Here is a 72,089-nt window from a genome sequence, read left to right as displayed (position 1 = left end):
TTTTTCCTCATCAATCTACACACAATACCCCATAATGAAAAAGTAAAAACGATTTGGTAGAATTTTGTACAAATTTATAAAAATAAAAAAACGAACATTTTACATAAGGCTTCAGAATCATTACTCAATACTTTGTCGAAGAACCTTTGGCAGCGATTACAGCCTCAAGTCTTGCATATGACGCCACAAGCTTGGCACACCTGCATTTGGGGAGTTTCTCCCATTCTTCACTGCAGATCCTCTCAAGCTCTGTCAGGTTTTAAGGGGAGCTTCGCTGCACAGGTATTATCAAGTCTCTCCAGAGATGTTCGATCCGGTGTCTGGCTGGACCACTGAAGGATGTTCAGAGACTTGTCCAGAAGACACTCCTGCATTGTCTTGTCTGTGTGCTTAGGGTTTTTATCCTGTTGGAAGGTGAACCTTCGCCCCAGTCTGAGGTCCTGAATGCTCTGGAGTAGGTTTTCATCAAGGATAGCGGGGTGAACAGGCAGTTGCTTGGGTGGTTGTTGTCCATGATTATCTTTTTGGCCTTCCTGTGACATCGGGTGCTGTAGGTGTCTTGGAGGGCAGGTAGTTGGCCCCAGGTGATGCGTTTTGCAGACCACATTACCCTCTGGACAGCCTTGCGGTTGAGGGCGGTGCAGTTGCCGTACCAGGAGGTGACACAGGATGCTCTCAATTGTGCATCTGTAAAAGTTTGTGAGGGTGGACCATTTCAGTTTGTCCGTGATGTGTACGCCGAGGAACTTAACTTTCCGTCTTCTCCCTTACTGTCCCGTTGATGTGGATAGGGGAGTGCTCCCTCTGCTGTTTCCTGAGGCACACAATCATCTCCTGATTTGTTGATGTTGAGTGAGAGGTTGTTTTCCTGATTCCACACACTGAGTGCCCTCACCTCCTCCCTGTAGGCTGTCTTGTCAGTATTGGTAATCAAGCCCAATACTGTTGGGGGAGAAGGGCCTTAGTCAAGAAGGTGACAAAGGCCCTTCTACCCCAACAGTATTGGGCTTGATTACCAATACTTCACCCCCGATTGCTCAGTTTGGCCGGGACTCCAGCTCTAGAAAGAGTCTTGGTGGTTCCAAACTTCTTCCATTTAAGAATGATGGAGGCCACTGTGTTCTTGGGATCTTTCAATGCTGCATACATTTTTTGGTACCCTTTCCCAGATCTGTGCCTCGACACAATCCTGTCTTGGAGCTCTACGGACAATTCCTTCCACCACATGGCTTGGTTTTTGCTCTGACATGCACTGTCAACTGTGGGACCTTATATAGACAGGTGTGTGCCTTTCCAAATCATGTCCAATCAATAGAATTTGCCACATGTTAGTTGTAGAAACATCTCAAGGATGATCAATGGAAACAGGATGCGTCTGAGCTCAATTTCGAGTCTCAAAGCAAAGGGTCAGAATACTTATGTAAATAAAGTATTTCCGTTTTTTTATTTTTTATACATTAGCAACATTTTCTAAAAACCTGTTCATTATGAGGTGTGTGTGTGTGTGTGTGTGTGTGTGTGTGTGTGTGTGTGTGTGTGTGTGTGCGTGTGTGTATATATTTTTTTTTCAGTGCTGATCTGATTGGTCAAAAAAATTGTTAGTGAAAAAATATCAGAATTGAGCTGCGTGTCTAAACTCAACCATCTTATCCCATGCTGTTAAATGATACTTGAAATTACTTTTTTTTACGTCATCATTCTGTAGTGACATTTTCTCCAGTGTTGCAATGATTATTATAATTTTTTTTACAGAACTGAGAACCTCAGAAGCACCTGTCTCATTACACAAGGCAATTGTCTATGTTAATTCCCATAACAGACTGATAATTAAGTGGCTGGTTTGTGTGTCATCATAGCCCTGTTATACCATTTTTTCCCCCCATGCGTCCTGTGTCCTGATCGTGTCCACATTCTGATTGTGCACACCTTTTCAGACTGGTGTAGACAATTAAAACACGCATTGGGAACCTATTGTGAACAGTTCTTCTTGACCACCTCAGGAGGTAATCAGCGATGCATCATGCATTGTATCTGGAAATCTAACCTCATCCTCAGGCTACATTGCTAACAAGAGAGAGCCGGCTGGTGGACGAGATTACTTCAATTGTATAATGAAAACCACATGTTAATGCAAGGTGTAACCAGTGTTTATATAACTGTGGTTTGTCACACATATATATGTTCCATTAGCTAAGATACATTAGTTATTTGGCCAACTAACAGCCTGATTGCCTGCTGTGCCTTAGAATACTGGCCCTGAATAGTGGGTAAGAGCTGCATGGTATGTACACCACACACAAAGCCTAATTTGGCTTCCTCAGGGTTAAGTGCTGTTGTCAAAGAGTAGTTATCTTTTTAGATTAGACATGCCATTTCAATTGGTACTGTATTTCTGTTAACAGGTGGCAGAATTTAAGTGTCAGTTTAAATCATGGATGCTCTGTAGAGCAAGTCCCACAGCAGACACCTGCCTTCATACTAAGAGCAGAGAACCCCTGTCCACTGCTTGGGTTAACCGAGGAACTTGTAGACTTCCAACCCACATTCAGTGCCTCTGTAGCACATGGGAATGTGTGAAACTCACTCATCAGGCTGAAGTGTTCCGACTTGCGCTGCTGAAAAGCTAGCTTTTCGGTGGCAGAACTGGGTAAGATGCTTCAGGAGGGCGGTCATGTGTGTTTGTGAGGCAGAGCTCCTTGGGTTTGAGCCTCGGTATGAGCTGATTCAGGTGGAAGTGGTAGGCCTATTCGCTAAGCAAGCAACTGGCCAAAAATTGGTTGAATCAATGTTGTTTACGTGCCATTTCAACCAAAAAATGTACTGTGATATTGAACATGGAAAACTACGTGGATTTGCAAAAAGTCATAAATGTGAATTTTGTCTTTTTTTTCACCCAACTTTTAACCTAAATCCAATTTTTGGGTTTGATTTCACATTAGCTGATAACTTAACCAAATGTAGATCAAAACTAGACGTTGAACTTATGTATGTGCCCATTGTGTTACACCTTTACTGTTTAGCATAATTATCATACAGTCCTGTTAGTGAACATTTCTAATACAACAACAATTAAAGTGACGTGTTCTTCATACTGTATGTGTGTAATCTTATCAGTGGTGGGGAAAGTACCCAAATGTCATACTTGAGTAAAAGTAAAGATACATTAATAGAAAGTTACTCAAGTGAAAGTCACTGAGTAAAATCATACTTGAATAAAAGTCTGAAAGGATTTGGTTTTAAATATACTTAAGTATCAAAAGTAAACGTAATTGCTAAAATATACTTAAGTATCAAAAGTAAAAGTACAAATCATTTTAAATTCCTTATATTAAGCAAACCAGACGACACCATTTTTCTTGTTTTTTTTAAATGTATGTCTAGCCAAGGGAACGCACCAACTAAACATAATTTACAGACAAAGCATGTGTTTAGTGAGTCCGCGAGATCAGAGGCAGTAGGGATGACCAAGGATGTTTTCTTCATAAGTGTGTGAATTTCACAATTTCCTGTTCTGCTAAGCATTCAAAATGTAATGAGTACTTTTGGGTGTCAGGGAAAATGTATGGAGTAAAAAGTACAGTATTTTCTTTAGCGATATAGTGAAGTAAAAGTTGTCAAAATATAAATAGTAGAGTACAGATACCCCCAAAAAACGACTTAAGTAGTACTTTATAAAGTGTTTTTACTTAAATACTTTACACCACTGAATCTTATTTTGCTGCTTATACTAGATGCTGGAGGTGTTACTTGTGTGGTTTGTTTGACTGTACCCCAGCCCTCACATATTCACCACTGAAACCACACTGACACCGCAGACTCCTCTCACTTACAATAAGGCATGAGGTGCATAGATTTACACTCTTTGAAAACACATTTCCAAAAGGATTTCTTGTGTGGGGAAACTGGTTCTTCCAAAAAACGTTTTCAGCTGAAGAACCGGGCCCTTTTTTTTGGAAGAGGGTTCTTTGTAATGCAAATGATTCTACCTAAAACCTCTTAAATATTAATTCCCCTATTTTGTTTTATCAAGGTAATTCGCTTATAAATAAAGGCCAAATCGCTTCGTGACAATTGCGGCTGATAGCCTCGTTTCCCTGCTTCAGTTTGCCACGAATGACTCTGGGGTATCGGGTTACATATCCACAGCCATTGGAGGCTCGGGCGTCCTGCCTTAACTCTCATTCGCTGATCGGACTGTCCGTCAATTAGTGGTGACACAGCGGCACAGCGCTGCAAAACTGAGAATACTGCAGTGATAGGAAGTAACAAGCACAAATCATTCTGTAACAAGCACACATCGAATCAATTCAATCAGATACGCTTCAGCTGACATCCAAATCGCGGTTGTTTTGACGGTGTCGGGAACTGCATTAGAGGTGTCAAATGGCTCCCGGTGTTGTGAACGGATGATTTGTCGCAACAGATGGTTTGTTTACGTTTATACTGTTGTGGTTTAGTGGAGCAGGTCTACAACAGTTGTTGACAACTAGCATTGTAGCTAAACCTAACCCTTTACTAGCCTTAACCTCATTCCCCTAACCCTCTACCGTAATTCACCTACGTTGCTGCGTTAGTTATCCTAACCTGCTATGTAAACAAACCATCTCTGCCGACAAATAATCAGTATCACCACACCTGTTTAACTTGATCTGATTTAATCTAGGGGTATTCAATCCATTTCGCGGTAATTCGGCGTTACAGCGTGAGTGATATGCAAAGGAAATGTTCTGCATTCACTGTAAACCCTGTATACATCGTCTCAGTCGGAAATTACCTTTACATTTCTAGCGCTGTCTCACTTTAGTGAAATACTGAATAGAGCCCTGTTTATTTTTCAGTGTAAACTAGACGTTGAATTTACCTATGTGCCCAGTGTGTTACACCTTTACTGTTTAGCGTAAATATCATATAGTCCAGTTAGTGAACATTTGATTCAGGATTAAAATAAACCAAGTGTTGGTTTTAAAAACCAGAGTTGAGTGTGATTGTGTCATTTTTAATCTGTGTAGAGTAAAACACTCCAAACCATGCCCTTCATTATCATATTTCCCAACATGCTTCATTGCAGATTGATATTCAGAATTGTTTGTTTCAATATCTGTGTTTTTCCATGTAAATGGATTGGTTGATCTGTTTAGTAGTTGGACATATTGCACCCTGTTACTGAGATGTTTGTTCCAGTTTAGATTATTTAGGTAGTCTTAATAATTCATCTTTCCTACCCTGGCAGTCATTTTGTAAAAATTATAATTGTTGGCTATCCTCACTCTGGCTGGATTCCAATAGGAATTACACTTCACTTTACAAGCCAGCATAAAGTGACTTGCAGGCATGTTGTGGCCTGTAAATCAGGAGTTTCCTAACAGCACTGTGTTAGGGTATAACTAGGCCCTCACAGAAAGGCCTTAGTTATGATATAATGTATTGTCAAAAAGTTTTATTTTAAAAACTAATAAGGCCGGTGGAACCGTTCATAAAAAGTTATAGGAAGAACCTTTCAAATGGAAAGGGGTTGTCAGCAGAACCCTTCATAGAGGGTTCTAGGTAGAACCATTTGCAAAGGAGTCTACCTAGCACCAAACATGGTTCCTCTATGGGGACAAACTGAAGAACCCTGTATGGTTATACTTACCATGTATTTTTTTCTAAGAGTGTACAAACTGTAAGTAGTCATTGGCACAATCACATCTCTACATCAAGAGTGATCTTGCAATTGTCCAATACAGAGAACACCATACGGGAACAATTTTTCAATTGATATTGTTTTTAAAGATGAGCCTACTCTCATTGATAATACAATTATGACTATCTGTTCTGTATTGAGTCCTACACAGGAGCATAACATTTTTACTCTGATATTTCATAATACATGTTGCCATTGTTCCTTTAAATGGGCGTTTCTACTTTGCCTAGGACTAAGCGATTGGACGGGAGAAGGGAAGTAGATCACTCAGATTCTGGGAATTGAATTATTTAGGTTTCGCTGAAGGTTGTTACTATATAGTGATCTATAATAGTATGTTGCAATCGCATAAATTAGCCTGATCAACTGAAATGTTGTGCCTGAAAGACGTTTTGTTGTTTTGGACTTTCTGTCATGTCCTCAGACAAGGTAATCCATTTTTTCCCCTCCCATTGGCTATTATTCCTGCTTCTTCGGTTTCGATTTAAAGGCTACACTTTTTCATAATGTTTGTAAGTAGCTAGCTGGTCAGCAGTCTAGTCCTTATCTAACGTTAGCTAGCATAAAATCATGAGCATGTTGATCTAACTATAGATGTCTAGAGACATTCCTGATGGACACTCTTACTGACAGTTGTGGCTGCTTTGCGTGATGTATTGTTGTCGCTACCTTCTTGCCTGTACCCAACAATGTTTGTACCCTGTTTTGTTCAGCTACCATGTTGTGCTGCTGCCATGCTATGTGTGTCGGCTTTAGGTCTCTCTTTATATAGTGTTGTCTCTCTCTTGTCCTATATTTTAATTTATTTTTAATCCAAGCCCCATCTCCTGCAGGAGGATTTTGGTAGGCCGTCATTGTTAACAAGAATTTGTTCTTAACTGACTTGCCTAGTTAAATAAAAATCAATTGTATTAGGCTCCAGAAAGTGCTGACTCATTTGTCTGTAGCATGGTCTGAGGATGAGCTGTCATCTCCACGGGACGTGCGCGTTGGTTCTGCTGTGCGTTGGAGCCCCGCCACAGACAGCCCAGGGATAAAGTACACGGTTCAGTACTGGAAGTGAGTATGCCTAGTAGCTGTAGTACATGGGTTAAATCAAATCAAAGTTTATTTGTCTACAACAGGTGTCGACCTTACAGTGAAATATTTACTTACAGGCTCTAACCAACAATGCAATTTTAAGTAAAAAAAAATAAATAAAAAAGTATTAGGTAAACAATAGATAAGTAAAGAAAGAAAACAACAGTTAAAAAGATAGTGAAAAATAACAATAGCGAGGCTATATACAGTAGCAAGGCTATATACAGGCACCGGTTAGTCAGGCTGATTGAGGCAGTATGTACATGTGGGCATGGTTAAAGTGACTATGCAAATACTTTTGAAGTTGGAAGTTTAAAACTAGTTTTTCAACTCCAAATTTCTTGTTAACAAATTATAGTTTTGGCAAGTCGGTTAGGACATCTACTTTGTGCATGACACAAGTAATTTTTCCAACAATTGTTTACGGACAGATTATTTCACTTATAATTCACTGTATCACAATTCCAGTGGGTCAGAAGTTTACATACACTAAGTTGACTGTGCCTTTAAACAGCTTGGAAAATTCCAGAAAATGATGTCATGGCTTTAGAAGCTTCTGGTAGGCTAATTGACATTATTTGAGGCAATTGGAGGTGTACCTGTGGATGTATTTCAAGGCCTACCTTCAAACTCAGTGCCTCTGTTTGACATCATGGGAAAATCAAAAGAAATCAGCGAAGACCTCAGAAAAAAAATTGTAGACCTCCACAAGTCTGGCTCATCCTTGGGAGCAATTTCCAAACGCCTGAAGGTACCATGTTCATCTGTACAAACAATAGTACGCAAGTATAAACACCATGGGACCTCGCAGCCTTCATACTGCTCAGGAAGGAGATGCGTTCTGTCTCCTAGAGATGAACGTACTTTGGTGCGACAAGTGCATATCAATCCCAGAACAACAGCAAAGGACCTTGTGAAGATGTTGGAGGAAACCAGTACAAAAGTATCTATATCCACAGTAAAATTCCTATATCGACAACAAGGAAGAGGCCACTGCTCCAAACCGCCATAAAAAAGCCAGACATCGGTTTGCAACTCCACATGGGGACAAAGATACTTTTTGGAAAAATGTCCTCTGGTCTGATGAAATAGAAATAGAACTGTTTGGCCATAATGACCATCGTTATGTTTGGAGGAAAAAGGGGGAGGCTTGCAAGCTGAAGAACACCATCCCAACCGTGAAGCACGGGGGTGGAAGCATCATGTTGTGGGGGTGCTTTGCTGCAGGAGGTACTGGTGCACTTCACAAAATAGATGGCATCATGAGGAAAGAAAATTATGTGGATATATTGAAGCAACATCTCAGGACATCAGTCAGGAAGTTAAAGCTTGGTTGCAAATGGGTCTTCCAAATGGACAATGATCCCAAGCATACTTCCAAAGTTGTGGCAAAATGGCTTAAGGACAACATAGTCAAGGTATTGGAGTGGCCATCACAAAGCCCTGACCTCAGTCCTATAGAAAATGTGTGGGCAGAACTGAAAAAGCGTGTGCGAGCAAGGAGGCCTACAAACCTACACCAGCTCTGTCAGGAGGAATGAGCCAAAATTCACCCAACTAATTGTGGGAAGCTTGTGGAAGGCTACCAAATACTAATTGAGTGTATGTAAACTTCTGACCCACTGGGAATGTGATGAAAGAAATCAAAGCTGAAATAAATAATTATCTCTACTATTATTCTGACATTTCACATTCTTAAAATAAAGTGGTGATCCTAACTGACCTAAGACGGGGACTTTTACTAGGATTAAATGTCAGGAATTGTGAAACTGAGTTTAAATGTATTTGCTTATGGTGTATGTAAACTTCTGACTTCAACTGTATGATTAACAGAGAGTAGCAGTACAGTTCCTCATTGTTGTTTGATAGACACACAGGCCTATATGCAGTGCTTTCAGAAAGTTTTCACACCCCTTTGCATTTTTCCACATTTTGTTGTGTTACAAAGTGGGATTAAAATGGATTGGAATTTGTCAATGATCAACACACAATACTCTGTCAAAGTTGAATTGTCAATTTGTTATTAATGGAATATACTTTTTTTTGCTAAGTATTCAATCCAGTCAATACATGTTACAACTACCTTTGGCAGTGATTACAGCTGTGATTCTTTCTAGGTAAATATGGATAAGAGCTTTGCAACCCTGGATTGTACAATGCTCGCCCATTTATTCTTTGTGAAATTCTTCAAGCTCTCTCAAGTTGGTTGTTGATCATTGCTAGTGTCGTGTCTTTGGCATCATTAAAGATATTTTATAGAATCAATTCTCTTTAATTATTATTACGTGATTATACTAATCATGTAAATGAAATTAACTAGGAAATCAGGGCACCAAGGAAAATCTTCAGATTACAAAGTTATAATTTTCCTAATATAACTCTTCAGATATTTTAATATCTGATCAATTAGTCTTCTAATTAATGAATTATTCTTTACCTCACATTAGTCTCATTCCAAACGTCGTACATTTTTGGTTATCTGCACGAACCCAGCCTTTACTATGAATCATCCATACACCAATTGTCTTAATTTATTTACTAACACTAATCACAGAAATGCATAAACAAACAAACAGTAGATATTTGTTTACAAGGAAATGATAGGGGAGGTTCCTTAGTGGGCTAAGCCGATATGACGGCTTGGTGGACAAAGGGAAGTGGGTGTGGACTGAGAAGGGCGGGAAAGACGAGTCAGTATATAGTTGATAATTATATTAATTGAAATGCTAATCCTTTGCACATGAACACTCACTCATTCGGGAATAATTGCAATCGATCAATATATTTATGCTCAGTGTGTCGTCGTGATCTCTGTTGGAATCGTCCGTCTTTCTGTTGGAAAGTTCATCCGAGCTTCTCTCTGCTTCCCTGGAGTATTTCGTGGTTAGAATGGTTACTTCAGAGTACCATTCAGAAATGTTCTTATAGAATAGATGTTTCGGTGGTTGTCGGTCTTCGCATTCCAGGTCGACATAATTTCTAGCTGCAGACTAATGATTACTATCGAAGATTTGCTCTTATTCCGTAGGGATTGATAGTCTCAGAGTTTAACCATTTCCACCCGTGTAGCCAATGCTCCACGTAGTATGGTTAGGAATTCAACAACCATTACAACCTTAACTTATACTGAGGTTTTTGTGGTCTCTACTCAAACCTTCGCCCCCTCGGTGATTGAGGTACGCATGGTCTCGAGGATTTCTTCAGGAGGGGGTTTTATTCGTAACAGTAGAAAAGGGCCGTCCCATGAGCCAGATCATGTCTGTGCTCCTGGTGGCGGGCCAATGACTTTAAAGGGAATACAATTTTCTCACATTAACCGTTTAAAATCACATTACATCATTTCACAAATAGTTTCATTTTTACTCATTAATTTTAAACAATAATTAGACGCAAACCTCATAACGGAGGCTCCTGTATAAACAGAGTTATGGTAATGTGGCTGTATTGTCTTTCATGAGGTCACAAACATGAAACAAACCGGACCGGGTCGTAGCTGGCTTCTCCACCGACCGTTTACACATTCTCCAAAACATGGATATTGTTCAGTTCTCAAGTTCTGTGATAGAGAGAACAAAGGAACTTCTTCTACATGTGTCTCTTTCTGCATGGCCAGGAGGAGAGAGTCTCCTCCTGGCCATGCAGTGTTTCCTCCGACACATTGGTGCGCCTGGCTTCCGGGTTAAGTGGGCATTGTGTCAAGAAGCAGTGCGGCTTGGCTGGGTCGTGTTTCGGAGGACGCACGGCTCTCGACCTTTGCCTCTCCCGAGTCTGTACGGGAGTTTCAGCTACTTGTAGCTTCCAATTGAATACCATGAAATTGGGGTAAAAAAAAAAAATATGACGAGTGGTACTCAGTAATGTCTTGATGGATTTGCCCCAAACAAAATGATTTGTATTCAGGGCAAATAGTTCATTTCTTTCCTACATTTTTGGCAGTATTACTTTCGTACCTTATTGCGAATAGGATGGATGTTTTGGAATATTTTTTGTTCTGTACAGACTTCCTTCTTTTCACTCTGTTTATGTTAGTATTGTGGAGCAACTACAATGTTATTGATCCATCCTCAGTATTCTCCTATCACAGCCTTGTAACTGGTTTAAAATCACAATTGGCCTCATGGTGAAATCTCTGAGTGGTTTTCTTCCACTCTGACAACTGATTTAGGAAGGATCTTTGTAGTGACTGGGTATATTGGTACACCATCCAAAGTGTAATTAATAACTAACCCATGCTCAAAGGGATATTCAGTGTCTGCTTTTATTTTTACCCATCAACCAATAGGTGTCCTTCTTTGCAAACCATTGGACAACCTCTCTAGTCTTTGTGGTTGAATCTGTGCTTTTAAATTCACTGCTCGACTGAGGGACCTTACAGATAAATGTATATGTGGGGTACAGAGGTGGTGCAGTCATTAAAAAATAATGTTTAACACCATTATTGCACACAGTCCATGCAACTTAATAAATGACTTGTTATTAAGCACATCTTTACTCCTGTTATTTAGGCTTGCCATAACAAATGTTGAATACTTATTGACTCAAGAAATTTGAGCATTTAATTTTCTCTTAATTTGTATACATTTTTTAAAATCAAATTCCACTTTTACATTATTGGGTATTGTGTGTAGATCAGTGACATAAAACCTAAATTGGATCCATTTTAAATTAAAGCTGTAACACAATTTGTAAGTCGCTCTGGATAAGAGCGTCTGCTAAATGACTTAAATGTAAACAGAATGTGGAAAAAGTCAAGGGTGTGAATACACTCTGAAGGCACTGTTGATCGGTGTCCCAGGTCAGTTGATCAGCAAAAAGGATAGATGTTTTGCTCAGTTATGACAGAATTATTTTCTCATCTGAGCCTTCTTTTTAATCCACAGCAGTGACAGCAAGAAGTGGCTCAACGTTTCGGGCTGTGTTCAGACCGAGCTCACCACCTGTAATGAAGTGTCCGGGCTGGGATGTGTGATGGTGCAAGTCCTGGCTCAGGAAGGGAACCGCACATCCAGATCCGTCGAAGCCTGTAGCCATGGTAACGGATCATTCTACTTCGGTCCTGATAAACTGTATACAATTTGGATCTGGCCTGGATCTGGCCTGTTTCATGTCATGTCCAAGGCCTAGTCTGCTACATCAGTATGCCAGCACACTGGTAGCATTGTGGTTTGGTTCGAAAGCTTGAGCAACAGTATTTAAAATCAAGTTCCCTACCCATTCTCTATCTGACTTACCCAACCAGCTGATTCGTGCAGCCCTGAATTCCAGTTGATCTCCAAGGAAGGACTTCTGATGGTCCAGATGGTAAAAAACAACCGTCTACGGGAGGATAATGCAGCCCATTTTGAATACAACATTCAATACGGCAGAGACGGGGAGGAGGTCAAAGTGAGTAGCATGTGGACGCAAGCCAGGTTTAAAAAAAATATATATATATTTAATGCAGGTTTTTTTTATCCAGCCCAGCACTGAAACACCGTATTCATCCAAGGTTTGGGCAATTAATTGGGAAGTTATCAGGTGTTTTGGTGATCACCACTGTAGGATGTTAGTGTGATTGAAGATGAGTTGATGTGCCTCTCTCTACCCTTGTTTTAGCAGGATCTTTACACCTCCACATCCTTTAAGACCATCAACGGTCTGGATGTGGGCCAGAGGTACTGTGTACAGGTCCGGTATTTCTGTTACAGCAAACCCTTTGGAACCCCTAGCACTCAACATTGTGAGTCCATCCACGAGTCAGGTGAGGCTGCCATCCAGGCTTTCTCTGTATTAGTTGACTTGCTGTTACCATTATCCTATCCTCTAATGCAGGTCTTCCCAAACTGGGGTACGCCAAATAAAAATGTGTGTGTGTATATATATATATATATATTCAAACAGTACATTTATATTTTACAATGGGGTTATACATTTAGGTGAGGTTTTTTTCTCACCTGAGTAGCCTCGTTTCACTGCCAAAAATACAATTAAACCATCTGGCGGAAATAACAACACAATGTCAAATACAGGTAGCCTAGTCAAATAATTAACATCCAATCACATTAACCGTTACTCTCTCGCGGGAATTCCACTAACGTTCCGTAGGTAGCCAAACATAGCTGCTGCTCATGTTGGTATCTGTACTGATGGCGCCAAAGCCATGACAGGGAGACAGTGGAGTGGTAATGCGCGTGCAAGCAGTTGCTCCCGACACCACTTGGATACACTGCAGCATCCACCAAGAGGCTCTTGCTGTCAAGGGAATGCCTGACAGCTTGAAAGACGTTTTGGACACTACAGTGAAAATGGTTAACTTTGTTAAAGCAAGGCCCCTGAACTCTAGTGTATTTTCTGCACTATGCAATGATATGGGCAGCGATCATGTAGCGCTTTTATAACATACAGAAGTGCGCTGGTTATCAAGGGGCAAAGTATTGACATGTTTTTTTTAAATTGAGAGACGAGTTTAAAGTTCTTTACTGACCATAATTTTCACTTGTCTGATGATGAGTTTCTCACACGACTGGCCTATCAGGGTGAGGCTTTTTCTCGCCTGAATGATCTGAATCTAGGATTACAGGGACTCTCCTCAACTATTATCAATGTGCGGGACAAAATTGAGGCTGTGATTAAGAAGTTGGAGCTCTTCTCTGTCTGCATTAACAAGGACAACACACAGGTCATTCCATCATTGTATGATTTTTTTTTTTGTGTGCAAATGAACTCAAGCTTACAGACAATGTCAATGTGATATAGCGAAGCACCTGAGTTGGGTGCGCAATTACGCAGGTACTTTCCCGAAACGGACGACACAAACAACTGGATTCGTTATCCCTTTCATGCCCTGCCTCCAGTCCACTTACCAATATCTGAACAAGAGAGCTTCATCGAAATTGCAACAAGCGGTTCTGTGAAAATTTGATTTAATCAGAAGCCACTGCCAGATTTCTGGATTGGGCTACGCTCAGAGTATCCTGCATTGGCAAATCGCGCTGTTAAGACACTGATGACCTTTGCAACCACGTACCTATGTGAGAGTGGATTCTCGGCCCTCACTAGCATAAATAAATACAGGCACAGACTGTGTGTGGAAAATTATTTAAGACTGAGCCTCTCTCCAATACAATACAACCCAACATTGCAGAGTTATGTGCATCCTTTCAAGCATACCCTTTTCATTAACCTGTGGTGAGTTATTCACCATTTTTGATGAACTAATAAGGTTTTATATGTAAGATGGATAAATAAAGAGCAAAATTATTGATTATTATTATTTGTGCCCTGGTCCTATAAGAGCTTTTGTCACTTCCCACGAGCCGGGTTGTGACAAACTCACTCATTCTTATGTTTAATAAATGTATCGTATAGTGTGTGTGTGGCAGGCTTACAATGATGGCAAAAAACAACATTTGAGAGTGCGCTGACCCCGGTGCTAGAGGGCAGCTGGAGGTTGAATGTTTGAAGGGGTACGGGATGATAAAAAGTTTGGGGACCACTGTTCTAATGATAACACTTCACCTAGTAACTCGTCATTCTCTCTCTCAAAACACTCAAAGGCCAGTTTTAAGTACACCACCTCTATCACGAAAAATGGTTCGCTCCTACAGACAGTGAGTCACGTGGCCGTGCATTCGGGAAGTATTCAGACCCCTTGACTATTTCCACATTTTGTTACGTTACAGCCTTATTCTAAAATTGATTACATACTTTTTTCCCCTCATCAATCCGTTAAATAAAAAAAAGATATTGTAAAAAAGTTTGGACACCTACTCATTCAAGGGTTTTTCTTCATTTTTACTATTTTCTGCATTGTAGAATAATAGTGAAGACATCAAAACTATGAAATGACACATGTGGAATCATGTAGTAACCAAAAAGGTGTTGAACAAGTATTTATATTTGAGATTCTTCAAAGTAGCCACCCTTTGCCTTGATGACAGCTTTGCACACTCTTGGCATTCTCTCAACCAGCTTCACCTGGAATGCTTTTCCAACAGTCTTGAAGGAGTTCCCACATATGCTAAGCACTTGTTGGCGGCTTTTCCTTCACTCTGCGGTTCAACTCATCCCAAACCATCTCAATTGGGTTAAGGTCAGGTGATTGTGGAGGCCAGGTCATCTGATGCAGCACTCCATCACTCCCCTTCTTGGTAAAATAGCCCTTACACAGCTTGGTGTGTTTTGGGTTATTGTCCTGTTGAAAAACAAATGATAGTCCCACTAAGCGCAAACCAGATGGGATGGCGTATCACTGCAGAATGCTGTGGTAGCCATGCTGTTTAAGTGTACCTTGAATTCTAAATAAATCACTGACAGTGCCACCAGCAAAGCACTCCCACACCACCTCCTCCATGCTTCAAGTACTGAGTAAAGAGACTGATATTTCAGGCAAGCCGCACTGCTTTTTGACACAATGCCCACTTAACCCGGAAGCCAGCCGCACCAATGTGTCAAAGGAAACACCTGGCAACCATGTCAGCATGCACTGTGCCCGGCACGCCACAGGCGTCAGTAGTGCGTGATGGGACAAGGACATCCCCTAACCCGGACAACGCTGGGCCAATTCTGCGTCGCCCTATGTGTCTCCCAGTCGCGGCCGGCTGCGACAGAGCCTGGACTCGAACCCAGGATCTCTAGTGGCACATTTAGCACAGCGATAGACCACAGGCCCTCAGTTTTTTATATTTAATAAATTAACAAAAATGTCTAATCCTCTTTTTGCTTTGTCATTATGGGGTATTGTGTGTAGATTGATGAGGGGGAAAAAAACTATTTAATCAATTTTAGATTTAGGCTGTAACCTACCAAAATGTGGAAAAATGTAAAGGGGTCTGAGTACTTTCCGAAGGCACTGTATATATCTATATACAGTTGAAGTCGGAAGTTTACATACACCTTAGCCAAATACATTTAAACTCGGTTTTTCACAATTCCTGACATTTAATCCTAGTAAAAATTCCCTGTCTTAGGTCAGTTAGGATCACCATTTTATTTTAAGAATGTGAAATGTCAGAATAACAGTAGAGAACATGATTTATTTCAGCTTTTATTTCTTTCATCACATTCCCAGTGGGTCAGAAGTTTACATGCCCTCAATTAGTATTTGGTAGCATTGCCTTTTAAATTGTTTAACTTGGGTCAAATGTTTCAGGTAGCCTTCCACAAGCTTCCCACAATAAGTTGGGTGAATTTTGGCCCATTCCTCCTGACAGAGCTGGTGTAACGGAGTCAGGTTTGTAGGTCTCCTTGCTCGCACACGCTTTTTCAGTTCTGCCCACAAATTTTCTATTGGATTGAGGTCAGGGCTTTGTGATGGCCACTCCAATACCTTGATTTTGTTGTACTTAGCCATTTTGCCACAACTTTGGAAGTATGCTTGGGGTCATTGTCCATTTGGAAGACCCATTTGCGACCAAGCTTTAACTTCCTGACTGATGTCTTGAGATGTAATATCAGTCAGGAAGTTAAAGCTTGGTCGCAAATGGGTCTTCCAAATGGACAATAACCCCAAGCATACTCATTTTCCTGCCTCATGATACCATCTATTTTGTGAAGTGCACCAGTCCCTCCTGCAGCAAAGCACCCCCACAACATGATGGTTCCACCCCCGTGCTTCACGGTTGGCATGGTGTTCTTCGGCTTGCAAGCCTCCCCCTTTTTCCGACAAACATAACGATGGTCATTATGGCCAAACAGTTCTATTTTTGTTTCATCAGACCAGAGGACATTTCTCCAAAAAGTACGATCTTTGTCCCCATGTGCAGTTGCAAACCGTAGTCTGGCTTTTTTTATGGCGGTTTTGGAGCAGTGGATTCATCCTTGCTGAGCGGCCTTTCAGGTTCTGTTGACGTAGGACTCGTTTTACTGTGGATATAGATACTTTTGAACCTGTGTCCTCCAGCATCTTCACAAGGTCCTTTGCTGTTGTTCTGGGATTGATTCGCACTTTTCGCACCAAAGTACGTTCATCTCATGCACAAAGTAGATGTCCTAACCGACTTGCCAAAACTATAGTTTGTTAATAAGACATTTGTGGAGTGGTTGAATAACGAGTTAATGACTCCAACCTAAGTGTATGTAAACTTCCGACTTCAACTGTATCTATATCAATCTATTTTGATAGATGGATATATCTATATCGCTCCCTATTTCTCTGTGTGAGATGTGTGTTTTCTTCCTGTACAGAAAGGACACGGAAAATGAAGATTGTGGCGATCGGTGTGACCGTTACCATCCTGTTGGGTGTCTTGGTAGTGGGCCTTACGCTCTTCATCTACAGGCACCATAAGAAAGTCAAACAGTTCCTTCAGCCCCCACTACGGTTACCAGACCACTATTTTGAGGTACGTCTTCCCACGGAAACAGTAATCATAGATGTGTTGTTTCATGTGATAACAGCGTCTGTTCATCTGGGTGCCTGTCAACTTAATGCCCTTTCATTTTAGTCAAATTTTAGTTTCATCACATTTTGTAGTACCTCCTTTACCTATAGTAAACATACATTGTCTTCTGAAAGTATTCTTACCGCTTGACCTATTCCACGTTTTTTTGTTGTTACAGCCTAAATTCTAAATGGATGAAATAGAATGTTCACCCATCTACACACAATACCCCATAATGACAAAGTGAAAACATGTTTCTAGAAATGTTAGCAAATTTATTGAAAATTAATTACAGATCTCATTTGCTTAACTATTAAGTATTCACAACCCTTTGGTATGAAACTCCAAACTGAGTTCAGGTGCATCCAATTTACTTTTATCGTCCTTGAGATGCAAGGAAGAATTGGAGAAAATCCCCAAATCCAGATGTGCAAAGCTGATACAGACATACCCAAGACGAATATGTCAAGGGGTTTGAATACTTTCTGAAGGCACTGTATGTTTACTATAGGTTAATGATGTGATGTGACAAAAAGAATGGGCATTTAGTTAACTAAAATGGCCCTGTTTTCATCATTTTGAAAATAACTAGACTAAATCATTGTTCAAATAACACAAATTACTTAATGCTATTTTATCTATTTTCTTTATTTTAGTCTAAATTAATCAGATTAGACTAAATCTAAAAAAGTGCCAAAATTAACAGGCATCTATTAATGGGACACCCCTGCATAAATAAAATGCATCAGTTGCCTTGTGCGAGCCAGAATGGCCCATAGGCGCAGGAGCCTATCTCTCCCTTGATGTACAAGTAGCCTACAACCCCTGGACAAAGTGCTAACAACTTTCATGATTGGGTTCATTTTCCAGTACCTGTCAGGGGTTTTCCCCCAGCAGGCCCTGTCCATCACAACCAGTCCCTGTGAAGAACGCCATGATCTCATCTCCATCGTCTGCCGTGAAGAGGACCTGTCGGACTCCTGTCTGATTCCTGAGTCTGAGAGAGAACATGATTATGACTCACCTAATGGACTGGATTTATTAGATCATTTTGAATGATCCATTGATCCTGTGACTTCAGACATGAGACTTTTGCACTCCATTAGGATTTGAGATGAACTTGATAGCGTCAATACATTAACTAGGGGCTGCAGGTAGCCTAGTGGTTAGCGCGTATGGTCAGTAACCGAAAGGTTGCTGGATCGAATCCCCGAGCCGACAAGGTAAAAATCTGTCGTTCTGCCCCTGAGCAAGGCAGTTAACCCACTGTTCCCTGGTAGGCCGTCATTGTAAATAAGAATTGTTCTTATTTACAACTGATTTGCCTAGTGAAATGAAGTTTATTTTTGAATTTTAATATAAAAAAAATAAACTAGTAGGCCTGGCTATAGCACTGTTTCCACCCCGAAGGCCTTGCCTAGCATCAGCTACCAACATTATTGTTGATCAAAAGAGAACTATTTTACAATGAAGTCAACTTCTGTGGGTATTTTAGTTTGCTCTGCAACCGGGGCCAGAGAAAGATGCTTGTCTCAGTAATTACACCTACCCTGGATATTCATTGGATAATAATAGGTGCAATCAGGTAGTCCAGCTAAACATAGAACCGCTATACATTTATAATTCATTTTAGGAAAGTGCATTGCTGAGGTTTTTCTGGAAAAGTAAGAAAGTGTCCTTGGGCCAGGACTTAAATTGAACTTTTTTGTTTGTAACATTACTGCTGTATATTACAAATCTGTACATTTCACACTATTTCTTAGTATTAAAAAATAATTTGAAAGTTTAATGGGGTAGTTTGAGATTTAGGCAATGCTAACTACCGTTAGTGCAATGACTGGGAAGTCCATGGGTATCTGCTAGCAGGTCATTTCACTAACCAATAAAATGACATTTTCCCTGAGGTGTATGTATGTTCAGTTGGTTATGTCTTAAGTGTAAAGGTTTGTTGAGACCTATGCTGTCACTTTATACAAGCGTTGTCCTCGTACTGATTTAAATGTCTTTTTATATTTTATATTGATTGTATTTCTTCTGTCAATTCCTTTATTACTTCATGCTGTTCATAAAGTTTGGACACATTCAAGGGTTTTTCTTTATTTTTTACCATAGTGAAAAACACAGAATCATGTAGTGGTCCCGTGTGGCTCAGTTGGTAGAGCATGGTGTTTGCAACGCCAGGGTTGTGGGTTTGATTCCCACGGGGGACCAGTACGGGGGGGAAAGTATGAAATGTATGCATTCACTACTGTAAGTCGCTCTGGATAAGAGCGTCTGCTAAATGACTAAAATGTAAAAAAAAAATGTAAATGTAGTAACCAAAAAAGTGTGAACCAATCAAAATATATTTTATATATTAGGTTCTTCAAACTAATGTTCGGTTCTGAGAATATGAAATATACTTATTTAAGTCACTGAGGGAGAGAGGGTTACCGTATAACATTTGCATTATGTCAGGATATGTTATTGTTAGCCATCAGGGATCCTCTGGGAGGAGAAGAGACAGTCTGGTACCAGGCACCATGACCGCCGTGAGTTGGGCAGGCAAGCGATCACATGTGGCAGGCATTGATAAGAGATGAGACCTCCGGTACTACTACCATCTATAGTACTACCACCTCCACCACTACTACCTCCACCACTACTACCTCCTCTACTACTACTACTGCCACCTCCACTACTATTTCCTCCACCACTACTACCTCCTCTACTACTACTACTGCCACCTCCACTACTATTACCTCTACTGCCACCTCCACTACTATTACCTCTACTACTACCATCTCCACTACTACTACTACCGCCTCCACTACTACTACCTCCTCTACAACTAATACCACCTCCACTACTACCACCACCTCTACTACTACTACTACCACCTCCACTACTACTACCTCCTCTACAACTACTACTACCACCTCCACCACCTCTACTACCACTACTACCACCTCCTCTACTACTACCACTTCTGCTGCTACTACTACTACTCTACCTCCACCACTACTACCTCCACCACTACTACCTACTCTACTACTACTACTGCCACCTCCACTACTATTACCTCTACTACTACTACTGCCACCTCCACTACTATTACCTCTACCACTACTACTACCACCGCCTCCACTACTACCACCGCCTCCACTACTACCACCGCCTCCACTACTACCACCGCCTCCACTACTACTACCACCTCCACTACTACTACCTCCTCTACAACTACTACTACTACACTACTACTACCACCTCCACTACTACTACCACCTCCACCACCTCTACTACCACCACCTCTACTACTACTACCACCTCCACTACTACTACCTCCACTAGAACTACTACACTACTACTACCACCTCCACTACCTCTACTACCACTACTACCACCTCTACTACCACTACTACCACCTCCTCTACTAGTACTACCACTTCTGCTACTACTACTACTACTACTACTACCACCACCTCTACTACCACCTCTACTACTACTACCAACACCTCTACTACTACCAACACTACTACTACTACTACCAACACCTCTACTACTAATACCAACACCTCTACTACTACCTCTACTACCACCACCTCTACTACTACCACCTCCTCTACTACCACCACCACCTCTACTACCACCTCTACTACTACTAATCAAATCAAATGTATTTATATAGCCCTTCTTACATCAACTGATATCTCAAAGTGCTGTACAGAAACCCAGCCTAAAACCTCAAACAGCAAGCAATGCAGGTGTAGAAGCACGGTGGCTAGGAAAAACTCCCTAGAAAGGCCAAAAGCTAGAGAGGAACCAGGCTATGAGGGGTGGCCAGTCCTCTTCTGGCTGTGCCGGGTGGAGATTATAACAGCACATGGCCAAGATGTTCAAATGTTCATAAATGACCAGCATGGTCAAATAATAATCATAGTAGTTGTCGAGGGTGCAACAAGTCAGTAACACAAGAGTAAGTGTCAGTTGGCTTTTTCATAGCCGATCTTTGAGAGTATCTCTACCGCTCCTGCTGTGTCTAGAGAGTTGAAAACAGCAGGTCTGGGACAGGTAGCACGTCCGGTGAACATGTCAGGGTTCCAGCAGGTCTGGGACAGCAGGTCTGGGACAGGTAGCACGTCCGGTGAACAGGTCAGGGTTCCATAGCCGCAGGCAGAACAGTTGGAACTGGAGCAGCAGCATGGCCAGGTGGACTGGGGACAGCAAGGAGTCATCAAGCCAGGTAGTCCTGAGGCATGGTCCTAGGGCTCAGGTCCTCCGAGAGAGAGAAAGAAAGAAAGAGAAAGAGAGAATTAGAGAGAGCATATTTAAATTCACACAGGACACCGGCAAAGACAAGAGAAATACTCCAGATGTGACAGACTGACCCTAGCCCCCTGACACATAAACTACTGCAGCATAAATACTGGAGGCTGAGACAGGAGGGGTCAGGAGACACTGTGGCCCCATCCGATGAAACCCCCGGACAGGGCCAAACAGGTAGGATATAACCCCACCCACTTTGCCAAAGCACAGCCCCCACACCACTGGAGGGATATCTCCAACCACCAACTTACCATCCCGAGACAAGGCCGAGTATAGCCCACAAAGATCTCCGCCACGGCACAACCCAAGGGGGGGCGCCAACCCAGACAGGAAGACCACGTCAGTGACTCAACCCACTCAAGTGACGCACCCCTCCCAGGGACGGCATGGAAGAGCAACAGTAAGCCAGTGACTCAGCACCTGTAGTAGGGGTAGAGGCAGAGAATCCCTACTACCACCTCTACTACTACCCCTTCTACTACTACTACCACCTCTACTACTACTACTACCCCTTCTACTACTACTACCACCTCTACTACTGCTACTGCTACTACTACTACTACTACTACTACTACTAGATAGTACAGCCAAAATGACCTATGAAAGAACCATGTAGAAAGATAGGGAGAGAGAAATAGAAAGCCGTCAGACTCACTAGGAACCACATATCCTCCCCACAGGATCCAGATGGAATCGATGAGGGAACCAACCATCATCGTGAAACCAATGAACAGCCATAGATGAGCACCTGCAGAGTCACAGCAGAGACACACGACTTAAAATAACAAAAAAACACACAAAAACACACACAAATATCCTTGACATAGATAGAACCATTATGGATATCAAGACAAACAAACCTGTCCTGCCAATGCAGCCCTCTCCATAGCTGTCCCTTGTGGTAGATATTCTGAGTTAACAAATGAGGAGAGCCAGAACCAATCACCAAGTCTGGTTATACTTGATTAAAAAAAAAAATGTTATTTTACTTATTAATAAGGGAGCCGTCACAACATGCACACAGAGTGGATATAGTGAGAGCTCAATGATTCTGAGTTGGGGCTTGCCTTATACAGCCCAACCTTTTTACATTTCCTTATTGAGACAGTTGTGGTGGATTGTGTCAAACCTCACCGATATCTGCTGGATGAGGTGGCTGAATTCTGTCCTCTTGTGAGTACTAAGAACTGTTTGTTCTTAGAATAGTGGTTAAGGAGAGACTTTTGTTTCAGAACAGAGAGACCTCGGGTGAGAGCCGAGAGCCGTGGTGGATTAGGAACAGAGTTAGGTGAAAACAGCAATGTACACAACCAGAGTACAGGATTGTACATACCTATTATTTAAAGTAATGCTAATACAAACACTTTTCACCCCCACACCCTTCGCACCTGGTTATTAGATATTATATTGATCATGGAAAAACACAAAAACACTCTGGTCTGGGTGCCTTCCCTGGCAGGTACTGATACCTTCTGTGTGTGTGGTGTGCACATGAAGAAGGCTATGGTGGAGAAAACTCCACACATGTGGAAGGTATGGTTCATCTCCTCCTGGGTTGTGTAGGACACCGCTGCATCTATCATGATCCACCAACCCAACCAGTGAAAAACAGAGAGAGAGAAATTGAGTTAGTTCATAGGGGTACAACTAAATTATATTGGTTTGTAGCGTTGTTCAGTTATTCATTTGAAGTCTTAACTACTTAGGCTGCATCAAATAAGTAAATAAAAGAAAACAAATTAATTAATGCTGCCTAAAATGAACTATGACATTATGCATTCTGTACTGTAGGCTGTCCTGACGGTTTTCATCCTTTTCACTAAATATTTCCTTTGTTAAAGTTGTCAGTCATCCTGCCACTGTCCCTCTGACAGAGATTTTTTATGAAACAGCATAACGGCAGATATTATTTGAGTTTCTTCCTCAGTCTTCATTCAGAGTTTCTGGCTGGGGGGGCAACGCTACCTTGCTCTGCCCAGATATGAAGCATCATGTAAATACAACACACAGCTCTTGATGTGCTGTTCCTGTCTGTTACTGTGTGTGTCAGTGACCCTCCAACAGACAATGCAGATTTCCAAACACCTTCAGAGTAGAACAGACACACACACACACACACACACACACACACACACACACACACACACACACACACACACACACACACACACACACACACACACACACACACACACACACACACAGAGAGAGAGATAGACTGCAGGTCAGAGCTAAAATGACTCAGGGGAGAACAGCCTTACAAAGTCACTGCACCGTGTGCTCTCCCCATGCAATATCCTGCTCAATCTTTAGCCTCCAATAGAAGTGAGTGCAGCAAATTGAATTCAGCTCAGACTGAAAAAACGTTGAAAGATTGAAAGAAGGTATTTTCGAATGAGCAGCACGTCTTTAGCACTCTATGGGGTGAAGTGTCGACCGCTAACCGAATGGCACCCAGCGGAGGAGGAAGAAGATGGCCCAATAATCCATGCAGGAGGTCATTACTTATCCTCTTCTGATGATTGAGATTGAAAACAAGAACCAAAAGAACTGAAGTTATGTGACAAACGGCTTTTAAAGTCTCTCTCTGTCTTTACACTTAATGGTCACTTTGCTTTGATTGCTCTGTGACAAGATTGTCACGTCTGGGCAATTCCACGGTAACACAGAGTGATGCTGAGACTCAGACTTTTCGCTTTAAAACGTAAGTCAAAGAAAAACCAATGATTGCAAAGTTGGACAAGCCATACAACTCTATGCACAAGGACTACGTTTAACAATTTAAAACTGTTAAAAGTAGGGCCCTATGAAATCCGCGTTGAAGACGGAATCACAGAATCCGGAAATGTTTTTATTGCACTTACTATGAAATCAACTAAAAGTATTGAACTTATCAGAAAATGCTTTGATTTGCCCAAGATTATCATAAAACATGAACAAAATGCATCAGTGATTCCAATAGTGTAACTTCGTGTTGCATATTGGGGGGGGGGGGGGTTTAACACCCGGGGTCATGCCCCCCCCCAGGAGATTTTTTTAAAGAAATAGCTGTGAAGAGGTTGTTTCTGGTGAATTTACTGATAATTTGGTTAAATTATTATTAGGTATTTTCTGCATATGCATTGTTCTTTCGAAGGCCAAACTCACCATTGGTGTTTTCATGTCATCTGTACCATAGCACTGCCTGGAGTTTGCTAAACGACATTGACACTTGGAACCGGTGCTATGGTCATATGACACGAAAACAGAGGTCTTTGGCCACGCATACCAGTGGTCGGTTTGGCCTATGAAAAAACAACGCATTGGCAGAAAATATCTCATCCCTACTGTAAAAATATGGTGGTGGATCTTTGATGTTATGGGGCCATTTTGCTTCCACTGGTCGTAGGGCCCTTGTTAAAGATCAACAGCTTCATGAAGAATCATGAACTTTACCAAGTACCAGGGCATTTTAGCTAAGAAATTTGTCCGCAAGTGGATCTTCCAGCAAGACAACAAACCCAAGCACACATCAAACCACAAAGAAAAGTTTAATTGACCAAAAAATCAACAGTTTGCAATGGCCATCTCAGTCTCTGGAAAACATGTGGTTTGAATTGAAGAGGGCAGTCCATTAGCTCAGATGAAGGATATCAAGGATCTGGAAAGATTCTGTATGGAGGAATGGTCTAAGATCCCTCTCAATGTGTTCTCCAATCTCATTAAACATTTGAGATTAAAGCTCAGTGTCGTTATCTTCGCAAGGGGAGGGTCTTAGACGGGATGGAATAATTTGAACCCCTAGATTTTGTAGAATTTTTTAAAAATATCCTGGGCCTCTATACCAGGCGGTGTCAGAGGAAGGCCATAAAAATGGTCAGACTCCAGCCACCCTAGTCGATAGACTGTTCTCTCTGCTACCGAACAGCAAGCTGTACCAGAGCACCAAGTCTAGGTCCAAGAGGCTTCTAAACAGCTTCTACCCCCAAGCCATAAGGCTCCTGAACAGCTAATCAAATGGCAACCCGGACTATTTGCATTGCCCCCCCACCCTCTTCTAGTCACTTGCATAGTCACTTTAATAACTCTACCTACATGTACATATTACCTCAATTACCTCGACACCGGTGCCCCCGCACATTGACTCTGTACCGGTACCCCCTGTATATAGCCACGCTATTGTTATTTACTGCTGCTCTTTAATTATTTGTTACTTTTATTTCTGTATTATTTATTTTCTGTTTTGCTCATCTTTATCAAGGGGTTTCCAATAATTTTTGGACCCCACTGTATCTCAACCACAACTGAAATACCAATAATTTCTGTATTACTTTAAACTGTTTTTCTAATCCATGTTGCACCAACATGGATTAACTCAAACTGGTTTAAATCAAGGTTCATCTATTCATCTTGTTGCACCAAATTTTAAACTGTCATGCCCTGACCTGAGAGAGCCGTTTTTCTCTGTTTAGTTAGGTCAGGGTGTGATATGGGGTGGGCATTCTATGTGTTTTATTTCTATGTTTTGGCCGGGTATGGTTTCCAATCAGAGGCAGCTGTCTATCGTTGTCTCTGATTGGGAGCCATACTTAGGCAGCCTTCTCCCACCTGGGTTTTTGTGGGTAGTTGTTTTCCGTTTAGTTTTCTGTTGCCTGACGGAACTGTTTGCTTTCATTTTTGTTTCTTTGTTTAAGTGTTTCATTATAGTAATAAATATGAGCACTCAACACGCTGCGTTTTGGTCCACTCCTTTAGATGATCGTAACATAAACATTGTTTTAAATTAATCCTAGTTAAATTAAATCCTTCCTCTAATCTAAATTTAGTTTTCACTTTAAACCTAGATTCATTTTAAGCCTGTGCAACCCACCTTAACAATTCAGAAAGTCACCGCCAAACCCCTGTTTTTAACCCATTATTCTAACTTTTCTACTCTTCACCTCTTCACTCTGCATGTAATATTTTTATAACAACTGTGAGAAAGTCAGTTCTGGTAACTTACTTACAAAAAAAAAGAAATGCTAAAAAAAATGCTGATACTATCTAAAATATAATTTCCCCCTCCATAAACTTTCTACTTTTAAACACGGACAAAACAGAGATGCTTGTTCTAGGTCCCAAGAAACAAAGAGATCTTCTGTTGAATCTGACAATTAATCTGGATGGTTGTACAGTCGTCTCAAATAAAACTGTGAAGGACCTCGGCGTTACTCTGGACCCTGATCTCTCTTTTGAAGAACATATCAAGACTGTTTCAAGGACAGCTTTTTTCCATCTACGTAACATTGCAAAAATCAGAAATTTTCTGTCCAAAAATGACGCAGAAAAATTAATCCATGCTTTTGTTACTTCTAGGCTGGACTACTGCAATGCTCTACTTTCCGGCTACCCGGATAAAGCACTAAATAAACTTCAGTTAGTGCTAAATACGGCTGCTAGAATCCTGACTAGAACCAAAAAATTTGATCATATTACTCCAGTGCTAGCCTCCCTACACTGGCTTCCTGTTAAGGCAAGGGCTGATTTCAAGGTTTTACTGCTAACCTACAAAGCATTACATGGGCTTGCTCCTACCTATCTTTCCGATTTGGTCCTGCCGTACATACCTACACGTACGCTACGGTCACAAGACGCAGGCCTCCTAATTGTCCCTAGAATTTCTAAGCAAACGGCTGGAGGTAGGGCTTTCTCCTATAGAGCTCCATTTTTATGGAATGGTCTGCCTACCAATGTGAGAGACGCAGACTCAGTCTCAACCTTTAAGTCTTTACTGAAGACTTATCTCTTCAGTAGGTCCTATGATTAAGTATAGTCTGGCCCAGGAGTGTGAAGGTGAACGGAAAGGCTGGAGCAACGAACCGCCCTTGCTGTCTCTGCCTTGCCGGTTCCCCTCTTTCCACTGGGATTCTCTGCCTCTAACCCTTTTACAGGGGCTGAGTCACTGGCTTACTGGTGTTCTTCCATGCCGTCCATGGGAGGGGTGCGTCACTTGAGTGGGTTGAGTCACTGACGTGGTCTTCCTGTCTGGGTTGGCGCCCCCCCCTTGGGTTGTGCCATGGCGGAGATCGTTGTGGGCTATACTCGGCCTTGTCTTAGGATGGTAAGTTGGTGGTTGGAGACATCCCTCTAGTGGTGTGGGGGCTGTGCTTTGGCAAAGTGGGTGGGGTTATATCCTGCCTGTTTGGCCCTGTCCGGGAGTATCATCGGATGGGGCCACAGTGTCTTCTGATCCCTCCTGTCTCAGCCTCCAGTATTTATGCTGCAGTAGTTTATGTGTCGGGGGGCTAGGGTCAGTCTGTTACATCTGGAGTATTTCTCTTGTCTTATCCGGTGTCCTGTGTGAATTTAAATATGCTCTCTCTAATTCTCTCTTTCTCTCTTTCTGTCTTTCTCTCGGAGGACCTGAGCCCTAGGACCATGCCTCAGGACTACCTGGTATGATGACTCCTTGCTGTCCCCAGTCCACCTGGCCGTGCTGCTGCTCCAGTTTCAACTGTTCTGCCTGCGGCTATGGAACCCTGACCTGTTCACCGGACGTGCTTGTTGCACCCTCGACAACTACTATGATTATTATTATTTGACCATGCTGGTCATTTATGAACATTTTAACATTTTGACCATGTTCTGTTATAATATCCACCCTGCACAGCCAGAAGAGGACTGGCCACCCCTCATAGCCTGGTTCCTCTCTAGGTTTCTTCCTAGGTTTTTGGCCTTTCTAGGGAGTTTTTCCTAGGGAGTTTTTCCTAGCCACCGTGCTTCTTTCATATGCTTTGCTTGCTGTTTGGGGTTTTAGGCTGGGTTTCTGTACAGCACTTTGAGAATATCAGCTGATGTACGAAGGGCTATATAAAAAAATAAAAAATAAATAAAATAAAAACTAAAAAAATGGCTGTGCCATTTAGCAATAAGCACTATTAATTATAATATCACCTGCAGGCCAACTGATGCAGCATAGTGGCTGTAAATAGGGGTGGAACGGTTCACCAAAACCCACAGTTCTGTACATATTGCGGTTTTGAGGTCACGGTTCGGTTTCGGTACAGCGGGAAAATGAAATGCCATTCACAATGTTCCTGGCATTTTCTGTTGTGACAGGATTGTTATGTTCTGTTTCTGAAGTTTCAGCTCTAATGCTGTGTTTGTTACCATGTGGGAATTGACCAGTTCTGAAGTCATAAATACCAGTTGGATGCATTTATTTGATTTGAACTTGTTGAGAAACACCAGTTGGCTAATGGCCAACAAGCTCTGTCAACCATAAACCAAAAGTACAGCTATCATGCTTGTAAACAAATTAGTGTTAAACAGATTAACTTTTTATAAATAATGTTTTGGCCCGTCAGGAAGTCCAGGATCCAGTTGCAGAGGGAGGTATTTAGTCCCAGGGTCCTTAGCTTAGTGATGAGCTTTGTGGGCACTAAGATGTTGATCACTGAGCTGTAGTCAATGAACAGCATTCTCACATAGGTGTTTGTTTCATCCAGGTGGGAAAGGGCAGTGTGGAGTGCGATTGAGATTGCGTCAGCTGTGGATCTATTGGGATGGTATGCGAATTATAGTAGGTCTAGGGTTTCCGGGATGATGGTGTTGGTGTTGGTGTGAGCCATTACCAGCCTTTCAAAGCACTTCATGGCTACCGACATGAGTGCTACGGGGTGGTAGTCGTAGAAAGGTTACCTTCGCATTCTTGGGCATAGGGACTATGGTGGTCTGCTTGAAACGTAGATATTACAGACTCTGTCAAAGAGAGGTGGAAAATGTCAGTGAAGACACGTGCCAGTTGGTCCACGCATGCTCTGGGTACGCACCCTGGTAATCCGTCTGGCCCTGTGGCCTTGTGAATGTTGACCTGTTTAAAATTTCTTGCTCACATCGGCTACGGAGAGCGTGATCACACAGTCGTCTGGAACAGCTGGTGCTCTCATGCATGCTTCTGTGTTGCTTGCCTCGAAGCAAGCATAAAAGGCATTTAGCTCATCTGGTAGACTCGCATCACTGGGCAGCTCGCAGCTGTGTTTCCCTTTGCAGTCTGTAATAGTTTGCAATCCCTGCCACATTCGACAAACACGGCAAGCGGTACCGGAGCGCCAAGTCTAGTTCTAAGAGGCTTCTAAACAGCTTCTACCCCCAAGCCATAAGACTCCTGAAATGGCTACCCACACTATTTGCATTGCCCCCCCCCCCTCCACACCACTGCCACTCTCTGTTGTCATCTATGCATAGTCACTTTAATAACTCTACCTACATGTACATACTACCTCAACTAACCGGTGCCCCCGCACATTGACTCTGTACTGGCACCCCTCTGTATATAATTGTTATTTTTTAATGCTGCTCTTTAATTACTTGTTACTTTTATCTCTTATTCTTATCCGTATTTTTTGGAAACTGCACTGTTGGTTAGGGTCTCGTAAGTAAGCATTTCACTGTTGTATTCGGGAACATGTGACTAATAAAATTTGATTTGATTTTGATTTGATGTCCAAGTAGATTTAAGTCAAATCTCTACTGTCTTCTTGGAACACCGACTGTTTTCTTGGTAAGCATCTCCAGCGTAGATTTGACCTTGTGTTGTAGGTTATTGTCCTGCTGAAAGGTGTATATTTTTATTGCGGAGTCACTACAATGTTGATCTATTCACAGTTTTCTTCTATCACAGCCATTGAACTCTGTAGCCATTTTAAAATCACAAATGGCCTCATGGTAACATCCCTGAGCAGTTTCCTTCCTGTCCTGCAACTCAGTTCAGAACGATGACTGTATCTTTGATGTGTCTGAGCGGTTTAATACATAATCCGCAACATAATTATTAACTTGACCATGCTTAAAGATATATTCAATGTCTGATTTGTTATTGTTGCCCATCTACCAATCCCTGCCCTTCATTATGAGGCTTTCGAGAAGCTCCCTTGTCTTTGTGGTTGAACCTGTGCTTGAAATTCAATACTTGACTGAGGAACCTTACAGATGTTGTATGTATGGCGGACAGAGGAAGGGTTAGTCATTAAAAAATCATTTCAACCCTTATTATTTCACACAGAGTGAGGTCAGAAAAGTATTCATACCCCTTGACTTATTTGTATGTGCATTTATTATGGATCTCCATTAGTTCCTGCCAAGACAGCAGCTACTCTTCCTGAGGTCCAGCAAAAATAAGGCAGTTACAGTGCATTCAGAAAGCATTCGGGCCCCTTCCCGATATTATTATTATTATTATTTATAAATTTGCAAACATTTCTAAAAACCTGTTTTTGCTTTGTCATTATGTGGTATTGTGTGTAGATTGATGAGGATTTAAAAAAAAAATCCATTATAGAATTAGGCTGTAACGTAACAAAATGTGGAAAAAGTCAAGGGGTTTGAGTACTTTCCGAATGCGCTGTATATACAATTTTAAAAAACCTTGTTTTGGTTGTAATAGTGTTATATTGGTGTAGGGTTGGTTGTTGCTGCATTTTTTTTTTTATCCCTTTTTTATTTTTGTATCACAAATGTAATGTGATTGCGCACTCACTAACGCGGCGACGTGCACAAACAACGTGCGAACGTCATAATACCGAGGAAGAAGAAAAGAGCCAATCTCATGACAGGCCCATGGACTCCACCCTGCAAAAAAAACGGTTTGCAGGGTCTGGTAAATATTTCACCGATGTGTTGAAAGAATCTGGGCAACACCCTATCACCAAACCCACACATCCTGTACAGACTAGCCACTAATTCTTCCTGCTCCTGCATCGAAACAAAATGGCGACGGGTGGTTTATCTCGGGAGCATTTTATCTGCTCTGTCTGTCTCGATGTCTTCTCCAACCCCGTCACTATTCCCTGTGGACACAACTTCTGCCAGGGATGCGTACAGGCCTACTGGAACAAAGGGGAGTGCAGCTGCCCTCTGTGTATGAGACAGTTCGTTCAGAGACCTGAGTTGGCCATGAACCATGTTCTAGACACCCTGTCCAACACTCTCAGACTGGAGGAGCCACATCCTGAACCAGCGAAAATCTCCATTCCTCCCATGAACATGGCAGGGAAGTTTACAGCTATAGCTGAAGATCTGGCCCAGCCAAGAGATGTGAACATATTATGTGATAAACATGGTCAACCTCTGTCTCTGTTCTGCCTGGATGATAAGGCTCTGGTCTGTGCTCAATGTGTCTCTCTGGGTCATAAGACCCACAAAACCACACCTGCAGAGGAACAGATCTCCCAAATCAAGGTAAGGAGAGAAATTACTATGAATAATGACCAATCATTACTCTGGAGTCTAATATCTACTATAACTTTAAACTGCAGTATCTCTGGGTGCAACTTTTTGCGAGTAAAGGAAATGTCCTGAATTTACAGCAGAGACTGCTAAAAGAGCTGCTTGCCAGAAAGAACAATGTGTGCGCAGTAAAGACTGAGATCCTCAAAGCAAAGAACACCATGGAGTCATTCAAGGTACGGTACTAACCAGGTTTCCATCCAACCTTTTAATGCGAGTGAAGTACATGTTGGATAAAATGTTTTAATGACAGGCCTGATGGAAACAGAACATTTTTCTGTAAACTTTCCAAATGTCAACAAAACAAAATGCTTCAGACAAGGTGGGATCTTTTTGTGTCGGTAAAATGAATTATGCTAGAAATGTCGGTGGAAACTTTTTTTATGCGCAAATAATGATATAATAACCATCATATAAAAGTAAACTTGGAGTCAAGCGTTGACATGTTGTGTGGTCCTCCCACTACGACTCGTCGGCAAGATGAGAATCTGTCGCCAATTGGATGGAAACCTAGCTACTGATTTATGTATTTGTACTTACATTAAAAAGACTGTGGATGAGTTGAGCCACAGTGAAATGTCATGGTTACAGAGTTCTTTCCATCTACAAACCATCTGATTCTATTCTAGAAGATGATTACGAGAGCCATTTGATATATAATAGGAACCTTTGTAACACATAAAACTGGTTATTGGGAGGAAGATGAACTAAACAAGTGCAAGAAACAAACACTAGAAAACATCCACTGTGTCATGTCTTTTTTTCCTGTCACCTCTTTCTGTCAGATCTCTGCCAGTCTTCAGAAACAAGAGCAGCAGACAAATTTCACAATGCTGATCTCAGCCATCACAGAGGGGCAGAAACAACTGATGGCCTCAATAGAGGAGAAAGAGAAAGAGATGCTGCTGAAAGCGGAGAGTGAGGTACAGAAGATGGAGAAGAGATTCATGAGCTTGGAGGATGAGGTCACTGGGATGGAGCTCACATTGCAGGGTGAAGAACCTGGGAGGTTGCTTCAGGTGAATTTACACTTTCTGTCAACAAATATTTACCAACTCGAGCCCAAAAGCCATGTCAAAAGTCGACGTTGAGCTGACATCTGGACCTTAATCTTGATGAAGGTTACAATTGGAAACATGTTTTTTTTGTCATGACAATGAAGCAGTTCTAGGATCAACTTCCACTGTTCTCCAAAAGTGGTTAACTATCCTCCTCTTTTCAGGATTACAATGCCCTGCAGAAAGGCTCAGTAGATGCATCTCCATACTGTGTCAGTCTGGACCCAGAGGAGAGACTTGTTCAGGCAGGAGAACTCAGAGAGATGCTCCACATGGAGGTGGAAAGGATCTGGAAGGGTCAGTACATTCATTTAATAAGTACCGTGTAATTAGACTATTGACAATAATTCAGGAAGAGAAACTGCAGCTATTCATATAAACATCATTGTTTTCCATGACTATTTATTCTATCCACAGACCAAGGTTCTGCCGCTAGGACACGTTTATGTGTAGATCCCACAGCTTCTAGGTCTTCACTGTCAACACTGAAACAATGTAAGTATAATGAATCTGATTTAATTTTAACATGATGTTATATTCACTTTGTGCAAGTCTCTGGTATTGAGCAATACTTCCATGTAGTCTAACGGTTCAGTACTAGACATACAGAATACTGATATCAGAGCCTATTGTGTACAGCTGACACACAACACTAATCAAACTGTCGGAGTGGGTAAAACTCCACAATAGGATCTCGCACAACAGTTCTGGTTTTAATAGCTGGGTGCTCTGTCGTATCTGGCACTGACCTCAAATTAAATCCCAAATTCAAGAACATTTGGAAACGACGACACTCAAAATAGTTTTTTTTTTTTTATTACTTAATGGCGTTAACTCATTTCACTTTTTTATTTCCTGCTGGGCAGGCAGACGCGTTTCGGCAGTTACGTCTTCATCAGAGCATCTAAAGATGTGCCAAACTTATTGTATATATTTTTTTATATGCAGGTGCCTAGGTAATATTTACAATTACCTCACTTGTGTGAGGGCGGCGCAAAGTGGTGAACATTAGTGAACCATTAGTGAACCAAAGTGGCAAACATTAGTGAACCAATAATTGTTACAATATATATATATATATATATATATATATATATATATATATATATATATATATATATATATATATACACTGCTCAAAAAAATAAAGGGAACACTTAAACAACACAATGTAACTCCAAGTCAATCACACTTCTGTGAAATCAAACTGTCCACTTAGGAAGCAACACTGATTGACAATAAATGTCACATGCTGTTGTGCAAATGGAATAGACAACAGGTGGAAATTATAGGCAATTAGCAAGACACCCCCAATAAAGGAGTGGTTCTGCAGGTGGGGACCACAGACCACTTCTCAGTTCCTATGCTTCCTGGCTGATGTTTTGGTCACTTTTGAATGCTGGCGGTGCTTTCACTCTAGTGGTAGCATGAGACGGAGTCTACAACCCACACAAGTGGCTCAGGTAGTGCAGCTCATCCAGGATGGCACATCAATGCGAGCTGTGGCAAGAAGGTTTGCTGTGTCTATCAGCATAGTGTCCAGAGCATGGAGGCGCTACCAGGAGACAGGCCAGTACATCAGGAGACGTGGAGGAGGCCGTAGGAGGGCAACAACCCAGCAGCAGGACCGCTACCTCCGCCTTTGTGCAAGGAGGAGCAGGAGAAGCACTGCCAGAGCCCTGCAAAATGACCTCCAGCAGGCCACAAATGTGCATGTGTCTGCTCAAACGGTCCGAAACAGACTCCATGAGGGTGGTATGAGGGCCCGACGTCCACAGGTGGGGGTTGTGCTTGCAGCCCAACACCGTGCAGGACGTTTGGCATTTGCCAGAGAACACCAAGATTGGCAAATTCGCCACTGGCGCCCTGTGCTCTTCACAGATGAAAGCAGGTTCACACTGAGCACATGACAGACGTGACAGAGTCTGGAGACGCCGTGGAGAATGTTCTGCTGCCTGCAACATCCTCCAGCATGACCGGTTTGGCGGTGGGTCAGTCATGGTATGGGGTGGCATTTCTTTGGGGGGCCGCACAGCCCTCCATGTGCTCGCCAGAGGTAGCCTGACTGCCATTAGGTACCGAGATGAGATCCTCAGACCCCTTGTGAGACCATATGCTGGTGCGGTTGGCCCTGGGTTCCTCCTAATGCAAGACAATGCTAGACCTCATGTGGCTGGAGTGTGTCAGCAGTTCCTGCAAGAGGAAGGTATTGATGCTATGGACTGGCCCGCCCGTTCCCCAGACCTGAATCCAATTGAGCACATCTGGGACATCATGTCTCGCTCCATCCACCAACGCCACGTTGCACCACAGACTGTCCAGGAGTTGGCGGATGCTTTAGTCTAGGTCTGGGAGGAGATCCCTCAGGAGACCATCCGCCACCTCATCAGGAGCATGTCCAGGCATTGTAGGGAGGTCATACAGGCACATGGAGGCCACACACACTACTGAGCCTCATTTTGACTTGTTTTAAGGACATTACATCAAAGTTGGATCAGCCTGTAGTGTGGTTTTCCACTTTAATTTTGAGTGTGACTCCAAATCCAGACCTCCATGGATTGATAAATTGGATTTCCATTGATTATTTTTGTGTGATTTTGTTGTCAGCACATTCAACTATGTAAAGAAAAAAGTATTTAATAAGATTATTTCTTTCATTCAGATCTAGGATGTGTTGTTTAAGTGTTCCCTTTATTTTTTGGAGCAGTATATATATATATATATATATATATATATATATATATATATATATATATATATATATATATATATATATATATATATATATATATATATATATATAATCTCACACATTTGAGAATTGCGGTGTATTTAGTTACTTCCTATTGCACACTACAGTCTACAAAAATAGATGTTTTGGTGTATAAAAAAATAAACATCTGATAGAAAGATTGTGATTGAATATAGGAAATTATACATATTGCATAAGCATTGAAAATACAGTGCAGCTATATAATCTATAAAAAAAGGTCTGAATGAGAAATCATCATGTAGACCTCGAGGATCCATGTTTTTATATTGATAGATTAAATACCATCTCTCATTGTGAGAGCATTTTAGGGAGGTTACCCTCTCTAATAGGTGTGACCTTTTCTAGGCCCACAAAGCATAAAGAGGACGGTGGGCTGTGTTTGCCTTCTAAGTAGTGTTTTACCATAGCATATTCAATATTAACATTAACGATGACTGTATTTAAGTATTCTTGACTGAATCAACAGATGAAAAAACCATCACCTTGGATCCCAATTCTGTCGGGAGACATACCTGGCTATCTCCTGACATGACCAGTGCTAAGAACACAGCCCCACACATCCAGCCCCACACCCCCCACCCTGAGAGGCTCAAACAGAGTAACATGGTGAGGGGCACTCAAGGCTTGAGTAGTGGCTGCCACTTCTGGAAAGTGAACTTTAGGAATCTTCCCAGTGGATCACAGGAGGACTCTTATTATGAGGTTGGGGTGATGTACAAGGAAAACGCTGGCAAAATGAAGGAGAGTTGGCGCATACGGTTTTCCACCTCTCAGTCTATGCCATATGTTGAGGCATATTCAGGTGAGACGGTTCATACCATAACCACTGGTAACAAGTTTCTTAGCAGCATTCATATGTATTTAGACTATGACTCTGGAATCCTTGCTGTGTACAGTAATGTATCAAATATTGTAGTAAATACACGTAAAAGTAACTTAGATAATGCAGTAAATCGTGTTTACTCTTTCAACACCAAATTCAGTGAACCTCTGTACCCCATGTTTGTAATCCCTAAAGGGGCAGATATTAGGTTAAATTAGGGGACCCAAATGATGAAGTTACCCATCTGTAGATTTATAGTCCTCTGAGCAGAAATCATGGAACGGTTATATAATCTAAAATGTTCATTTGGAATACAATCAGTTTTTTTGTACACTGTTAAAAGTAAAATGTCACAATTGATAGTTGTGTACTTATTAAGCATGATGCTTGCTGTGACTGCACAGAAAATAGTACTTTATCTCATTAATGTATTAAAAGATGAATATCTTGTTTTAGCTTTTTGTTGGTAAATTTTTTTTCTTCACTTAACATACATTTTCTGCAGTGTCAGATTGCTGGGTGGGTGAGGGTTTAAAAAACACAACAGAAAATGTGCACTTGATGAAATTGATGGATTGAAATATCAATAAAATGCAATGTAACAAAAAGTATTTTCATTCTTTAACCCTGTTGTGTTTTATTAACACATATTAAAAGTGTTCTATACTGAGTATATTTGTTGAAATATCAAGCTACGTCTCTGAAAGGTATGTTTCAAATGTAAACCTCATCCTGAAGAGGGCTCCAGAGTGGCGCTGCGGTCTAAGGCACTGCATCTCAGTGCAAGAGGCGTCACTACAGTCCCTTATGGCGGCGCACAATTGGTCTTGGGTTGGTTGGGGTAGGCCGTCATTGTAAATAAGGATTTGTTCTTAACTGACTTGCCTATTTACATTTTCAAGAGTGGGGGTTGGGGGGGGGGGGGGGGTGTTGGCAGGTGGCCTAGTGGTTAGAGCGTTGGGCCAGTAACCGGAAGCTTGCTGGATCGAATCCCCGAGCTGACAAGGTAATAATCTGTCGTTCTGCCCCTGAACAAGGCAGTTAACACACTGTTCCCTGGTAGGCGTCATTGTAAATAAGAATGTATTCTAAACTGACTTGCCTAGTTAAACGGGATATATAGTGTAACAGCAGTGCCCTCTGCTGGTAGTTTAGTGTATTTCTTCCATCCTAATTGTACAGCACCCCTGGAGCAAACATCGACAGATTCTTGATTTTTTTTCCCCCCCAGTATTCAAACCAGCAACCTTTCGGCCCAACACTCTGACCTTGAGGCTACCTGCCCCCCCCCCCCCTCAATGTGAACCGTTGAAGTGGTGAGATATTATCACTTTAGAGTTCTGGGTTACCTAGGTTACATACTGCTGTGCATATTCTTTCCTCTGTATAGAAATAAGTCAACATAATGGAAACACTGAAGTAAATTAGGGATACAAAGGATTTTGAAAGAAGGTGTTTCCATCTCAACATGCTTAGTCATGTATAAAAATACCCAGTTGACCATTATGTTTGCAAACAGAGATCAGTGTCTTTGAAATAGGAGGTTTAAAGTATGTGTGTGTGTGTGTGTGTGTGTGTGTGTGTGTGTGAGAGAGAAACATATGCGCGCACACACAGTCACCAGATCCCAGCCCAGTTCTCAGTACATTGCGCAGACAGGAATAAATATCTCTCTGGGAAGCAGAAGGGAAGATGGGTGTGTTTCATGATTAACGACTCACGGTGTAATTCTAGGAACATACAGGAACTCAAGTCCTTTTGTTCACCCGAGGTATAATACCTCACAATTTAAATGGCGACCGTATTATCTCCCAAGAGAATTCTCCTCCGTCATCGCCACGGCCATTAACATCCCACCTCAAGCCGATATCTTGACAGCACGCAAAGAACTTCACTGGACTTTATGCAAACTGGAAACCACATATCCTGAGGCTGCATTTATTGCAGCTGGGGATTTTAACAAAGCAAATCTGAGAACTGCAGAAGTTCTATCAACATATTGACTGTACTACTCGCGCTACTAAGACTCTGGACCATTGCTATTCAAACTTCCAGAATGCTTACAAGGCCCTCCTTTCGGAAAATCTGATCACGACTCCATCTTGCTCCTCCGGTCCTATAGGCAGAAACTCAAACAGGAAGTACCCGTGGTTCGTACTATTCAACGCTGGTCTGACCAATCGGAATCCATGCTTTAGGATTGTTTTAATCACGTAGACTACTTATTTCCCTCATTAAAATGCAAATCAATTTATAACATTTTTGACATGCGTTTTTCTGGACTTTTTTGTTGTTATTCTGTCTCTCACTGTTCAAATAAACCTACCATTAAAATTATAGACTGATCATTTCTTTGTCAGTGGGCAAACGTACAAAATCAGCAGGGGATCAAATACTTTTTTCCCTCACTGTATAAGGAAGTGAATAGGAGATGTAGTACCCACTGTGACTATTAAAACCTACTCTAACCAGAAACCGTGGATAGATGGTAGCATTCGCGCGAAACTGAAAGCGCGAACCATCGCCTGTAACCATGTTAAGGTGACTGGTAATATGGCAGAATATAAACAGTGTAGTTATTCACTCCACAAGGCAATCGAACAAGCTAAACGTCAGTATAGAGATAAAGTGGAGTTGCAATTCAAAGGCTCAGACACGAGACGTATGTGGCAGGGACTACACACAATCATGGACACAAAAGGAAAACCAGCCACGTCTCCGAGACTGAATTCTTGCTCCCGGACAGGCTAAACACATTCTTTACGCGCTTTAAGCATAACACAGTGCCACCGATGCGGCCCACTGCCAAGGACTGTGGGCTCTCCTTCTCTGTGGCCGATGTGAGTAAAACATTTAAACGTGTTAACCCTCGCATGGCTGCCGGCCCAGACGGCATCCCTAGCCGGGTCCTCAGAGCATGCGCAGACCAGCTGGCTGGTGTGTTTACGGGCATATTCAATCTCTCCCTATCCCAATCTGCTGTCCTCACATGCTTCAAGATGGCCACCAATGTTCCTGTACCCAAGAAGGCAAAGGTAACTGAACGTAATGACTATCACACTGTAGCACTCGCCTCTGTCATCATGAAGTACTTTGAGAGACTAATCAAGGATCATATCACCTCTACCTTACCTGCCACCCTAGACCCACTTAAATTTGCTTACCACCCCAATAGATCCACAGACGATGCAATCGACCATCACTCTGCACACTGCCCTATCCCATCTGGACAAGAGGAATACCTACCTAAGAATGCTGTTACCTACCTAAGCATTCAACACCATAGTACCCTCCAAGCTCATTATTAAGCTCAAGGCCTTGGGTCTGGACCCGGCCCTGTGCAACTGGGTCCTGGACTTCCTGACGGGCCGCCCCCAGGTGGTGATGGTAGGAAACATCACCTCTACTCCGCTGATCCTCAACAATGGGGCCCCACAAGGGTGCGTGCTCAGCCCCCTCCTGTACTCCCTGTTCACCCATGACTGCATGGCCAAGCACGCGTCCAACTCAATCATCAAGTTTGAGTGTGGTGCCTGGAAAAAAACCTCTCACTCAACGTCAACAAAACAAAGGAGATGATCGTGGACTTCAGGAACAGCAGAGGGTGCACCCCCCTATCTACATCGATGGGACCGCAGTGGAGAAGATGAAAAGCTTCAAGTTCCTTGGTGTACACATCACTGACAAACTGAAATGGACCACCCAAACAGACAGTGTGGTGAAGAAGGCGCAACAGAGCATCTTCAACTTCAGGAGGCTAATGAAATTTGGCTTGTCACCTAAAACCCTCACAAACTTTTACAGATGCACAATTGAAAGCATCCTGTTGGGCTGTATCACCGCCTGGTACGGCAACTGCACCACCCTCAACCACAAGGCTCTCCAGAGGGTGGTGCGGTCTGCCCAACGCATTACCTGGGGCAAACTACCTGCCCTCCAGGACACCTACAGCACCCAATGTCACAGGAAGGCCAAAGATATCATCAAGGACATCCCCCCGTTATCATCCAGAAGGCGAGGTCAGTACAGGTGCATCAAAGCTGGGACCCAGAGACTAAAACCAGCTTCTATCTCAAGGCCATCAGACTGTTAAACAGCCATCACTAGCACATTAGAGGCTGCTGCCTATAGGCATAGACTAGAAATCACTGGCCACTTTAAGGAATGGAAACTAGTCACTTTAATAATGTTTACATACCTGGCATTACTCATCTCATATGTATATACTGTTTTCTATACTATTCTACGGTAACTCATTCACTTAATGTTTACATATCTTGCGTTACTCATCTCATACGTTGTCACGTCCTGACCAGTATTTAGGTATTATTTGTATTATATTTGGTCAGGACGTGGCAGAGGTATATTTGTTTTGTATGGTGTTTTTTTTTGTGTGTGGTGTAGAGGGGTGTTTTATTTATGTGTTCCTGGGTTTTGGGTGTATGTTCTGGGTTAGTATGTTCTAGGTTAGTTTTTCTATGTGTAGGTTTGGGTGCTGGACTCTCAATTGGAGGCAGGTGTTTCTAGTTGCCTCTGATTGAGAGTCCTATAAGTAGGTGTGTGTTTGGTTTGTAGTTTGTGGGTAGTTATCTTTTGCATTGCTCTCTGTTCAGCCTGTGAAACTGTCATCTGTCGTGTTTATTGGTTTTTCGTGTACATCATATTTAAATAAAATGATGTGGAGCACGCAACCCGCTGTGTATTGGTCTGACAGTGATTTTGAGATGAAGGTGAAGATTGTGACATATGTACACTACCGGTCCAAAGTTTTAGAACACCTACTCTTTCAAGGGTTTTTCTTTATTTTTACTGTTTCCCCATGGAACATCCTGTTTATACAATACCAGTCAAAGGTTTGGACACAACTCATTCAAGGGTTTATTGTTAATTGTACTATTTTCTACATTGTAGAATAATAGTGAAGACATCAAAACTATGAAATAACACATATGGAATCATGTAGTAACCAAAAAAGTGTTTAACAAATAAAAAAATATTTAAGATTCTTCAAATAGCATTCTCTCAACCAGCTTCACCTGGAATGCTTTTCCAACAGTCTTGAAGGAGTTCCCACATATGCTGAGCACTTGTTGACTGCTTTTCCTTCACTCTGCGGTTCAACTCATCCCAAACCATCTCAATTTAGTTGAGGTCGGGGGTTTGTGGAGGCCAGTTCATCTGATGCAACACTCCATCACTCTCCTTCTTGGTAAAATAGCCCTTACACAGCCTGGAGGTGTGTTGGGTCATTGTCAATTTGAAAAACAAATGATAGACCCACAAAGCCCAAACCAGATGGGATGGCGTATCACTGCAGAATGCTGTGGTAGCCATGCTGGTTAAGTGTGCCTTAAATTCTAAATAAATCACAGACAGTGTCAACAGAAAAGCAACCCCACACCATAACACCTCCTCCTCCATGCTTTACGGTGTGAAGTACACATGCGGAGATCATCCGTTCACCCACACCACGTCTCACAAAGACATGGCGGTTGGAACAAAAAATCTCCAATATGGACTCCAGACCAAAGAACAAATTTCCACCGGTCTAATGTTCATTGCTCGTGTTTCTTGGCCCGAGCAAGACTCTACTCATTATTAGTTTCCTTTTGTGGTGGTTTCTTTGCAGCAATTCGACCATGAAGGCCTGATTCACGCAGTCTCCTCTGAACAGTTGATGTTGAGATGTGTCTGTTATTTGAAATCTGTGAAGCAATTTCTGAGGCTGGTAAATCTAATGATCTTATCCTCTACAGCAGAGGTAACTCTTAGTCTTCCCATCCTGTGGCGGTCCTCATGAGAGCCAGTTTCATCATAGCGCTTGATGTTTTTTTGCAACTGCACTTGAAGACACTTTCAAAGTTCTTGAAATGTTCCATATTGACTGACCTTCATGTCTTAAAATAATGATGGACTGTCGTTTCTCTTTGCTTATTCGAGCTGTTCTTTCCATAATATGGACTTGGTCTTTTACCAAATAGGGCTATCTTCTGTATACCCCCCTACCTTGTCACAACACAACTGATTGGCTCAAATGCATTAAAAAGGAAAGACATTACACAAATGAACTTTTAAGAAGGCACACCTGTTCATTGAAATGCATTCCAGGTGACTACCTGATGAAGCTGGCTGAGAGAATGCCAAGAGTGTGCAAAGCTGTCATCAAGGCAAATATATTTTGATTTGTTTAACACTTTGGTTAGTACATGATTCCATATGTTATTTCATAATTTGAATGTCTTCACTATTATTCTACAATGTAGAAAATAATAAAAAATAAAGGAAAAACCCTTGAATGAGTAGGTGTTCTAAAACCTTTGACCGGTAGTGTATATACTGTATTCTATACTATTCTGCCTTATCTCAGTCTGTTTCGCTCCGACATCTCTCATCCACATGTATATAGTTTTAATTCATTCCTACTTAGATTTGTGTGTATTGGGTTTATGTTGTGTCATTTTTTAGATATTACTTGTTAGATATTACAGCACTGTCGGAGCTAGAAGCACAAGCATTTCGCTACACCCGCAATAACATCTGCTGATCACGTGTATGTGACCAATATCATTTGATTTGATTTGATCATTTATGGGATATTGTGGAGCTGTGCCTGAGACAGCATTTTCCACCAGCATCAACAGAGTTCCAGAATCTTTGTCAAGGTGCATTGAAGCTGTTCTGGCTCGTGGTGGCCCAACTCCCTATTAAGACACTTTCTGTTGGTGTTTCCTTTATTTCGTCAGTTACAGTGGTTCTTCCTTTAAAAGTTGCGTCATACTGCAGCACAGCTTGCAGGGTGCCACAGAATTCTATGGCACGTTATTTATGTGTCAGCCATTGTTGCCATTAATGCCAGTTAACTTCTTGGTGACAGGGGGCAGTATTCAGAAATTCAGATGAATACGTGCCCAAATTAAACTGCCTGCTTCTCGGGCCCAGAAGGTATGATATGTATAGTACTAGTAGATTTGGATATAAAACACTCTGAAGTTTCTAACACTGTTTGAATGATGTCTGTGAGTATAACAGAACTCATATGGCAGGCAAAAACCTGAGATAAAATCCAACCAGGAAGTGACCTGTAGTTTTTCTATCTAATCCCTATTCAAACTACAGTGTCTGTGGGGTTATTTTGCACTTCCTTAGGCTTCTATTGGCTGTCAACAGTCTTTAGAAACTTGTTTCATGCTTCTACTGTTACTGGGCAGAGAATAGGAGCTCAGTCAATCAGTTGACTGCCTGGAACCAGTGAGTTGTTTACTGCGCGAGCACGTTGGCGCGCCGCTCCTTCTTTTTCCTCTGTAATGAATATGCTATTGTCCGGTTGGAATATTATCAAAGATTTATGTTAAAAAGACTCTAAAGTTTGATTGTAAACATCGCTTGACATGTTTCTACAAACGGTAATGGAACTATTTGACTTTTCGTCTCTGGTTCTGCGCTCGCTTATGCCTTTGGATTAGTGATCTGAACTCGTGAACAAAACTGAGGTATTTGGACATAAATATGGAGTTTGTCGAACAAAAAGAACATATCTTGTGGGAGTCCTGGGAGTGCATTCCGATGAAGATCAGAAAAGGTAAGGGAAGATTTATAATACTAATTCTGAGTTTAGTTGACTCCAGAACTTGGTGGGTAACTCTATAGCTTGCTTTAATGGCTGAGCTCTGTACTCAGAATATAGAAAAATGTGCTTTCGCCGTAAAGCTATTTTAAAATATGACACAGCGGTTGCATTAAGGAGAAGTGTATCTATAATTCTTTCAATAACTGTTGTACATTTTTATCAACGTTTATGATGAGTATTTCTGTAAATTGATGTGCTCATTCACCGGAAGTTTTAGTGGGAATACATTTTCTGAACATCACGCGCCAATGTAAAATGGGGTTTATGGATATAAATATGAACTTTATCGAACAAAACATACATGTATTTTGTAACATTGAGTCCTGGGAGTGTCATCTGATGAAGATCATCAAAGGTTAGTGATTCATTTTAGCTGTATTTCTGGTTTTTGTGACGCCTCTCCTTGCTTGGAAAATGGCTGTGTGGTTGTTCTTGTTTAGGCGCTGTCCTAACATAATCTAATGTTATGCTTTCGCTGTAAAGCCTTTTTGAAATCGGACACTGGTTGGATTAAGGAGCATCTTGTCTTTAAAATGGTGTATAATACTTGTATGTTTGAGAAATTTGAATTATGAGATTGTTGTTGTTTTGAATTTGCCGCCCTGCTATTTCACTGGCTGTTGATAGTGTGTACCACGGGTGGGATGCTAGAGAGGTTTTAATGCCTGTTTAATCCCAGAGAGGTTTTAACTTCTATGGGCTAGGTGGGACGTTAGTTTCCCACTCTATTCAACAGCCAGTGGAATCGCGTGGCACGAAATACAAATACCTCAAAAATGCAATAATTTCAATATTTCAAACATACGACTATTTTACACCATTTGAAAGATAAGACTCTCGTTAATCTAACCACACTGTCCGATTTCAAAAAGGCTTTACAGCGAAAGCAAAACATTAGATTATGTTAGGAGAGTACATAGACACAAATAACCACACAGCCATTTTTCAAGCAAGCATATATGTCACAAAAACCCAAAACACAGCTAAATGCAGCACTAACCTTTGATGATCTTCATCAGATGACACTCCTAGGACATTATGTTATACAATACATGCATGTTTTGTTCAATCAAGTTCATATTTATATCAAAAAACAGCTTTTTACATTAGCATGTGATGTTCAGAACTAGCATTCCCACCGAAAACTTCCGGCGAATTTACTAAATTACTCATGATAAACGTTGACAAAATACATAACAATTATTTTAAGAATTATAGATACAGAACTCCTTTATGCAATCGCTATGTCAGATTTTAAAATAGCTTTTCGGCAAAAGCACATTTTGCAATTTTCTGAGTACATAGCTCAGCCATCACGGCTAGCTAATTTGACACCCGCCAAGTTCGGGGCAAACTAAACTCCGAATTACTATTATAAAAATTGGATTACCTTTGCTGTTCTTCGTCAGAATGCACTCCCAGGACTGCTAATTCCACAACAAATGTTTTTGTTCCAAATAATCCATAGTTATGTGCAAATACCCCCGTTTTGTTCGTGCGTTCAGGTCACTATCCAAAGGGTAACGCGCGAGTGCATTTTGAGACAAAAAAATTCAAAATGTTCCTTTACCGTACCTAGAAGCATGTCAAATGCTGTTTAAAATCAATTTTTATGGTATTTTTCTCATAAAAATAGCGATAATATTCCAACCGGACAATGCTGTATTCATTCAAAAAGGAAGAGAAAAAATGGCGAGGTCTCGTGAACGCGCATTTCCTATCTCTTAGCCACTAGGCAGTCCACTGACAAACTGTGCTCCTGTTATCTGCCCGGAGACAGGAGATGCGTCAATCCGCTTTCTGAACGCTTTAGAGAGCCAATGGAAGCCTTAGAAAGTGCTACATAACCCCACGGGCACTGTAGTTTCGATAGAGAAGCAAAGGGAGAACTACAAATTCGCAAACAGGCCACTTCCTGCATGGAATTTTCTCAGGTTTTTGCCTGCCATATGAGTTCTGTTATACTCACAGACACCATTCAAACAGTTTTCGAAACTTCAGAGTGTTTTCTATCCAAATCTACTAGTAATATGCATATTCTCATTTCTGGGAAAGAGTAGTAACCAGTTTAAATCGGGTACGTTTTTTTATCCGGCCGTGAAAATACTGCCCCCTAGCCCAGACAGGTTAATACCTGTTTGACCACCAGAGGGTATCTTTGATAAGTTAAGTCATTGAAATTACTTTCAGCTGTAGACCTAAGAGTCCTGTGTACTGTAGCTGTTTTAGCATAACTTACTTATGGCATAAAGGCCTACTTCAATATATAGTATATCAATCAATCATTCATTCATTTGTGCATGTCATCACAAAGCATACTAGTCATACATGTATTTAACCTGTTGAGGGTAGGGGGCAGTATTTGCACGGCCGGATAAAAAACGTACCCGATTTAATCTGGTTATTACAACTGCCCAGAAACTAGAATATGCATATAATTATTGCCTTTGGATAGAAAACACCCTAAAGTTTCTAAAACTGTTTGAATGGTGTCTGTGAGTATAACAGAACTCATATGGCAGGCAAAAACCTGAGAAGATTCTGTACAGGAAGTGCCCTCTCTGACCATCACTTGGGCTTCTTGACTCTTTTTTATTGAAAACTTAGGATCTTTGCTGTAACGTGACACTTCCTACGGCTCCCATAGGCTCTCAGAACCCGGGAAAAAGCTGAATGACGTCTTTGCAGCCCCTGGCTGAAAAACATTAGCGCCTTTGGTAAGTGGTCTATCAGAGGACAATGAGACTGAGGCGCGTGCACAAGGCGACCCCATGTTTTTATTTTCTCTCTCTTTGTACTAAAACACGGTTTCCCGGTCGGAATATTATCGCTTTTTTACGAGAAAAATGGCATAAAAATTGATTTTAAACAGCGGTTGACATGCTTCGAAGTACGGTAATGGAATATTTAGAATGTTTTTGTCACGAAACGCATCAGGCGCGTCACCCTTCTTTACCCTTTCGGATAGTGTCTTGAACGCACGAACAAAACGCCGCTATTTGGATATAACTATGGATTATTTTGAACCAAACCAACATTTGTTATTGAAGTAGAAGTCCTGGGAGTGCATTCTGACGAAGAACAGCAAAGGTAATAACATTTTTCTTATAGTAAATCTGACTTTGGTGAGGGCTAAACTTGGTGGGTGTCTAAATAGCTAGCCCTGTGATGCCGGGCTATCTACTCAGAATATTGCAAAATGTGCTTTCACCGAAAAGCTATTTTAAAATCGGACATAGCGAGTGCATAAAGGAGTTCTGTATCTATAATTCTTAAAATAATTGTTATGTTTTTTGTGAACGTTTATCGTGAGTAATTTAGTAAATTCACCGGAAGTTTGCGGGGGGGATGCTAGTTCTGAAGTCACATGCTAATGTAAAAAGCTGGTTTTTGATATAAATATGAACTTGATTGAACAAAACATGCATGTATTGTATAACATAATGTCCTAGGATTGTCATCTGATGAAGATCATCAAAGGTTAGTGCTGCATTTAGCTGTGGTTTGGGTTTATGTGACATTATATGCTAGCTTGAAAAATGGGTGTCTGATTATTTCTGGCTGTGTACTCTGCTGACATAATCTAATGTTTTGCTTTCGTTGTAAAGCCTTTTTGAAATCGGACAGTGTGGTTAGATTAACGAGTCTTGTCTTTAAAATGGTGTAAAATAGTCATATGTTTGAGAAATTGAAGTAATAGCATTTCTAAGGTATTTGAATATCGTGCCACGGGATTACACTGGCTGTTGAGTAGGTGGGACGATTTCGTCCCACCTAGCCCAGAGAGGTTAAATACATTTAAGCATTTTAGTTATAAAATGAAATAACAAAGTGAGCCTTGAATATTTAAACATTGAATAAACCTCAACATGGTGGCTAAAGCGATTGAATTCAGGAATGCATTTGACTGTTTTTAATATTAGGAAAATATGGCGCTGTACAACGTGACCGGTCGGGAGTAGTCCTAGGCTACTAAGTGACTGCGAGTGAAGAGCAAAATAATCCTAACATTTCCACACCCTAATTGTAGGCTAACCTATACCCAAACGGAGATTCAGAAAATAAAAATATCTTTGCTCAAGCTTCTCTCAGAGCAGCACAAAACAGTTCTGAAATAGTTGACCACACGCGGGTAGGCTATTTCTTCAAATCCTATTATAACAAATGGATGACTTTGGGAGTTTCAGTAAGCAACAATTTGTTGCCTTCATTAGTGTTAAGGGTGGAGTTTGGGGCAGTGTGAGGAGTACTGGAAAGGTGTGACTCCAGGTCACAATAGGCCATAAGTATAAAGCAGACTGCTGATTGTCCTCACTTTGATTATGCTGTAACAACATACCGTAGCACCAGATTAGGGCTTTCAGGAGGAACGTAAAATCTACTGGAGACATTTCAAAAATACTGTTAGCTTTGGGAATTATGGTCACAGACAATGCTATTCGCAAACACTATCATCAGATGCCTGTGTTAAGCCGAACGCGAAAGCCCAGGAAAATGATCAGATACTGTAGTCTACAATACTGTACTGTAGGTCTATTAATAATGCTAAAAATAATGCTTAAATAAATTGACTGCTGGTCTTTACTGTCTGCTGCACATTTTTACATTGTATTCAGTTTCCAGCGAGACTATTCAAGCCATCGACTCACGGATGAACGAAGATGATGAGCGATCGGCAAAGGCCATCTGGAATCACCGTACAACATCAACATCGCTCTAACATCGCTCTAATCACAGTCAGAAGACAGTTGAAGAAACTTGCGTGGGCTTATGGAAAGGTAAGACATTTTATATACACTACCGTTCAAAAGTTTGAGGTCAATTAGAAATGTCTTTGTTTTTGTACATTAAAATAGCATCAAATTGATCAGAAATACAGTGTAGACATTGTCAATGTTGGCGACTCCTGACTGGCGGGTGGCTCTGGCGACTCCTGACTGGCGGGCGGCTCTGGCAGCTCCTGTCAATGTTGTAAATGACTATTGTAGCAGGAAACGGCAGATTTTGTTTATGGCATAGGCGTACAGAGGCCCATTATCAGCAACCATCATTCCTGTGTTCCAATGGCACGTTGTGTTAGCTAATCCAAGTTTATCATTTTAAAAGGCTAATTAATCATTAGAAAACCCTTTTGCAATGATGTTAGCACAGCTGAAAACTGTTGTTCTGATTAAAGAAGCAATAAAACTGGCCTTCTTTAGATTAGTTGAGTATTTGGAGCATCAGCATTTGTGGGTTCGATTTCAGGCTCAAAATGTCCAGAAACAAAGAACTTTCTTCTGAAACTTGTCAGTCTATTCTTGTTCTGTGAAATTAAGGCTATTCCATGTGAGAAATTGCCAAGAAACTGAAGATCTCGTACAACGCTGTGTACTACTCCCTTCACAGAACAGTGCAAACTGGCTCTAACCAGAATAGAAAGAGGAGTGGGAGGCCCTGGTGCCCAACTGAGCAAGAGGACAATTACATTAGAGTGTCTAGTTTGAGAAACAGACGCCTCACAAGTCCTCAACTGGCAGCTTCATTAAATAGTACCCACAAAACACCAGTCTCAACATCAACAGTGAAGAGGCGACTCCGGGATGCTGGCTTGTCAACTGAAAACATTCATCCGTAACTCTGCCAAGCCTACAAGCAAAGATGAACTGGTGAAGGCCATCAAGACGTTTTGGCTTGAGAAATTGACGATACAATGCAACAAATACATTGATCTCAGCAAGGTTTTACCTGTGGTCGTGGAGCTGGGGGGGGAAGTGCAACTAAAATGTTTCTGAGATGTACTGTAGTTGAAAACCCATCTGCATTTGAAAGTATTTTTTATTGTTATTATCTTAACGAAAGCATAAAGATGTTGATGAGATACTGTACAGTATACTGTATGCTTTATCCAACATCATGCGGTTGCTTGAGGTTTTGAGTTGAAATGAAAACTTTAGAGTACTTAAGCATCGAATACATGCAGACTGCGGAGGCCCTATTTACCCACGTCTTCCGGCACTACGGGGTGCCGGAGGATATTGTCTCTGATCGGGGTTCCCAGTTCACATCCAGGGTCTGGAAGGCGTTTATGGAGTGGCTGGGGGTCTCGGTCAGTTTAACCTCCGGTTATCACCCCGAGAGCAATGGGCAGGCGGAGAGGGTGAACCAGGAGGTGGGCAGGTTCCTGAGGTCGTATTGCCGGGACCGGCCAGGGGAGTGGGCGAGGTATATTCCTTGGGCAGAGTTAGCCCAGAACTCACTTCGCCACTCCTCTACTAACATGTCACCTTTCCAGTGTGTGCTAGGGTACCAGCCGGTCATGGCCCCATGGCACCAGAGCCAGACCGAGGCTCCTGCGGTGGAGGACTGGGTTCAGCACTCCAAGGAGACCTGGAAAGCAGTACAGGACTCACTGAAGGAGGCCAGTGCTAGGCAGAAAAGGAGTGCTGACCGCCACCGCAGTGAGGCGCCGGTGTTCGCACCGGGTGATAGGGTCTGGCTCTCGACCCAGAACCTGTCTCTCCGCGTGCCCTGCCGGAAGCTGGGGCCGCAGTGTGTGGGGCCCTTCAAAGTCCTGAGGAGGATAAACGAGGTGTGTTATTGGTTGCAACTCCCTTCCTATTACCGTATTAACCCCTCGTTTCATGTGTCTCTCCTCAGGCCGGTGGTGGCTGGTCCCCTACAAGAAGATGAGGTGCCGGAGGTCCCTCCACCCCCCCTGGACATCGGGGGGTCCCCGGCGTACAGCGTAAGGGCCATTCTGGACTCGAGACGCCGGGCGGGGGGCCTGCAGTACCTCGTGGACTGGGAGGGGTACGGTCCGGAGGAGAGGTGCTGGGTGCCGGCGGAGGACGTCTTGGACCCATCCATGTTGAAGGAGTTCCACTGCCTCCGCCCGGATCGCCCTGCGCCTCGTCCTCCGGGTCGGCCTCGAGGCCGGTGTCGGCGCGCTGCAGGGGCCGCGCATCAGGAGGGGGGTACTGTCACGATTCCTACCGACGGTGGCGCCCCCTCCTGCTCGGGTGGCGCTCGGCGGTCGTCGTCACCGGCCTATTAGCTACCACCGATTCCCTTTTTGTTTTTCCCTTTTTTTACGTTTTCTCACCTGCCCTGAGTTAGGAGGCCTTTTATTTTGTACAGGTGGTTTTATTAAATTACCACACAGTGTTCGCTGCTTCCTGCGCTTCTTTCCGCCACACTACAGACAAGACGTTACATTTATATAGAGGCTCTATCACTCTTTATAGAGACTATCACTCTTTATATAGAGACTCTATCACTCTTTATATAGAGACTCTATCACTCTTTATATAGAGACTCTATCACTCTTTATACAGAGACTCTATCACTCTTTATATAGAGACTATCTCTCTTTATATAGAGACTCTATCACTCTTTATACAGAGACTCTATCACTCTTTATATAGAGACTATCTCTCTTTATATAGAGACTCTATCACTCTTTATATAGAGACTCTATCACTCTTTATATAGAGACTCTATCACTCTTTATATAGAGACTATCACTCTTTATATAGAGGCTCTATCACTCTTTATATAGAGACTATCACTCTTTATATAGAGACTCTATCACTCTTTATATAGAGACTCTATCACTCTTTATATAGAGGCTCTATCACTCTTTATATAGAGACTATCACTCTTTATATAGAGGCTCTATCTCTCTTTATATAGAGGCTCTATCACTCTTTATATAGAGGCTCTACTGCTCTTTACGTAGAGACTCTATTGCTCTTTTACACTGTGGTAAATAGGTTAGATATAATAGAGAAAAGAGACTCTCAGACTGAAAACACCTCCATTAATTTATGTCAATTTGTGCCCCCTTGTGATAGTGTGGTGCAATGACAGAATGCAATTTGAGACGAGAGCAACAAACAAGACACACGCCTGCCTGTATATGCATATCTGACAGAATAGATTATACTTTCCTTTCTAACAAATCCCAAATAATTTAACAACCGATTGTAACAGTTAGTTTGTTTTGGTGAGCATTGACAGCCTTTTTGCTGTGCTTTCCTGGATATCCTTCAGATGTTTGTTGCTCTCATCTCCAAGTTGTTCTTTGTCTTTTCCTCATCTTGTCATCGCATCTCAAATCAAATTGTATTTGTCACATGCGCTGAATACAACAGCTGTAGACCTTAGAGTGAAATGCTAACTTACAAACCCTTAACCAATAATGCAATTGTAAGACAAATTGTGTTAAGTAAAAAAATAGATAAGTAACAATAAAAGTAACAAATAATTAAAGAGCAGCAGTAAAATAACAGTAGTGAGGCTATATACAGGGGGTACTGGTACAGAGTCAATACTGGTACAGAGTCACCAGTTAGCCGAGGTAATTGAGGTAATACAGTATGTACATGTAGGTTAAAGTGACTATGCACAGATAATAAACAGGGAGTAAAATAAACAGAGAGTAGAACATTTTTAGAGCCTTCCTCTGACACTGCCTGGTATAGAGGTCCTGGAAGGCAGGAAGCTTGGCCCCAGTGATGCACTGGGCCGTACGCACTACCCTCTGTAGTGCCTTGCTGTCGGAGGCCGAGCAGTTGTCATACCAGGCAATGATGCAACCAGTCAGGATGCTCTCGATGGTGCAGCTGTAGAACCTTTTGAAGATCTGAGGACCCATGCCAAATATTTTCAGTCTCCTGAATGGGAATAGGCTTTGTTGTGCCCTCTTCACGACTGCCTTGGTGTGTTTGGACCATGATAGTTTGTTGGTGATGTGGACACCAAGAAACTTGAAGCTCTCAACCTGCTCCACTACAGCCCTGTTGATGAGAATGGGGGCGTGCTCTGTATTCCTTTTCCTGTTGTCCGCAATCATCTCCTTTGTCTTGATCACGTTAAGGGAGAGGTTGTTATCTTGGCACCACACAACCAGGTCTCTGACCTCCTTCCTATAGGCTGTCACATCTCACTGTTGTGTCATCGACAAACTTAATGAGGGTGATGGTGTTGTGGCTGGCCGTGCAGTCATGAGTGAACAGGGAGGAAAGTAGGGGACTGATCACGCACCCCAAAGGGGCCCCGTGTTGAGGATCAGTGTGGCAGATGTGTTGTTACCTACCCTTACCACCTGGGGGCGGCCCGTCAGGAATTCTAGAATCTAGTTGCAAAGGTAGGTGTTTAGTCCCAGGATCCTTAGCTTAGCGATGAGCTTTGAGGGCACTATGGTGCTGAACGCTGCGCTGTAGTCAATGAATAGCATTTTCACGTAGGTGTTCCTTTTGTCCAGGTGGGAAAGGGCAGTGTGGAGTGCAATAGAGAGTGCATCATCTGTGGGTCTGTTAGGGTGGTATGCAAATTGCAGTAGGTCTAGGGTTTCTGTGTTAATGGTGTTGATGTGATCCATGACCAGCCTTTCAAAGCACTTCATGGCTGCAGACGTGAGTGCTATGGGTCGGTAGTCATTTAGGTAGGTTACCTGAGTGTTCTTGGGCACAGGGACTATGGTGGTCTGCTTGAAACATGTTGGTATTACAGACTCAGTCAGGGACAGGTTGAACAGCACAGAAAAAAAAAAAAAGTATGAAATGTATGCATTCACTACTGTAAGTCGCTCTGGATAAGAGCGTCTGCTAAATGACTAAAATGTAAAAAAAAAAAAAAAGTAAACATTTCAGTGAAGACACTTGCCAGTTTGTCAGCGCATGCTCGGAGTACACCTCCTGGTAATCCATCTGGCCCCGCAGCCTTGTGAATGTTGACCTGTTTAAAGGCTACAGAGAGCTTGATCACACAGTCGTCCGGAACAGCTGATGCTCTCAAGCATGTTTCAGTGTTGCTTGCCTCGAAGCAAACATATAAATAATTGAGCTCATCTGGTAGGCTCATGTCACTGGGCAGCTTGGGGCTGTGCTTAGATTTTTAGCCTGTAATAGTTTGCAAGCACTGCCACATCTGTCGAGCGTCGAAGCCGGTGTAGTACAATTCAATCTTAGTCCTGTATTGAGGCTTTGCCTGTTTGATGGTTCAACGGAGGGCATAGCGGGATTTTATATAAGCTTCAGGGTTTAGAGTCCCGCTCCTTGAAAGCGGCAGATCTACCCTTTAGCTCAGTGCGGATGTTGCCTATAATCCATGGCTTCTGGTTGGGGTATGTACGTATTGTCACTGTGGGGACGATGTCATCGATGCACTTATTAATGAAGCCAATGACTGATGTGGTGGTCTCCTCAATGCCATCGGAAGAATCCCGGAACGTGTTCCAGTCTGTGATAGTGAAACAGTCCTGTAGCTTAGCATCTGCTTTATCTGACCAGTTTTTTATAGACTGAGTCACTGGTGCTTCCTGTTTTAGTTTTAGCTTGTAAGCAGGAATCAGGAGGATAGAATTATGGTCAGATTTGCCAAATGGAGGGTGAGGTAGAGCTTTGTACACTTCTCTGTGTGAGGAGTAAAGGTGGTCTAGGTTTTTTTCCTCTCTGGTTGCACATTTTACATGCTGGAAAAATTTTTGTGAAACAGATTTAAGTTTCCCTGCATTAAAGTCCCTAGCCACTAGGAGCCCCACCTCCGGATGAGCGTTTTCCTGTTTGCTTATGCCCGTAAACAGCTCATTGAGTGTGGTCTTAGTGCCAGCATCGGTTTGTGGTGGTAAATAGACAGCTACGAAGAATATAGATGAAAACTCTCTTGGTAAATAGTGTGGTCTAACGCTTATCATGAGATACTCTACCTCAGGCAAGCAAAACCTCGAGACTTCCTTACTATTAGATTTCCTGCACCAGCTGTTGTTTACAAATATACACAGACCGCCACCTCTTGTCTTGCCAGAAGCTGCTGTATGCCAGCTGTATGTTATTCATGTTGTCGTTCAGCCACGACTGTGGAAAATAAGATGGTAGCATACACGTGATCGTAGTTCATCTATTTTATTATCCAATGATTGTACTCTCCAAGTAGTTCTTTGTTGTTCTTATGGGCTGCCGTGTGGCGCAGTGGTCTAAGAGGTGTCACTACAGACACCCTGGTTCGAATCCTGGCTGTATCACAACTGGCCGTGTGGTGCAGCGGTCTAAGGCACTGCATCTCAGTGCAAGAGGTGTCACTACAGACACCCTGGTTCGAATCCAGGCTGTATCACAGTGGTCTAAGGCACTGCCTCTCAGTGCAAGAGGTGTCACTACAGACACCCTGGTTCGAATCCAGGCTGTATCACAGCGGTCTAAGGCACTGCCTCTCAGTGGAAGAGGTGTCACTACAGACACCATGGTTTGAATCCAGGCTGTGTCACAACTGGCCATGTGGCGCACAATTGGCCCAACGTTGTCTGGGTTTGGCTGGTGTAGGCCGTTCTTGTAAATAAGAATTTGTTCTTAACTGACTTTTACTTGCCTAGTAAAATAAATAAATTCCAAGGGAAGTCATGGCTTGTTGGGTTTAAGTGTCAGCATCGCTTTACTCACAGATTGGTTTGCTGTTTTGTATAACTGATCTCGCACTCTCTCCCGGTTGCTTGGGGATATAGTGACCTATCGATTTTAAAGGCTTAATTTAAACTATATTGTCTGGCTTCTACATATTATCACAGTTTTATGGTACAAACTGGAACTCTTGACTATTAAACTTCTCTTCTAACCTAAAATCAGTGAAGACCTCCTCTTCCTGGGCAACAAGAGACACCATATTTCTCTCTATACTCAACACCTCTTCCTGGGCAATAGGAGACTCCATATTTCTCTCTATACTCAACACCTCTTCCTGGGAAATAGGAGACACCATATTTCTCTCTATACTACTCAACCAAGGGGCAGACAAACTCCTGAAAATACAGTTTGGTACGGATATTCCTCCTTTGTCTGTGTTTATCAAGATTTTAAGGATTTATTTAATGGGAATAAAATACACAATATGGAATGTTCTCACCGTAACCTCAGCAGGATTAAAAGAGAAGTATGCAACAGTATTTACAGTGAGATATTGTCGGGGACATCGTGCCTGAACCTGACTTGCTATTCGGCTCCTATCACCTGACCCAGATGAGTCATGATGCGTATGGTGTGGTAGATTGACTAGAAATTAAATGTAGGATTATAATCCTCTTGTTGCACATGTAGTGTAATTATATATTGTTTTATATGTTTTCTACTAAAGTGTGTTTTCTCTTAATAAACTATTACATTTGTTAAGCTATTCAGATGTTATATACTATGTTAATGAATGGCATCTTCAAGTACTCCTCTATGATGGTACTGCAGTAACTAAACCGGTTCTACAACGTTAACGTACACAAACACAGGAAGTAAGTAATCTCAACCACATATCTGATTTAGGTTCAGGGTTGTTGCTACTTATCCTCACTGTTTCACTTGCGGAGGGGAGAGAAAGAGATCTATTTTATTTGTCATTAGTCAGTTGTAATTTTCATTAGGTAATTAGGTAAAGTTTCTATAAGGGAGGTTCCAGCACCAGGTGATCCAGAGAGAGGGAGCTGTTTTAAATTTAAAAAGTCTTTTACCCCCTTTTTCGTGGTATCCAATTGGTAGTTACAGTCTTGTCTCATCGCTGCAACTCCCATACGGACTCGGGAGAGGCGAAGGTCGAGAGCTGTGCGTCCTCCGAAACACAACCCAACCTAGCCACACTGCTTCTTAACACAATGCACATCCAACCCAGAAGCCAGCCGCACCAATGTGTCGGAGGAAACACCGTACACCTGCCGACCTGGTCAGCGTGCAATGCGCCGGCCCGCCACAGGAGTCGCTAGTGCGCGATGGGACAAGGATATCCCTGCCGGCCAAATCCTCCCTAACCCGGACGACGCTGGGCCAATTGTGCGCCGCCCCATGGGCCTCCCCGTCACGGCCGGCTGCTACAGAGCCAGGGCGCGAACCCAGAATCTCTGGTGGTCTTAGACCACTGCGCCACCCAGGAGGCCCCGGTGAGGGAGCTGTTTGAGATAAGGAGGGGAGGGAGGATAGTGATTTGCTTGTGAGAAGCGAACATTTGGCTGACAGACATTTCTCATAGGAGATCACAGACAGGACATGGGGTCAAACATGCCTATTATCAAGAGGAGGGAGAGACATCTCTGGTAAGGTCAACCTTTATGCTCCCTGTGATCAGTGTGTTGATGAGCATGATACTGATCCCCCTGACAGGAATGTTTTTTTTTATGAAGCAAGTATCCTCCATGCAAGCAGATGGTAATAACCTGTCGACAAAGTAGATGGTAATGACCGATTTACAAAGTAGACGGTAATGACCTGTTGACAAAGCAAAACCTGCCATGTACTGCATCCTCGTAGCATGTTTTCTATAGTGTGACCTGACTAGCTCCTTCGCGGTGGTAATAGACTGTGTTAGAAACAGAAAGCTTTGACTCTGCAGTCACGACACAGTGAATCATACATCTCAGACAGTGACTAACGAAGACGATGACCAACAAGTTATGGTGAAATACTACTACTAGCGTTGTGTTGAACTTGTTTGTTAGGATTTTGTAAATATGGATGTGACGGAATGCTTGACCCCTGAACCGGATATGATACTGCGATAAGGAAAACTGTGTCTCTTGTCGGACGCCTCATTCATTTTTTTACCTTCGCTCAGGAGCACGTTGCACAGTACTCGGTAATCTCCAATCTACTTTGTTGTTTCATTTTCCATCTTGTTTTCCATCTTGTTTTCCATCTTGTTTTCCATCAGTATCCTGCAGAGTGCAATGGCCATCCTGATATTAATCAGTCTTTTGTTGTTGTCTGGTAAGTTTTATATTCGCTATCGTGCCGCTGTGGTTGTGTCCCTCGTGGCTTCCTCATCTGTCCCTGGGCGTTTTATCCACACGCCTTAACCTTCAAATACAACATACAACCAAAGGCACATTATGATTTATTTATATAGAACACAATGTGATGAAAAGTAATGGTTGTTTGGATAGGGCGTGGTTGGTTGTTTGTTTGTCTAAAGAGAAAGTTGTCTCCTCGTGGTCACCTCGAGGCCATTGAATCATTGATTCAGTCTCCTGGCTTGAACACACACATCCCACGCACACTTTCACACAGAATCTCATGGCTCTGATAAATGAAGGAATGAATCATAGATATGTGATGAAAAATGTAGTTGTGATTTGCATGTGGTTGTAGCATTGTTAGCATGTTTTAGCAATCCGTAAGGATGATAACAGTATAGTAGTCCTACATGAATACTGGTGGAATGGAGGTTACAATATGTGCTGATAGCCATACCTGCATCCAGAGATATGTAGAGAAACATGAGAGAAAACAAAGTGTTTATTGTAGAGTGAATCTGATAACCGAACCTTAAGGCCTTGTTAGAAACTGGGTGAAGTAGGCCTTGTGGAGCTAATGTGAATAGCCATTATTTTTCAGCCTGCCTACTTCTCACTTAAAACATAGTTTGGCTGTTTAATAGACAGCAATGAATGAAGATAATGAAGACATTCTAAATAAATAAGAATTCTACCCCCCACGTCATTATACCTCTCATGTTAGTGGGACACAAAACCACCGTCCTTCATTTCCTGGAATTTATACATGAGTTCAGATGAATTATTTCTGCTTTTATGTAGTGGTGAATAGATCTGATGTTAGTATTATTTCACATCATTGAATGTTTTTAAAGAAATGAGGAACATGACTTCAGCTTTACCCTAAATCGATGTCATTATCGCCCATGCTCTCGCCCATGCTCTCGCCCATTTACATCATTTAGCAGACGCTCTTATCCAGAGCGACTTACAAATTGATGCATTCACCTTATGATATCCAGTGGAACAACCACTTTACAATAGTACATCTATATCCTTTTTTGGGGGCGGGGGTTAGAAGGATTACTATATCCTATCCCAGGTATTCCTTAAAGAGGTGGGGTTTCAGGTGTCTACGGAAGGTGGTGATTGACTCCACTGTCCTGGCGTCGTGAGGGAGCTTGTTCCACCATTGGGGTGCCAGAGCAGCAAACAGTTTTGACTGGGCTGAGCGGGAACTGTGCTTCCGCAGAGGTAGGGAGGCGAGCAGGCCAGAGGTGGATGAACGCAGTGCCCTTCTTTGGGTGTAGGGACTGATCAGAGCCTGAAGGTACGGAGGTGCCGTTCCCCTCACAGCTCCGTAGGCACACACCATGGTCTTGTAGCAGATGCGAGCTTCAACTGGAAGCCAGTGGAGTGTGCGGAGGAGCGGGGTGACGTGAGAGAACTTGGGAAGGTTGAACACCAGATGGGCTGCGGCGTTCTGGATGAGTTGTAGGGGTTTAATGGCACAGGCAGGGAGCCCCGCCAACAGCGAGTTGCAGTAATCCAGACGGGAGATGACAAGTGCCTGGATTAGGACCTGCGCCGCTTCCTGTGTGAGGCAGGGTCGTACTCTGCGAATGTTGCAGAGCATGAACCTACAGGATCAGGTCACCGCCTTGATGTTAGCGGAGAACGAAAAAGCACTTGCTTTTTCCCATGCTATCGCCCATGCTCTCGCCCATGCTTTCTCCCATGCTCTAGTCTAGTAGCTGTAAATGCAGACAGGCCTAGTTGACATCTCTTCATGAATGGAGACATTATTACATTTACATTTGAGTCATTTAGCAGACACTGTTAGCCAGAGTGACTTGCAGGAGCAATTAGGGCTAAGTTCCTTGGTGAACGGCACATCGGCAGAGTTTTTGGCTAGTCGGCTTGGGATTGGTCCAATGCTCGTTACCTCTATACTGTCGTGGTGTTGTTCATTAACTCAAAGATCTTTAATATCTCTCAATCTGCATAAACCAGATGATCAGAGCCATTTTTAACACATTGTCCCTTTGCACATAGTTTGGTTCTTCTTTTCGTTTTGGGGGTCTAGGTCTGGTTATTGTAAAGCACATTGTGACAAATGTTATTACAAAGCTGAGATAATTACTGAACCAAACATGTCATCAGAGAAATCAGGAAGCAGAAATGGGTGATGTCATGCACCTTCCCATCATCTTGGTAACCAAGTGCTAGAATTAAATGGTAACCAAGTGCTGCCAGATAAATGAAAAACCCAGTTTCAAATGTTCTTTCACAGCTTTTGGTAGAGAAAAGTTTCCTTAACTTTCCAGGAACATGTTTGTTCAGGGGAATGTTCTTTATTTGTGTGCACTGTGCTGTCTTAACCTGTTGGGGCTACAGGTTAGCAATGAACCCCGAGTCGGGATTGCTAACAAGGCTGGAAATTCAAAACATCAAAAATCTAATAATTTCAATTTCTCAAACCATCAACTATTTTACACAATTTAAAAGATAAACATCTCCTTAATCTAACCACATTGTTCGATTTTCAAAGAGGCTTTACGGCAAAAGCATAAAGTTAGATTATGTTAGGACAGTACATAGCCACAAAAGTACAAACATCCATTTTCAGTTCAAGGTCAGGCGTCACCAAAAGCAGAAACCAGCTAGAATTATGCACTAACCTTTGTCAATCTCCATCAGATGACACTCCTAGGACATTATGTTATACAATACATGCATTTTTTGTTCCATCAAGTTCATATTTATATCCAAAAACAGTCTTTCAACCACTTTCTCTTATATTATGTAATTTCCTGTCAGTGAGCACATGATGTCATTATTATCTGTGTTGAATTCTGAGCTTAACTTGTAACTTTGACATATTGGTATGTTTCAGCACCAGCTGCTTCTGAGAATGAAGTCACTGGGATTATAGGAGAGACTGTTCTCCTGTCCTGTGACCTGAATTCATCCACGGCCATCGACACAGCAAGACTCCGGTTCCATTGGCAAGATAAGTCCGGAAAAGTGTTGTACTCGTTCAACAAAGGAGAAGAGAATAAACATCAGGATAACCTTTACACAAACAGAACTAAAGCCTTTGGGTCTGAGATGAGTTCTGGGAATATCTCTATCAAACTCAGCCAAGTAACACTTGAAGACAAGCAGACCACCTACTGGGCTTTCGCTACACTGTTTGACGAGAATGGTAACTCTATCCTCGACGTGAAAAAGTGTGTCCCACTACCGTACATGTGGCAGGTATGGTTGAGTTAATAACACAGGAGGCTGTTGAGGAGAGGCTAGCTCATAATAATGTCTGGAATGGAATAGCATCAACCACATGGGAACCATGTATTGGATGTGTTTGATACCATTCCATGTCCACCTGTGTGAGTTATTCACAGCACTCATTCTGTCTTTTGTAGGAAATCATCAAACATTATTATGGCACCTTTCTAACATCTTATTCTCTTTGCTTTGTTCACTTTCAGCACGGTTCCCGACACCCAGTGTGACTGTGAACAAGACAAATATGAATGCCACGTGTTCAACCCAGGGGGGATACCCACAGCCAGTCGTCACATGGACCATCCAGAACCGCACTCTGGACCCGTGGGAAGTACAGACCAATATTACTGTTGGTTCTGAAAGTGGACTGTACACCGTTTGGAGCCAAGTGAATTTAACAGAAAATCAGACGGTGACCTGCCATATCTTCAACCCCGTTCTGAGAGAGACTGTGAGCAACACAACCATCGTCAGCCCCAGTCAGAGCATTAACACAGACCCTGCAGGTGCATGTTACAGGACAAAACACCACGTCTCACTGCCTAATATTCATTAACTGAAAACTTAATCACTCATCTTGTCTTTTCCCCACAGGTGAAGTTCAGGAAGGCTTTACTTCTGGCATTATTGGAGTTACAGTATCTATCATTATAGTACTGATTTTGATTTGCTTTACTTTTTATTTTGTGTACAAAAAACGTAAGTTGCAATTTCTGATGTATTATTCCCTGTAATGAAATCAGATTCAGTACTGTATAAAGTTGTCTCAGTCTGTAATTACTCTGTCAGTGCCAAATCTAAGGATTTTATGTCCATTTACATTCAAATACTATATTAGTGTCTAGCATGTGAAAATCAGATGGCCCTATGTACATTTCATAGTTAGATGGGCCTCAGAGTATTGTTAATTATGACTAAAACACTGAACTATGTTGATCTTGTTAATTATGAATATAACACTGATCCATTTTGATCTAGGTTGTGGATCCAGCGGTGGAACCTTAGAAGTTGAAGGAAATAACCATCAAGGAAACGGTAGTGGTGAGACAGAGTTTTTGGCCAGGTGTAGGCAGGCACCAGACAATCTAGAGGCAGACTGATGGGACATTTCTTTCTATACGGGTCCATAAAGTGGACATATCAGTGTACTGTATCCCAAAGGACTCTATGTCTTCTATTGGAAGCATTTGCATGTTTTTTCTAATGTTTTCTAATTAATAGCCAGCTATTAGAAAAGCGTTAGAACGTCTATAGTAGAACGTTGTAAATAATGTGTCTGGAAATGTTCTACTGTAGATGTTCTGAAGCATGGGAGTATTTAAAAATACATTACAATGTTAAACTACTTCTGTTTTCAAATAAAAAAGATCCAAATATTTTCTTACAAATGTCTTTGAAAATAATTGAAAGACCCTAAATAGTATTTTAAATCAAGTCTGAAATTTATTGGACAAACCTGCCTTGTGGGAACCAGGACATCTGATGTTTAAATGCATTTTTCTTGTATATTTGACTTGAATTCATGAAGAACACTGAAGTGAAATGTTTTAGCTAAAATCGTCCAGGAAGAGAGACCTGAACCTTTAACTAGCCACTTTATTCTCTCTGTATGTCTTTGTGTAACAAGTTACTGTAGATGTTCTAAATGCTTGTGCTCTGACTAAGGACTAGATTCAATACTGACCCCAATTGAGCCCATATATACAGCATTTACCGTGAATGCATTCTCTGCAAATGCAGGAACGTTGCTTTTAATTTTCACTAGTGCGGATCTTCAGAGGTTCAGATTGAATCCAGCCCTAAAACCATGTAATCCTCAACACACTAGTACAGTTGTGTACTCTGACTGACTAGAGGAGACATTTTCACTCTGCTAAACAGACCTCACTGTGTTCAACATTAGGGACAGATGTTACAGAACTGTAACTAGATTTTGATTACATTTAGATTTTTTCTTTAATAAATATTGTTGTGAATATTCAAAAAGGTTCATGTATTATATTTATTTAAATGTAAAACTTTTTATTCTGGTGTTTTCCTATACAGTAGGTGTATTGAAATTTGGTAATTCTATATTCGTATTATTTGGGGAAATTGTATTTGAATCTCATTCGAAGAAATGTCCTAAATGTCTCCTAAATGTGTCCGAGATGGGGTTACATTTGGTAGAGAGAACCTTCTGCTGGATTGATGTAGCTAAACACATGTATGTGACCAATAACATTTGATTTGATTTGATGATACATACTGCTTATTGCATTCAGTGGCTCATGGATAGATGCAATGGCCCAAAGACACAAACACCCTGTTTATATCAACTTCAAGATTAAAAATAGGTTCATCTTGAACTTAGGTTCATCTTAACAGAATTGTCAGTGAATGTTTTTTATGAATGGTTAAAGGTTAAGAGATCCAATCCCTTAAAGTTGTGTGTGACAGCTGTAGGGGTTGTCCATGTTGCTGGGGATCAGTGTCTGGTGAGAGAGATGCAGGTTGAAGTGTCCAGAGTCTGAGTAGTGAAGAAGGTGTAGTATGTTCAGGCAGTGAAGAAAGTAGAGGAGGATGGATCAAGGGGGAAGGAGCCTGAGAGGATCCCAGTGAGTAGTAGATCTGTATCAGTACAGAGGGAGGGGCCAAAGAGTGCTACATGCTTCAGTAAGATTGTCTTGTTACCGTTCATATCAACGGTTATCAACTGTACTGCAGGGATGGAATGTAAGTCACAGAAAATAGATGTTGTGGTGGCAGCTGCAGAGAAGTATTTGGGTGTATGAGATTACTGCAGAACAGTTAGTAGTAGATCTGTGTGTGTGTGTGCGATGTGCATGCGTCTGTCTCAGTCACCAGATCCCAACCTAGTAGAACATTTATGGGAGATTGTGTTGCCTGAGTGGTGCCTGAGACAGCGTTTTCCACCACCGTCAACAAAACACTAAATTATGGAATTGCTCCCTCCAATAGAGTTTCAGACACTTGTAGAATCTATGCCAAGGTGCATTGAATCTGTTCTGGTGGCTCGTGGTGGCTCAACGCCCTATTAACTTCTCTAGGAAAGGGGGCAGTATTGAGTAGCTTGGATGAAAAACATGCCCAAAGTAAAATGCCTGCTACTCAGGCACAAAAGCTAGAATATGCATGTAATTAGTAGATTTGGATAGAAAACACTCTGACGTTTCTAAAACTGTTTGAATGATGTCTGTGAGTATAACAGAACTCATATGGCAGGCAAAAACCTTAGAAAAAATCCAACCAAGAAGTGGGAAATCTGAGGTTTGTAGTTTTTCAAGTGATTGCCTCTCCAGTATACAGTGTCTGTGGGGTCATTTTGCACTTCCTAATGCTTCCACTAGATGTCAACAGTGTTTAGAACCTTGTTTCAGGCTTCTACTGTGAATGGGAAGAGAATAAGAGCTGACTCAGTCATGTGTCTGGAAAATTGGCATGAGCTCAAACATGCGCGCGGCCGTGAGAGCGAGAGTCCTTTCCTTTCAATTCTAAAGACAATAGAATTGTCCGGTTGGAATATTATTGCAGATTAATGATAAAAACATCCTAAAGATTGATTCTATACATCGTTTGACATGTTTCTACGAACTGTAATGGAACTATTTTGACTCTTCGTCTGGACTAAACTCGTGCGCTTAGTGAATTTGGAGTGCTGGACTAAACACGCAAACAAAATGGAGGTATTTGGACATAAAGATTAACTTTATCGAACAAAACGAACATTTATTGTGGAACTGGGATTCCTGGGAGTGCATTCTGATGAAGATCAAAGGTAAGTGAATATTTATAATGTTATTTGTGGCTTCTGTTGACTCCAAAATGGCGGGTATCTGTATGGCTTGTTTTGATGTCTGAGCGCTGTACTCAGATTATTGCAAAGTTTGCTTTTGCTGTAAAGCTTTTTTGAAAATCGGACACAGCGGTTGCATCAAGGAGAAGTTTATCTGTAATTCTGTGCATAATACTTGTATCTTTTATCAAAGTTTATGATGAGTATTTCTGTAAATTGATGTGCTCATTCACCGGTAGTTTTGGAGGCAAAACATTTCTGAACATTACACGTCAATGTAAAATGGGTTTTTTGGATATAAATATGAACTTTATCGAGCAAAACATACATGTATTGTGTAACATGAAGTCCTATGAGTGCCATCTGATGAAGATCATCAAAGGTTAGTGATTAATTTTAGCTGTATTTCTGGTTTTTGTGACGCCTCTCCTTGCTTGGAAAATGGCTGTGTGGTTGTTCTTGTCTAGGTGCTGTCCTAACATAATCTAATGCTATGCTTTCGCCATAAAGCCTTTTTGAAATCGGACAATGTGGTTGGATTAACGAGAAGATTATCTTTTAAATGGTGTATAATACTTGTATGTGTGAGAAATTTGAATTATGAGATTTTTGTTGTTTTGAATTTGGCGCTCTGCTATTTCACTGGCTGTTGGCGAGGTGGGACGCTACCGTCCCATATGTCCTAGAGAGGTTTTAACACACTATGTTGGTGTCTCCTTTACTTTGGCAGTTACCTGTAGTTATTATAGAATGAGTTGTGATAGAATGTAAACTAGTTACCTGTATGTTTCTGTTAGACAGTGTATTCTGAAAGTACTCAGACCCCTTGACTTTTCCACATTTTGTTACGCTACAGCCTTACATGTATTCTACAATTGACTAAATTGTTGTCCCCCCCCCATCAAGCTACACACAATACCCATAATGACAAAGCAAAAACAGGTCTTTAGAAATGTGTATATATATATATATATATATATATATATATTATTATATAAAAAAACTGAAATATCACATTTACATAAGTATTCAGACCCTTTACTCAGTACTTTGTTGAAGCACCTTTGTCAGCGATTATAGCCTCGAGTCTTCTTGGGTATGACGCTACAAGCTTGGCACACCTGTATTTGGGGAGTTTCTCACATTTTTCTCTGCAGATCCTCTCAAGCTCTGTCAGGTTGGATGGGATGTGTCACTACACAGCTACTGTATTTTCAGGTCTCTCCAGAGATGTTCTGCCACCAGAGATGTTTTGCCACTAAAGGACATTCAGAGACTTGTCCTGAAGACACTCCTGTGTTGTCTTGGCTGTGTGCTTAGGGCCGTTGTCCTGTTGGAAGGTGAACCTTCACCCCAGTCTGAGGTCCTGAGCGCTCTGGAGCAGGTTTTCATTAAGAATCTCTCTGTACTTTGCTCCGTTAATCTTTCCCTCGATCCTGACTAGTCTCCCAGTCCCTGCCGCTGAAAAACATTCCTACAGCATGATGCTGCCACCACCATGTGTCACCTTAGGGATGGTGCCTGGTTTCCTCCAGACGTGATACTTGGCATTCAGGCCAAAGAGTTCAATCTTGGCCACTCCCTGACCAAGGCCCTTCTCCCCTGATTGCTCAGTTTGGCGGAGCGGCTAGCTCTAGGAAGAGTCTTGGTGGTTCCAAACTTTTTCCATTTAAGAATGATGGAGGCCAAGTGTGTTCCTGGAGACCTTCAATGCTGCAGACATTTTTTGTCTTGGTTTTTGCTCTGACATGCACTGTCAACTATGGGACCTTATCTACACTGGTGTGCTCCTTTCTAAATACATGTCCAAACAATTGAATTTACCACAGGTGGACTCCAATCAAGTTGTAGAAGCATCTCAAGGATGATCAATGGAAACAGGATGCACCTGAGCTTAATTTAGAGTCTCATAGCAAAGGGTCTGAATACTTATGTAAATAAGGTATTTCTGTTTTATATTTTTTATACATTTGCAAAAATGTCTAAAAACCTGTTTTCACTTTATCATTATGGGGTATTATGTGTAGATTGATAAGGAACATGTTTATCTAATTCATTTTAGAATTAGGCTGTAACGTAACAAAATGTGGAAAAAGTAAAGGGGTCTGAATACTTTCCGAATGCACTGTATGATTATCTTACTGACTTAATCATTGTGAATCATGTATCAATGGAAGAGTAAACTATTTATGGGACCTTTATTGTGTGAACACCATGTGACTATTTTGATATGCTATTCTAGAGGTTAGGAGAAGAGCAGAGGTTATTGGGTAATGGCGGTCAGTCTAAGGATTGGAGTGTTTTGCCATTCCCTAAGTTGTAGTACTCGGTGATAAGACATTCAAGTCTCGTAATACAGAGTTGCATTGTCCCTGGTCCTCATTCATGCTATCTGTCTAACACTATCAAGCCTAGGCAGGGCATGGAGCTGAACATGTCATTCCTGCCTCTGGTTATTCATGTCCATGTCACTTGATCACGATGAGAACACAAAACTAGACTTGAGATCATACCCAAAACATTAGGAACACCTGCACTTTCCATGAGAGACTGATCATTGGAATCCAGGTGAAAGCTTTGATCCCTTGTCAATGTCACCTGTTAAATCCACTTTAATCAGTGTAGGTGAAGTGGAGGAGATAGGTTAACCCCCTGAGTTCTATGTCCTTGCTCCTAGGGAAGATCTAATTAGCATAATACAAAAAAATCCCCATAAAAACATTATGTTCAAGCTAGAGAGATGTATTTTTGCATTTTTTTGCGTCTCACTTTTTATAACCCCTCTATAGAAAGACGGGACTCTCACGAGCATGATGGTGATCTCTGTTTTGGTATATGTCCCATTCAAGCGTCAAGCCAATCTGCCAACTTCTGTCTGGAGCATCCAAACAGTTTGGGCTACACACCAATACCCCTCTGTAGAAAGGTGAGACTCTCAGGAACACATACATGTCAGTTGTTTGTTGTAGGATGCCCTCAGGCCTCACAAGACTCGTCTGAAGGTCCCCCATGTTGGATTCGACATTTTAAACATTGAGATATTAAAGACATGATAGATCAAACGCTTAGTATATTAAGGAGTGAGATCTGTAGAAGGACAGAGTGGCTGAGGAATGTGCTGGGTGAACGGGAGGAGCTCAAACGTGTTGATATTGGGGAGACAGATGAACATCTGTGGATTAGGTGAGGAGGGGCTGAGGTCAGGAGGTGAGGACAGATTCCCTTAAGGGAGTAATAAGGGTTTGGTATCCTGTTACCCTCTTCCTGTAGAAAAATAAGATGTAAGGATTGGAGAGAAGGAGGAGTGTCTTAAGTGGGATATATATATATATATATATATATGGTATATATGGTATATATATATATATATCTCTATGATGTGATAATTGTTGGGTTGTCTAAATTACAGCTGTACAGAACCTTTGGGAAGAATTAAACTTGGTTAAAGCTTCTCTAGAGTCTGAGTTATTTACTCTGAAAAATAAGACCCTAACACCAGGTATCAGTTGAAAGAATTTATGGAAGTACATATGGAGACTGTTTAGTGCCAAAAATAAGGGCTAAAAAATATGTTTTCTGATCTTTCTTATATCTTTCAAATATACAATAGACACTTCAGAACAAACTTACTTTGATTATTTTTTTGGGGGGGGGGACTATCTGTTGTTCAATGTAGTGAATGTGTTATTCGAAGCACTTGTATCGGCTAATAGCAGTAAGGCCAAATACACATTTTCATCATAGTGGCCATGGGGGATTTGGTAGAGAACGTTTCTAGGACCATTAAAATAGAGGATTCACACCATGACCCAGAGGAAGAAGCTGTCTTCAAAATCATGGTAAGGGTGTGTTAAGAGTTACATGATATATTGTTCAAGGCTCCATCAGACATGAAGTGACTGGAAATGAAACACAATACTACTCATATTACATTCACTACTACTGAATGTAGATTCGGCTCCCGAGTAGCGCAGCAGTCTAAGGGCAAGAGGCATCGCCACAGACACCCTGGTTCGATTCCCGGCTGTATCACAACCGGCCGTGATTGGAAGTCCCATAGGGGGGCGCACAATTGGCCCAGTGTTGTCCAGGTTTGGCCGGTGTAGGCTGTCATTGTAAATAAGAATTTGTTCTTAACTGACTTGCCTAGTTAAATAAAAGGTAAAAAAACGAATAATTAAAACTCTTTATTTGAGTTTTAGGGGTGCAAGTGTAATAGTGTAGGTTCCGTCCCTCTCCTCGCCCCAACCTGGGCTCGAACCAGGGACCCTTGCACACATCAACAACTGACACCCCACGAAGCGTCGTTACCCATCGTGCTACAAAAGCCGCGGCCCTTGCAACGCAAGGGGAACAACCACTTCAGGTCTCAGAGCGAGTGACGTCACCGATTGAAACGCTATTAGTGCGCACCACCGCTAACTAACTAGCCATTTCACATTGGTTACACAAGTGACATTAACTGTTATGTCAATGTGTCATAAAATCTGTCACATTCAGTAACATACTTTGACATATGAGATGTCATATTATGACACCGCTATGAGGCTGTTGGTGTCAATTTAATCAAAAGTCCATTCCAGTCAATACATTCTCATGGATAAATTAAACATCCTATTTAACAGACAGGAACTGAAATGGACTTGACGCCATCTCTGCTTCATGGACTCTGAGTCACAAACTGGTGAAAACAGACTTCAGGGCAATTTGTTTTACTACGCTATTTAATTATTGACTTCACTCATCATTGACCGCCTATCAAATTACATCAACAGCTGTCGGCAAAGAGCCACAGAAATAAAATTAGGATGGAGCTGTTCAGGGCAAAAACCTCCATGGACTAATTCAAGGTAGATCATGGATATTAGAAAACAGAACTGTATAAAGGCCCAGTGCAGTGCAAACATGATTTTCCTGTGTTTATATATATAAATATATATTTCCACACTATGAGGTTGGAATAATAGTGTTAAATTGTGAAAATTATGAAAAGGCCCTTTTAGTGTAAGAGCTGTTTGAAAAGACCACCTGGAATTTCAGCCTGTTTTGGTGGGATGGAGTTTTAGCCTTCTATAGTGACATCACCAGGCTGTAAATGAGTTAATAGACCAATAAGAAAGAGTTCCAAACCTCTCTGCCAATAACAGCTAGTTTTCTGTTTTCCCCTGAACACTCAGACCACTCCCAGACAGTCCTACAAAAATTCTTGCTTGATAAGTAATTGTTTTCGTTTTTTTTTACTTTTTAATTTAAATTTAATCACAGTAAGGTACTTCATTGTTACCCTGAAACGATGTAATATTGAGATCAAAATGGCTGCATTGGACCTTTAATATATATTTAAATATGTTTTAATTTAAAATTTGAGGTAGAATAATTTAAATAATTTATGTTATGGTCAGTGAGTTATTTCCATGTGAGTTCTTCTCAGCTAAATTAGTTCTCTCTCATCTCAGACGTCTGCCGGGCTGCAGAAAGATGAGATGGACAGGGATTTCACCATGCTGAGCTCAGCCATCACAGAGGTGTAGAAGCAAGTGCTGTCCCCAATGGCGGAAAATGAAAAAAGGATGCTGCAGAGAGCGAGGGATCCTCAGATGGAGGAGGTCCATAGGGTCTTAGAGAAGGAATTGTCCAGGATGGAGATAGCTCTGCAAGGAGACCAGAAACAGCTGCTCCAGGTGAATTTAAAGGTCAACATTTACCCGTTTTAATAGAACTTTGTCAGTGTTGCAAAAACACCATATTGTGTTAACACTGGTCGGGAACAAACGTCTGCTTACACTGGCTCTCCATGAGTCAGCCTTTGGCCCAGTTTTAGGATCAAGCCTTACTATTACAGGTCAATCTTTTACCAGGCTGTGCAGAAAGACATGTCTGGAGAACAGTGAGGAAGTGAGGAAACAGCTTCTGGTGGTGGTTCAGTCCAGGATGGACTAAGTCTGGAGGTGGTTCAGTCCAGGATGGACTAAGTCTGGAGGTGGTTCAGTCCAGGGTGGACTAAGTCTGGAGGTGGTTCAGTCCAGGATGGACTAAGTCTGGAGGTGGTTCAGTCCAGGGTGGACTAAGTCTGGATGTGTTTCAGTCCAGGGTGGACTAAGTCTGGAGGTGTTTCAGTCCAGGGTGGACAAGGTCTGGAAGGGTGAGTGCAGGCCCTGGACCTTCTCTCTCTCATAGTTAATGGTTAACAAGAAGATGTTGTAATAACGCGTATCAGTAATGGCATTTACAGTAACAGTACTGTTTATTACTCTTAAATCCCCAGGAAAGGGTCCTTTATCTTGCAATGCCTTGGGCGATAGATCCAAAAAAGTCACCGTTGTCATTGGCTGATGACATTAACAGAATGGTTTGTAAACAAAGTGTATTTAATCTAAAACTTAAACATACATGTATATTTACTGTATTCAGTGTCCCTCAACCTTGTAAGAGAGTTGACCCATTGGTGTTGTCAAAAGGTGTTCACATTCTGGATCATGATCAAATGTTTATTTTGGAATGATTATGCCAAGGTCACCTTTGATACGGTTGGTGAAAAGGTGTGGGTATCTCCTGTTCGGACTATAGTCAAGGCGGTCGTACCAGTGGAAACAGTCCAGACCCCCAGTCTCTGACCAAGCCATGGAGGAATGGATGGTGAGAGGTACACAAAGCTTCAGCAGCAGACATCACTTCTGGATCGTCAAACTCAGGAGAAACAAAGGACGTGACATGTATAACATAGGAATGATGTACCAAAAAAACTAGTAGAGACCAATTCAGGCATACAATGCCAAAATGGTGTGTGTTGGTTAGACAAAATTCAGATGCAGTACTTTCCTATCTCATTCTAGATAATGAGACAGAGCTCGGTGTTAATTTAGACTTTGACCCTCAGTTTCTCTCCTTTCTTCTTCTAGATGAGACAGAGCTTGTGTACTCACACACCAGTGAGTTCAGTCAGCCTCTGTTTTCTGTTTTTGAGATCCCTGATGTATTGTATTTGGGACAAATAATTCACTAAACTCTAAACCTCAACTAAATGTTGTAATGAATCATGTGGAAATTGAGCAAGTTGAGGTGACTAAACTGCTTGGAGTAATATTAGATTGTAAACTGTCATGATCCAAACATATTGATACAACAGTTACTAAGATGGGGAGAAGTCTGTCTATAATAAAGTGATGCTCTACCTTCTTAACAACACTATCAACAAGGCAGGTCCTTCAGGCCCTAGTTTTGTCACACGTGGACCACTGTTCTCAATTTCCACATTACAAGATTTAGTTGAGGTTTAGGGTTTAGTGGTTTTCGTTAAGACGGACATACGTTTTGTTGTGTTACA

General features: G+C 41.8%; 2 protein-coding genes and 1 long non-coding RNA gene across 6 annotated transcripts; all 3 read left to right on the top strand.

Annotated features, from left to right (window-relative positions):
• The first annotated feature begins 5,924 nt into the window (after positions 1–5,924).
• ifngr2b (interferon gamma receptor 2b) lies at positions 5,925–19,210 on the top strand. Of its 4 annotated transcripts, none has more exons than XM_082968809.1 (8): positions 5,925–6,112; positions 6,631–6,742; positions 11,644–11,795; positions 12,003–12,148; positions 12,362–12,503; positions 15,894–15,974; positions 16,928–17,085; positions 17,995–19,210. In XM_082968809.1, the coding sequence occupies exons 1-8, from the start codon at positions 6,055–6,057 to the stop codon at positions 18,181–18,183; spliced, it is 1,038 nt and encodes a 345-aa protein (XP_082824935.1). In that variant the 5' UTR covers positions 5,925–6,054; the 3' UTR covers positions 18,184–19,210. The 4 variants fall into 4 exon arrangements, with proteins under 4 accessions (XP_082824935.1, XP_082824934.1, XP_014030052.1 ...); XM_082968808.1 differs by having other exon boundaries at positions 12,359–12,503; XM_014174577.3 differs by lacking the exon at positions 15,894–15,974 and having other exon boundaries at positions 12,359–12,503.
• An 11,804-nt stretch (positions 19,211–31,014) lies between these two features.
• LOC106580607 (E3 ubiquitin-protein ligase TRIM11) lies at positions 31,015–37,019 on the top strand. The gene is made up of 6 exons (XM_045707662.2): positions 31,015–31,626; positions 31,755–31,850; positions 32,460–32,693; positions 32,897–33,029; positions 33,150–33,227; positions 35,972–37,019. Exons 1-6 carry the CDS (start codon positions 31,156–31,158, stop codon positions 36,544–36,546), a joined length of 1,587 nt encoding a protein of 528 aa, XP_045563618.1. The 5' UTR covers positions 31,015–31,155; the 3' UTR covers positions 36,547–37,019.
• Positions 37,020–61,198: 24,179 nt separating this feature from the next.
• LOC145864082 (uncharacterized) lies at positions 61,199–62,947 on the top strand. The gene is made up of 3 exons (XR_014382663.1): positions 61,199–61,475; positions 61,564–61,668; positions 61,948–62,947. It is a non-coding gene; the product is annotated as an uncharacterized LOC145864082 (long non-coding RNA).
• Positions 62,948–72,089: the final 9,142 nt, after the last annotated feature.

The sequence above is a fragment of the Salmo salar genome, chromosome 25 (genome assembly GCF_965601325.2).
Source record: "Salmo salar chromosome 25, fSalSal1, whole genome shotgun sequence".
Taxonomy (NCBI): Eukaryota; Metazoa; Chordata; class Actinopteri; order Salmoniformes; family Salmonidae; genus Salmo; species Salmo salar.
The sequence above is the reverse complement of the archived record's forward strand: the minus strand, read 5'-3'. Positions and strand labels throughout refer to the sequence as shown.

Excerpts from the sequence above, each read along its gene's own strand:
- ifngr2b (XM_082968808.1), top strand. The coding sequence starts at position 6,055 with ATGTTGTGCCTGAAAGACGTTTTGTTGTTTTGGACTTTCTGTCATGTC. Across the intron at positions 12,504-15,893 it reads TGAGTCCATCCACGAGTCAG|GTAGCCTTCCACAAGCTTCC; the intron begins GTGAGGCTGCCA and ends CAAATGTTTCAG. Across the intron at positions 15,975-16,927 it reads AGCTGGTGTAACGGAGTCAG|AAAGGACACGGAAAATGAAG; the intron begins GTTTGTAGGTCT and ends CTTCCTGTACAG.
- LOC106580607 (XM_045707662.2), top strand. The coding sequence starts at position 31,156 with ATGGCGACGGGTGGTTTATCTCGGGAGCATTTTATCTGCTCTGTCTGT. Across the intron at positions 33,030-33,149 it reads GGTGGAAAGGATCTGGAAGG|ACCAAGGTTCTGCCGCTAGG; the intron begins GTCAGTACATTC and ends TTCTATCCACAG. Across the intron at positions 33,228-35,971 it reads ACTGTCAACACTGAAACAAT|ATGAAAAAACCATCACCTTG; the intron begins GTAAGTATAATG and ends CTGAATCAACAG.